Source organism: Glycine soja, chromosome 12, assembly GCF_004193775.1.
Source record: "Glycine soja cultivar W05 chromosome 12, ASM419377v2, whole genome shotgun sequence".
NCBI lineage: Eukaryota > Viridiplantae > Streptophyta > Magnoliopsida > Fabales > Fabaceae > Glycine > Glycine soja.
This window is the reverse complement of record NC_041013.1, coordinates 6,501,745-6,558,792: the sequence shown is the minus strand read 5'-3', so window position 1 is coordinate 6,558,792 and position 57,048 is coordinate 6,501,745. Positions and strand designations below refer to the sequence as shown.

At 32.7% G+C, this 57,048-nt stretch overlaps 5 protein-coding genes across 12 annotated transcripts; 4 read left to right on the top strand and 1 right to left on the bottom strand.

Annotated features, from left to right (window-relative positions):
• The first annotated feature begins 9,156 nt into the window (after positions 1–9,156).
• On the top strand, positions 9,157–10,572 carry LOC114378508 (cyclin-dependent kinases regulatory subunit 1). Its single transcript, XM_028337104.1, has 4 exons — positions 9,157–9,265; positions 9,357–9,450; positions 9,539–9,599; positions 10,156–10,572. The coding sequence occupies exons 2-4, from the start codon at positions 9,398–9,400 to the stop codon at positions 10,306–10,308; spliced, it is 267 nt and encodes an 88-aa protein (XP_028192905.1). The 5' UTR covers positions 9,157–9,265; positions 9,357–9,397; the 3' UTR covers positions 10,309–10,572.
• Positions 10,573–13,977: 3,405 nt separating this feature from the next.
• Positions 13,978–15,070, top strand: LOC114378658. The gene is made up of 2 exons (XM_028337302.1): positions 13,978–14,328; positions 14,598–15,070. The coding sequence occupies exons 1-2, from the start codon at positions 14,246–14,248 to the stop codon at positions 14,719–14,721; spliced, it is 207 nt and encodes a 68-aa protein (XP_028193103.1). The 5' UTR covers positions 13,978–14,245; the 3' UTR covers positions 14,722–15,070.
• A 3,961-nt stretch (positions 15,071–19,031) lies between these two features.
• On the top strand, positions 19,032–24,144 carry LOC114379955 (pheophorbide a oxygenase, chloroplastic-like). The gene is made up of 7 exons (XM_028338807.1): positions 19,032–19,662; positions 20,019–20,254; positions 20,433–20,559; positions 21,239–21,375; positions 22,012–22,171; positions 23,097–23,372; positions 23,599–24,144. The coding sequence occupies exons 1-7, from the start codon at positions 19,162–19,164 to the stop codon at positions 23,851–23,853; spliced, it is 1,692 nt and encodes a 563-aa protein (XP_028194608.1). The 5' UTR covers positions 19,032–19,161; the 3' UTR covers positions 23,854–24,144.
• Positions 24,145–25,698: 1,554 nt separating this feature from the next.
• LOC114379717 (choline/ethanolaminephosphotransferase 1-like) lies at positions 25,699–48,620 on the bottom strand. Of its 8 annotated transcripts, none has more exons than XR_003659575.1 (22): positions 48,264–48,620; positions 38,912–39,109; positions 37,886–37,895; positions 37,729–37,779; positions 37,354–37,431; positions 36,660–36,735; positions 36,545–36,567; positions 36,362–36,462; positions 34,725–34,819; positions 34,558–34,626; positions 33,427–33,496; positions 30,729–30,792; positions 30,608–30,648; positions 30,413–30,497; positions 29,600–29,662; positions 28,270–28,328; positions 28,126–28,178; positions 27,924–27,996; positions 27,616–27,659; positions 27,420–27,448; positions 25,942–26,029; positions 25,699–25,756 (listed from the first exon to the last, which is right to left on the bottom strand). XR_003659575.1 is itself a non-coding variant. In XM_028338405.1 (20 exons), the coding sequence occupies exons 2-19, from the start codon at positions 39,046–39,048 to the stop codon at positions 27,638–27,640; spliced, it is 1,170 nt and encodes a 389-aa protein (XP_028194206.1). In that variant the 5' UTR covers positions 39,049–39,130; positions 48,264–48,620; the 3' UTR covers positions 27,226–27,448; positions 27,616–27,637. The 8 variants fall into 8 exon arrangements, 5 of the variants coding, with proteins under 5 accessions (XP_028194206.1, XP_028194203.1, XP_028194204.1 ...); XR_003659574.1 differs by lacking the exon at positions 25,699–25,756 and adding an exon at positions 25,768–25,853; XR_003659573.1 differs by lacking the exon at positions 25,699–25,756 and having other exon boundaries at positions 25,768–26,029.
• On the top strand, positions 35,415–36,045 carry LOC114379655 (mitochondrial import receptor subunit TOM6 homolog). The gene is made up of 2 exons (XM_028338346.1): positions 35,415–35,689; positions 35,999–36,045. Exons 1-2 carry the CDS (start codon positions 35,491–35,493, stop codon positions 36,043–36,045), a joined length of 246 nt encoding a protein of 81 aa, XP_028194147.1. The 5' UTR covers positions 35,415–35,490.
• Positions 48,621–57,048: the final 8,428 nt, after the last annotated feature.

Sequence of the window (57,048 nt, the reverse complement as noted above, 5' to 3'; positions counted from 1 at the left end):
AAATATCCACCAAGATACAAACAGCCACGCTGAGATAGAAATTAGGTAGGTAGTGTTGGATGTGTTTGGTTAGCTGTCTTTCATTTACATCCTTTAATTTGTTATCTCTATCAAAATTGACTGCCCCATGCGTTAAGGTCTCTCCTTCTAGAATTTGTTTAGAGCAAGACTCCAATTAACACTGGTCCAATCCCAAGAGGGGTATAGCAAGGATGAAACAGTACCTTTATTCAAGTAAGACATTAATAACATGCCAAAATCCCACACAATTTAACGTGAAACGTTGTAATAGTATGGACCAATAAACCCAACCATCACCCTGATGTTTGCTTAAAGCTAATGCCTAGTGTACACCCTTTGCCTAACTCTTTTCATAACACATAGACCCCTCCTTCGTATCATAAGATAGACCCCCCCTCCTTTTGAATCAGAAGATACACCCCTTCCCTTCATAATAGGATAGACCCTTTTTTCAGAAACGAAAAACCTTGATTTTATAGGTACAGATTTTGTCAATAAATATGTGCATAAGATATTATGCCACATGTAACACGTTCATATGTCCATGCCTTCGATAACAGGAAGATAATTAAAGAGATTTTTTTATATATAATTAAGTGTTTTTGGGGTCCTAAATAAAATAATAATAGTGAATATCAAATAAAAAATAAAATTTATTATATTAAAATTATAAAAATATTAACGAATATTTCTTTCGGTAATTAGAAACATTATTTTCATTTCATACTAAAGGCACGTGGTCTGAATTTTTTTTACATAGTTAATACACATTATATTTTTTTGGTGCAAAAGGAAACTAAACAACGAAAATAACGAAACTAGCCAACATAATAAATTATATAAACTGAGCTAATAAATTATTCACATTACTTATTTCTATCATACTATTTCTCATTGTATCTCTTCTATTATAATGAATGAATCAGCTTAAGCTTTGGTTTTGTAAAAAAAAAAAGATAATCATTTAACGCGTAACTTTACGTAATTATGCCATTAAAGATATGGTACATCAAATATTTATTAGTTTAAACTATCTGATTGCAAGAAACTCTATTGCATTGGATGCATCGGTTGTTGGGGTTTGTAAATTGTAAATGATCTAATGTAGGGTATGCAGCTAGTACTGACATATTTAAACATTAAACTACATATAATTGGACTAGTTTGTTTGAATTTTTTTTTAAATAGATAGAATTTGCTTACTAAAAAAATAAAAAAATTACATTTTTAAGAAAAATAATTTATACAAATACATCAAAAAATAGAAAGCAACTTATTTCATTAAAAAAAATAATCCAAGGAATTACTTGTTTGTGTGAGAAGAGAAAGAATCAGAGTTATCAATTATTTCTAAATTATTAACATATTTAATATTTAATATTTAATATATTACAAATATATTTCCATGGTGATTTTCATCAAAAAAAAATCTGCTATTGATTCTTTAATTATAAAAAATATTATTAATTTGTTAAGGAGTGTATTTATAATACTAATTAACAACCCTTCATATATATATTTAAAAATTTATAATAAAACGATTAAAAATATTATAATATATTTTTTAACTTTTATAATAATTATTTAAAAGTTATATAAATAATCCTTTGTAATTACTTGAATATAAAAACAAAATATACAGGAAATACATGTATATTAAACTCTATTAATACACATATGACGTGTCATCACATATAACAACATCTTTTTTGTTAAGGAATAACTTAATAACATCTTGGGCACATTTTTTTTGTGCTAATTTTTACTTGAAGTCTGAAAATTCCAAGAGAAGCACAAAATTCTTGTTTTGGATTTAATCTGTGGCAGTGGTAGCTGTCCGAGTGACGAAGATTTTGTAAGTTAAAAGGGAGGTGTCAAACAAGATTTGTTCTATTTTTTATTATTATTATTTTGAACGGGAACAACAAAAGTGGTGAGTGGTGACTGTGGTGTTCATAAAATCTTGTTAGGAAATGCCAGAGAGTCATTTTCCTTGAATTAATTAGTATTGGCTTGATTTTGAGGCTAGTTTTGTTTGCTCTCCTCATCCATTACTTGAAAGCTCGTAAAATTGAAAGAAGTAGGTGGCTTCCAACCACCAACTACGCAATCTCAACAATAAATACAGGCAACCACAAAAATAAATGGATACCTGTTTCTTTTCCTTGAATTAATTAGAATTTAGATTTTCTTTTCGGGTCAAATAGGAATTTAAATCCAGATATGGATTTGACATAGCGATCACATCTTAGAAATTAGCAGGTGAACTTACATTGTCTTGCAATTAAAGCCCAAAGATACAAAAATGGACATTGCCCAAATTGTTTTCCAAGTAGACTAAGCTATACTACCTTATAATTATAATATAACAATGATAAATCCATGTTACTTTGATGGATGTTGCAGGGACAGCTTACAATTTCTTACACCAATCGGTTGGATAACTGGTAATATTCCTGCTTTAATAACTCAACACTCAACACAGCTATCAAGTCCAACGTGCCCAAAGTTAAAATGAAAGAATAGAACCCAAAACTTATTAAAATTATAATAATGATTATGATAAAGCTATCCATAATATCAATCATCAATGCAACACCATGAAAACAGAAAACTCAAAAAAAAAAAAAAAAAAAAGACCAACAGAAACAAAGTAAAGATTCATCAGATCGGTATTGGAAGCATTTTAGTCATATAGGTCCTTCCAAATTAAACCCTTGGAACTAGAAAGAAAATTGCATGAACATGTGAGAACTCAAATTTCCACAGCTCAATCTTGAACTTTTTTCTTGCCCTGACCAGCACATATCCCATGAGGACTTATATGGAGTCAGACTGAAGATCCGTTGACACCAAACCATATTAGGCTACAATTTGAGCATCTTGTCCCACTTGCAAGAGTCACCATATCCTCATAATGGAGATACATCTATGGGGATTAGGGGAACTCTAGATTTGGAATTGTATGTCCTTATGGTAAAACTAAGACTGGCATAGAATTCAGAACATGGAGTGTTAGATTGAAGAAGCAAATATGTTGTGGGATTGTGGCTAGCCTTTGTTAAATTATTCCATTGAAGGACAGCATGTCGGAATTCTTTCCAAATTACACTTTTAGTATTTCTTGTACGAAACTCAAATTAAGACATCTAAGGGATTCCAATCCCAAGGTTAATGTTCTTTGCTTGAATTTATGCTTCAAGTTTGATATTAGTATGTAGTATCACAAGCAACATATATTTTTCAGATGTAAAAAATCACTCGGGAAAAATAGTTTGGATATAGAAAATGCGGGTCTCAATTTTTGCCTCCCCCTGCAGCCCTGGTTAGTACTATTATATTATGAGTAATGATGTACATGCTATTTTTTACTGTAAACATTTCATCAATACCTCTAATTTTTCTTTATTTATTTCTTCTAATGATATACATGCTATTTTTAATATTATGAGTAATGATATACATGCTTACATTTTTCTCTTTTTTTTTTTATTCTCTCTGCTTATTCGATAACACATTGGGTGTTTACATTTTTCTTATTGCTACTAGTAATATTTATTTTGAATATTATAGACCATAAATTGTGGCATCAGGTCTAGCTTGCTACAAAGGTATTCCAAAGCTAATATATATATATATATATATAGTGACGGACCTACATTAGTATGAGGGTGTACACTTACACCCCTCATTTTTTAAAATTCATTAAATTTGTAAATAAAATCTTGATTTTATTTTTTATAATTTGCATCCACGGACTTAGGATCTTAAATCCGTCAAAATATATATATATATATTGGAAAATATGCTCTCTCTCTCTTTTTTTAGAATTTTTCCGGTTAGATGATAAACGTGCACAAACATATCAAAACTGAAGGGATTATTGTGAGTAATTATACATTTCCCTTTGCCTTCATGTTATTCCAAGTTCAATCACAATGTCATCGTACTTGTTATACACTACAGAGACACTTATTATTTAAAAAGAAATTATACATTAAATAATAAAAAATATAAGTTCACTATTTGGACCTTCAAAATGAATCTGCACGGCCTTGCTGCTTATAACGTCAATAATCGTGTTCTTATATATATATATATTGGTGAATCACAGGGGCTAGTGTCTCAAGAAAACTAGATTAAAACCCACGAGAAATAACGGTGCATGGTAGAAAGAAATATCTGTAGAAACAGCTAGAGAAATAAAAAATTCTTTTACAATCATCTAAGGATTGACTACAGTTTGCCAATAAATCTGTAACTTGATTTGCTTCACGCAGAGTATGAGATCATGGAAAACTTCCTCCAATTTGAGTAAACTAAAGAATCCCTCTGACCATACCAAAAGCCAGATGCGAATCAGGGTAACCATGAATTACAAAATTAATCGCCACCTGAGAACCAAATTCCACATTAAAAACTCTGAATCCTCGACTCCAAGTAATTTCAATACCAATTAAAATTGCTCAAAGCTGAGACAGGCACCAGTATGAGATGCATAACTAAAGATAACACATATATTTCTTATATATAAGGTGAGTCTCACAAGTCACATGTCGAGCCAACCTCGCATGTTTCTTCGCCAAATTATTCTACGCAATTCAGGAATTCGGTAATCAAAACACGGGACAAAAATTGAACAAAGAACTGTATGAATAAACTTATTTAGAAGAAATTAAAAAAAAAAAAGTTTATCTGAAAGTTATATTTCCTAACATGCATGAAATCCTTAGAAAAAAAGCATGCATCTAATATATATATATATATATATATGAGGAGAGATTAAATTATACCGGTATATGATAACTATTACATAATTTTATAACTTTTAATTGAATAATTTTTTCTTAAAACTTACCGTTAGATTGAAAGTTCATTTCACATAAATCACATACAAAATTTTATATTAATTCAAAATCATTTGTTATCTCGTTCATATAGATTAAAATCGACATAATATAAATTTTTTAAAATATAATAAAATATGGAACATTTGATTATCTTATTGTTGAATTTTGAAATTTTTTGACACAAATGATCCTAGTAACATGTAGATATAATTTAACGATTTGATCAATAAAAATCGCATTTTATATCAAGATAAAATACCAAATTGAACTTTAAAAAAAATAAAGAATCAAACTAAACTATAAATAAATAAATGATCAAATAGGTTATTTAGCCATATATATATTTGTTGAGTCCAAAGACGTTTAAGTCTCAAAAACTCATCAAGATCCTTAATTATTTTTATTAGATGCAATCACAAAAAGAATATGTTACATGTTGCATATGTTATTTAATACTTCATTTATTTTTCTAATGTCTGAGAGTTTGCAGAAACATTTTTTTAGGATATCTTGTGAAAAATAAATGAAGTCAAGATCTAATATACCATCAAAGTTTTGTTATGCAGTACCTGTTCTAACACAAAGATGTGATTGTTGTTGCAAACCTTAGTACACGCAAGCCATAAAGGAAGAACTTTCTACATGAAGAAAGGATGAGCATTAAATGTACCCAAAAGATGAGTTTTGTCATGCAGGACCTATTCTAAGAGAAGTCTTTTGAAGACATAGATAGTTTATCTGCTATGCATAATTTCTTCTACTCTTCTTCTTCAACACGATTATCTGTATAATCTCAAAACACCTTTATAATCTTCTATGCACAATTTCTACTATTCTTCTTCTTCTTCAATACGATTAGAAAAAGCTCTCAAAATACCTTTATAATCTTGAGAGAAAAACATCAAGTGCTCAGATTGTTTAACCGTATGTAAGACGATTGTGTATTAGTCTCTGAGTCAATCTTTCATCACAAATCTTGTTTGATTTATTTAAAGCCAATGGCTTGGTAGAAGAAAAAATATTAGATTTTGATCAAACTTGGACTAAAGTTTAATTTGTAAGAGTTAGAAGTGGCCATGATATAATACTTGTAATCCTTCAAAAGTTAGTGGAATTTGATAATTTATCAAAAATTGAACATAGTCTAAGTTGTAAAGATAAACTAGTATAAATATAAATCTGTGTTTGTTCTTTTCTTGTTTCTTTTTATTTGTTAAGTGGCATTGGGACTAAATTTTGTTTTAATAGTTATAAGATAAATTGCAACTTTGAAAACTTGTTTTTCTCATGTTGTGTAGTGTTCTTGTGATAATTGCTTTCTTACAAAATTACCTATACGGACAAAAAATCTTGTTGTTTTCTAAAAGATTTAAACATTTATATTAAATCACAACTCAACCTCCCTCTTTCATGTGATATTTGTCCTTACAATATTCATCAAGAAGTTTCACTAGTATAATATTTTCTTGATGAATATATATATTCATCAACAAACAATTTAACTTAACTTCTTGTTTCTTTAAATCTATCATTTCTAATATCTTTAGGTTTAAATTAAATTTGAATATTTTTTAATAAATAAAATATATATCAATAATTAAAAATAACTACAAAAATTATTTATCATAAATTTAAAATATAGTTTATATGTTTTAAAATATTTATTTATTACCCCTAAAAAATTATTTATTTATTACAAATTTTAATTCTAATATAATTTATAAATATTTATTTATCATCAAAATATAATTTTTAATTATATAAATAAACATTTATCTTATATAATGCAGATGCTAAAATACTAGTTCATTTTCAATAAATGTAACTTGAATTTGGATTTAATATTGAAAATTGATTCAATCAAATCCAAATCAAACTTACACATATGTATACTACACATATGTATACTAGTATTTTAGTACGTGCATAACAAGGTAGATGGTTATTTTATGTAACTAAAATTATAACAAATAAATACTTTTAAATATATAAATTATATTATAAATAATTTTTTTCATAAATAACTAGTATTTATAAAGATTGGATCGATTTTTATCAAGAAAGTAATCCAAATCAAAAAAGCAAAAACTGTTTTAATCTTTAAATTGGATGACTTTTTAGTTCAAAATCAATCCAAATTGAACTAAAAACATCCCTAATCATTTAATAACAGATTGTTATATACAGTAAATTTATTAACTTTTATAATAATAATATTAATATAACTTTAAAAAAATATTTTTTAAATGATTTTGATAAATAATGTAATTTTTTAAATGAAGAATACAAAAAAATTTAAACTTTTAAATTTTTTTATTAATATTATATTTATTAGAAAACACACACACACACATATATATATATATATATATATATATATATATATATATATTTATTAATTTAAGTTTTTATTTTTACTGATTAATATTATGCGTGTATGTTATTTTCCTTTCCCCATGTGAAACTTTCATCTATTTCTAATTGTTATCTTCGTTTATCAAAAAGAAACTCATTAATATCATGCAATAATTGAAACATCTCATTAAAAATCTCTGGGTTTTTTTTTTATGGACAAGGCACATAATTTTAATTTAAAAAATGGGGTGAAAAAAAAAACACAAAACACGAGAAAGCAAAAAGATAAAGGAGAAGGGAAAAAGAGAATAAAAATACAAGGTTTGTCGATGGTAGGATTAATTTAGGCATTGGACAAGTAAAAACAAAAATGCTTTATTTGCCTTCTTCAAGGTAACTGACCTTTCATTGCCTCAAATCTTAGTATTCACTTCCTTAGTTCCATTCTAAATACAATTCTCAAATCTCTCAATTCCTTCTCCAAATCTTAATTCTCCTCCCATTTGTGTGGGTCCCAATAATTTTAAGGATAACTTTTAAAAAAATAACATTAATAATTTACAAATTTAATGTAATTAATTAAATTAATTAATCTTTTTAAAGAATGCCAATTAGTTAAAAGATGGTGTGTTTTTAGAGGAAATGGTCATAGGTCCAAACATGGACTTTATCTTTTGACTATTGTTGCCTTTATGAATTTATTATTATTTTTATAAATTATATTAATCACTCTGAAGATTTAGTAAAATTATACATTTTTTTGTTTTTTTTATCTCTATGCTAACCTCCATAATTATTTTAAAACTATCATACAAACTCTCCTTATACATTGCACTCACCTTCCTTTAATTGTTTAAAAAATATTAGTTATAAGGAAAGTTCTAGTAAGTGTTAAAAAAAATAAAAATGATAGTTGGTTCTTTCAGTTTTTGAACTTAACCTTTTCATTTTTTATGACTATATTTTAATATTTGTGTTTTTCATTATAACTACTAATACACTTAATAAAAGTGATTTTGATAATAATTTATCACTAATGATTTTCGTAATAACTGTTATGTTATTGTAATACTTAGCAGCTCTCGAATTATCCTTTTATTAAAACTTTTGCATTAATTTTGTTAGGAGACAAATCAATATGATTGCTTATTCTTTGGCATGGGTATCTACTGATCATGGTTGTCCCACTTTTTTACAAACACACCATCTTGTATTGCTTGTTTGATTATTAATGAAATAATACGAGCAAGTTTTGATAAAAAAAATTCAAATTTTCTATTAACTGTCATGATTATTTTATTAATTAATTGCTTATTTCTTTTCATAATTAATACTTATTATATGAATTTAATTGTTTATAAGGTTTATTTGACAAAAATATATTTCATAATTCAATAAATATTTTTTAAATCTTCCTTTTATTAATTAATTTTAGAAAAAATAACATAAAAAGATTGTGGAAATTAAATTAAAATAAGCAAACAAATAAATAATATTAAAAAAATGAAAGAAATTTTTGTTAGAATACTCTTTTTAACATGAATTTTGTTAATAACAAATTAAAGAATAATGCAAGGGGTGTACATATTGTTACATTGCTTGTGTTCAACAAGATTTTTTTTTCCAATTAAATTAAATTTTAAATTGATCCTTATTAAACTCATAATATAATGGAATTCAAATATTCAATTAAACTCATGTCATGTCATAAGGTTTAGCAAAATACAGGTTGGGGTGTGTGATTCACCCACGTTCACTTTTTTGATTTATCGACGCCGCCTCAGTGTGTAGAAAATTCGATTGCGAAGCGGGAAAATCCAAAATTTGAAACGCTAAAAATCAAGCCGTTAATTTTTTTTTAAAAAAATTGTACCAGAAAAATCAATAAGAAAGAAAAAAAACACATACCCCACAAAATATGAGTATAAATACGAATTTACGATTTCACCCTTCCTATTTCAAATCCAGAGAACAATCTATACGTTCCTTCTTTCTCCGTTCCTCACTTTACTATTTCACTCTCAATTCTCATTTCTCAGGTAATTAGCATCTCTCTCTCTCTCTTTACGCCGAATATTCATTTCCGATTATTCGATTATTTTAATTCAAAATTTTTGTTTGCTCTATTAGCAAATTGAATCGAGCGAATTCACAAACCCTAGTTTTCGACGATGGGTCAGATCCAGTACTCCGAGAAGTACTTCGATGACACTTATGAATATAGGTACACGCACGGTTCCATTTTCCTTCGTTTTCTCTGCGATTAATTTAGGTTTATTGATTTTATTTATTTGTATTGGTTTGTTGTTCAGACATGTGGTTCTTCCTCCTGAAGTCGCAAAACTGCTTCCCAAGAATCGTCTTCTCTCCGAAGTAAGTAGTAACACTCTTTCCCCTCAATTTTTGTGCTTCGTGCGTGATTGATAAGTGTTTGTGATTTTTTTTGTTTTTTGAATTAAAAACTCGTTTTATGCAGAATCTGACCTGAAAAAAATGATCGAAATTATCAGCGTGTAGTGATCTTTTGATGAAATGACCAACTGAATTGTTTGGGGGTTTAATTGGTAAACGAATATTATTCAATCAAGGAATGAATGTGCGTAGATTTGTTCAAATTTTGTTTACTGTTGATGGTTCTATTTCAATGATTTTGTTCTATATATCATTTGTTGACTATTGAACGTTTGAGTTTTCAATCCCAATCCAAAGAAGTGTTCACATTTAGTGTGGGACAATGTCTTGAGTAGGATAGGATTGTCGACAAAGGAGAATACAAAAAACATAATTTTGGTCTATGTTACCTAGTGGAAAGTTGAGACTACGTGATTTCATGGATTTAGGGTTTTCTTGTGCAAATTTTGGGTGAAAGTGTTATTTTTGTTTTTGATTTGAAATGGTCTAAGTATTGGGTTTTGGTTTTATGTTACAGAATGAGTGGCGAGCTATTGGGGTTCAGCAGAGCCGTGGCTGGGTTCACTATGCAATTCATCGCCCTGAGCCACACATAATGCTTTTCAGGAGGCCGTTGAATTATCAGCAGCAGCAGGAAAACCAGGCCCAGCAAAGCATGCTTGTCAAATGAACACTTTCTATGCAAATCTGAAAGTGGGATACAATGTTATATAGGTTTTAATTTGTTGGTATGTGGTGGATGTTATGAAGACCCTACTGCCGTGGAATTCTCTTTTTGTGGAGAATTTTCATGTGGTTTCAACTGTCATTTTTATGTTTTGTGGACATGATGATGTGTCATGGATTTTTATTGGTGTACCTCTCGTGTACTCTTATATGCTTGGTGGATTATATAATAGTCATTTTCGGTTAAATTCTGCTATGATTCCATGGCTCAGGCATGTGTGTTTTCTAGTGATCACAAAGTCTTTTTCACAGCGACATTTGTAATTTTTCTTTATAGGTAAGCAAATAGTAGTCTTTTTACAGGTATGCCAACCAGACTATGCAATTGTATTAATGTTGGAAAAATAATTTTTGTTCTTTCTTCAGCGCTCCTAGAGGCAATTGTGTGCTTTACATCAATTTGGATGATGGTAGGTAGTCTACAAGTCTTTGTGTTCCACCAACGGGTGTTCCCCTGCAAATTCTGTTGATTTTGAAATGTTTGAAGCAATGATCCATTTCAGTGTTATCAGGTTAAAAATGCTTGATCGATATCTGGCAGGTGTCCAAATATCTTAGTCTTGTGGATCGCCATAGGTTAGGTCTATCTTTGTGATGCCCGATAAAAATTCATACATGGTGAAAAAGTTGATAAAAAAACTCAAATACAACAGTTCTATAGTTTTTTGGAGTCATTCATGAGTTTGTCAAATGAAAGATATTTGCAACACTCTTTCTCTTTACTAGAAATTGATTGAAAATTACAAATTCTGATGGGTTTTACAAACATATATATGATTAAAATCAAATATGATTGTTTTCTCTCTCTGAGTCGAATGAATGATCTTGTTTTTTCATTATTTTTCACCCTTTCATAAGTTTATCCAACTAATCTAGCTACAACAACAAACCTAGATCCCTTCACCATTAAGAGTGAGGGCGAATAAGAGATGAATTGGGACAAGTTTATTTTGTATTTACTTGGCTTGAATTTTTTACAGAGTCATTTGTTTGAATTCAAATTAAACCCGATCAAGACCCAAAATATATGAGACGAGATCGGATAAATTTAACATTTTAACATAATATATCATTATTAACATCATATATACCAATATATAAATGAAATATAAATAATAAATAAGGTGATCTCGAAGACATTGACTAGTAGATTGAGTGCTGTGATAAACAGTGTGGTGGAAGACACTCATCAGCATTTATTCCTGGTAGGAATATCCAGGACAATATTCTTCTCGCTCAGGAGCTGGTGAGAGGGTATGGTAGGAAAAATGTGTCTCCTAGATGCTTGGTGCAAATGGATATTCAGAAGGCTTATGATACGGTTGAGTGGCAAGCAATGCAGCATATTATGGTGGAGTTGGGATTTCCTCAGAAGTTTATAGACTAGGTGATGGCTTGTGTTAATTCTGTTTCCTATAGATTCTCCCTTAATGGTGCTCCAACGGGTATTTTAAAAGCTCAAAGAGGGTTGAGGCAAGGTGATCCAATTTCTCCTCTCCTCTTTGTTCTTGTTATGGAATACCTCCATAGAATGCTTCATGGCCTTGGTTCAAACCATAACTTCAATTACCACCCTAAGTGTGAGAAGCTGAAAATTATTAATTTGTGTTTTGCGGACGATATTCTGATTTTCTAAAGAGGGGATCGTGGATCAATGAAGCTGATGATGAACAAAATGAAAGAGTTTTCAGAAGCAACAGGTCTTCAGATAAGTCATTCCAAGAGTAAAATCTATTTTGGAGGGGTGGATGAGGATACTCAAGTTAGATTGCAGCAGGAATCTGGTTTTTTGGTTGGTAAAATGCCTTTTAAGTACCTTGGTGTTCCTCTTGACAGCAAAAAGCTCACTATTAGTAATTGTCAACCTTTGATCGATAAGATGTTGAAAAGAGTTCAACATTGGAGCGCCAAACTGCTATCATATGCTGGCAGAGTGCAATTAATTAACAGCGTGTTATTTGCCATCGCAAATTATTGGCTCCAAATCTTTCCTTTGCCTAAGAAAGTGGTGAAGCATATTGAAGGGATTTGTAGAAGTTTTCTTTGGACAGGTAAGAGCAGTAACAGTAGGAAAACCCCTATTTCTTGGGATCATACTTGTGATCCAAAAAATGCAAGTGGACTGAATCTGATTGGTCTTGAGGATTGGAATAAAGCTACAATTGGTAAACTTCTTTGGAATATTTGGGAGAAAAAGGATAAGTTGTGGATTCATTGGATACACATTTATTATATGAAAAATAATAATGCAGATAACTTCCAGCCGGGGCAAAATTGTTCTTGGACGTTGAAAGCTATTTTCAAGTATAAAAATTTACTTACGCAGTCTGCGGTTTGGAAGGAGATGTGTGATGCTGGGAAGTATAATACGAGGAAAATGTACCAAGTGATTAGAGGTATTAAACCGCAGGTGGAATGGAGAAAAATTATTATAGGTAACCATGCTAGACCTTGTGCAATTTTCACTCTGTGGTTGGCTTGTAATAAGCGGTTGTTAACAAAAGAGAGAATGATCAGGTTTGGCATGCCCATTGATGGTTTGTGTGTTTTCTGTAAGATGACTGAAACATGTCAACATCTGTTTTTTAGTTGCTGTGAAATCAAACCAGTTTGGGAGAAGATTCTGCGTTGGGTTGGGTATGTTCACACTCCTACTATGTGGGATGAGGAGCTTGGTTGGATTGTGGAAAATACTAAAGGCAAAGGTTGTAAAAGAAGTTTGATGAAGTTGGTTGTGGCTGAAACTGTTTATAGGGTTTGGTTTGTGAGAAATCGGATCATATTACAAGGTGGTAGGAAAGAAAAGCTTCATTGGGAGACCATAAAAAATGTGATTCTTAGAAGAGTTGAAAACAATAGGAAACTTATGATGTATTGCAATAGGAATCTCTAGTCTTTTTGGGTTTTCTTGTCAGTTTGGGCCTGGATCTTTGATCGGCGGGTTTTGTATTGATCAGTTTTTTGCAATAAAATATTCTTTATTCCAAAAAAATATAAATAATAAATTAAAGTATATTTAATTATATCAATAAATATAATATCATATTATATAAAATAATTTTAAGTTTTAAAACTGCAAAAGTATAACTTTTATTTTTAACATCAACTTCAATCTAAATTAAGTTTGAAAAAGGTAAGCTAATAGATTACCAAAGTCTCTATATTTAACGTGAGATTTAAATTAGTTTTAACAGTTATCAAAAGTTAATGTATTATTAAGGGATCTTGTTTAGTTAGTTAAATAATGTGTGTGAAATGAAGGGTTATTGTAAAGTTTTTTTTAGATTGGAGTTCGACTTTTTCCTTTGAATACAAGGGTATAATATATATATATATATATATATATATATATATATATATACATTGTAGAAAAATGCATTTCATGAAAAAATTTAAATTATAAAACCCAATTAAATAATTAATAAAATTACAAAGACTTCTAGTATTTCATTAGCGTACAAGGGCATACTTTTTTTATTTTTATTTTTTTATCATGGAGGTTTGTGGACAAAATAAAAAATAAAAAATTCATGGAAAATATGGTAACTCGTGACGGGCCGGGCCCAATTTTTGTTTTCTCAAGACAAGAATGAACTCGCTCCATTTTCATTCTTCACTAATTGGAATTAGAAAAAAAAAAAAACTGTGAACGGAAATTAGGGCTCGTAAGTTTCGATTTCGGTTGCAGATTGGGGTGGTAGCGTTGCAATTGCAACATTCTTGAAGAGGAAAAAAAAAAGATTCGGAATACTTTAGTCATTTGCATCCTCCAATTTTGATGGAATATGTGTAATCTATGATTTCGTTCTTTTAATTCTTCGAAGTTCATCTAGGGTTTGCTTTTGCAATTTGATATCAATCAGATCGATTAACCTGCATCTATGGCCCGAGCACGCAATCTAATTGTTGCTGCGGGTTTAGTTGCTTTCGCTGCAGCAGGCATGGCATTTCCCTTCTACATGGCGTAAGTCTACTCAACTATTCATTGCATTTTGTTCACACTAATTAGAAGCTCATAAGTTAATGTTTACATTCTTTTAGAGTTTCATTTCTATACATTGTTCGATTACAAAATTTTACACTGTTAAGTGTTAATAAATAAAAAAATTATTTGTAAACGACTTTTAAGATAATTATTGTAAAAGTTAACAAATTTAGTATTAGATACGGAAAAATTCTTTACACTGTTAATGCATATGATATTTTACTCTTAATGTTATTGTTATTGTTCAGTTCATCAAAGAAACCTGTTATTGACCCAACAAAGCCACTTTCACCACAAGCAACTTTTCGAGGGCCTTACATTAACACAGGCTCGCGTGATGTTGGTCCTGATGTTGGTCCCCAGAAGAAATGAAGCAAGTTCAGTTATTTGTTCAAGCTCATATATATATATGCTCATTGTCTGAGATTAAAATTTTTATACCTCAGTTAGGTGTATCGTGACTTTGAAGGAAACTATGAATGGGAATTCTTTTCTGTAAGAGGTGTTTTACAATCTGTATGTATGGTTTATGTTAATTTTAGCAGTTTGAATAAAATAAAATAAAAAGAAGATGAATGGTGTGTTATTTGTCATGTGACTTGTATTGCCTGTGTTGTCTTCTGACCATGCTACAACAACGACAAAAGTCTTATTTCACTAGCTGAGTCGGCTACAATTACATGATGCTGAATATTGTTTATTATGACATTCCTCATAACAATTTCTCCCATTGTCTTAGTTTCTTTTGCTTTTCATAGAACTAGAAACCATGCAATTTACTCTCTGCCATAATACTTCCGGTGGCCTTTTTTGTACTTCTTTCTTTTCTTGTGACCATACCGTGGCAAAAAATTTAAGCTCTGTAGCAACCTGCACCATTGGCAAAGCTTAGTTTGTGATTGGATTTGGGATTGCAATCTTGATTTTGTATAACTGATGCAATACTCTTGATGCAGTTATTTGCTGCTCTGTAAAACTCGTCCTGTATGCATTTGTTTTCTGAACATGATAACTGACTATAATGCAAATTTCTATCAAGCGTGATTTTGGCTTCCTGCGGGACAAATCCACATACAATAGTTGCTGCCAAATACACATGTTTGTGCATTGTTTTCATGGAAGATTGGCTTACGCATGCATTGCTGTGTGCACATTAAAACTTAACTGTATTCAGGAGACTGGCTGCAGTTGTATTCTTATGGCAATGTTTCAATTTATGGCAAGTTCTATGTGCATTTTGATACTTCTAATTTTAGTTCTCACATTTGGTGATTGTTTGCTTACACTTTTTGGATGTGCCTTAGACTTTTTCGCATCAAAATATGAAGAAAAAAAAATGCAGAGGTTCCATTTTGTTGTTTCTACTAGACGTGAATCTACAATGTCAAACGCCAAACCAATCACGCAGTTGGTCTTCATAATTTCTTAATTATTAAAATTAATTTCTTAGCTCTAGATTTTGTCGAATGATTAAAAGGGACACCCGATATCTGGGAGTTGCTAGGTGCACTCAGCAATTATGTGATAGGACAAAACTGCCCTTGTTTAAAAAACGCAATTTTGAACTGCGGAAGTACCTTAAGAATCTTCTTCCGTGCCATCTGGCGGAATCAATTGCGGGAGAACCTTCTTTCGTGAGTTAATTTGTTTTTTTGGTTTTTAAATTTTTGGATTATTTTGTATTTTACTATTACAAAATTTAATGCATATTTAATTCAGGTTATTATTACAAAATAAAAAATATTTATTTAATATATATTAAATTTTGTAATAGTAAAAAAAATTGTGATACTAAATAATTTTTATTTTTAAAAAAATATACGAATTAAATATTTTTTTATTTAATTTGGGTTATCATTATAAAATTTAATGTATATTTAATTTGGATTACTATTACAAAATTTAATGTATTAAATATTTTTGTAAACTTAACCCGAATTAATGCATTAAATATATTTTATTTAATTCGGGTTACTATTACAAAATTTAATTCAAAATAAAATAAAAATTTATTTAATATATATTAAATTTTGTAATAGTAAAAAATTTGTGATAGTAAATATTTTTTATTTAAAAAAATATATACAAATTAAATAATTCGTATGATTTATATTAAATTTAATTATCATAAAATTTATTATTTAAATTTATATGCGCATTAAATATGCATTAGAAATTGTAGTGATATATATAGTAACATTATTTATTTTATAACATAATTGACTCATTATCCCAGTTGGTTATAGCGTTGTGCTAATAACCTATATATTGTTTAATTTGTATATTTTTTGAAAATAAAAAATATTAATTATCACAATTTTTTTTACTATTACAAATTTAATATATATTAAATAAATATTTTTTATTTTGTAATAATAACCCGAATTAAATACGTATTAAATTTTACAATAGTAATTTGAATTAAATAAAAAATATTTAATGCATATTCAATTCTGATTACTATTACAAAAATATTTCATGCATTAAATTTTATAATAGTAACCCGAATTAAATAAAAAATATTTAATGCATTAAATTTTGTAATAGTAATCCAAATTAAGTATACATTAAGTTTTGTAATAGTAACCGAGATTAAATAAAACATATTTAATCCGTATATTTTTTAAAAAAGAAAAAATATTTACTATCACAAATTTTTTACTATTACAAAATTTAATATATATTAAATAAATATTTTTTATTTTGTAATAATAACCCAAATTAAATATGCACTAAATTTTATAATAGTAACCCGAATTAAATAAAAAATATTTAATGCATATTTAATTATGGTTACTATTACAAAAAATATTTATTGCATTAAATTTTATAATAGTAATCCGAATTAAATAAAAAATATTTAATGCTTTAATTCGGGTTACTATTACAAAAATATTTAATGCATTAAATTTTGTAATAGTAATCCAAATTAAGTATACGTTAAATTTTGTAATAGTAGCCTAGATTAAATAAAAAATATTTAATTCGTATATTCTTTTAAAAATAAAAAGTATTTACTTTCACAAATTTTTTTACTATTACAAAATTTAATATATATTAAATAAATATTTTTTATTTTGTAATAATAACCCGAAATAAATATGCACTAAGTTTTGTAATAGTAAAATACAAAATACAAAATAACATAGTTAAATACAAAATAATCCAAAAATTTAAAAACCAAAAAAATAAATTAACTCACGGAACAAGGTTCTTCCGTGGCTTGTGGAAGAACTTTCTTCCGTGAGATCTCACCCAAGAAGTTATTCCGTGAGATGGCATGAAAAAAGGTTCTTCCACAATTATAACATTAACTGCGAAAGAAGATTCTTTCTCGAAAACTTTAAGAGGTATTTTGGGAATTCTAAAAAATTATTGGATGCACCAACAATCTTGTTGGGTGCCCCTAACAATTCCCCCTATATCTTCATGGTACTCCCCAACCTAGCCCACAAAAGAGCCAATTCTCAATTGGTGTAAAAGTCACTGGAAAGAATAATAAAGCACAAGACAATTAGAAAATAACAGAACAAAGTTGGAATCCTAACAAGCAAACAGAACAACAGAACTAAAAGGGGAGGGAAATTGCTCCCCTCTTTTGCATTTTTGGATAATTTTTTTAAAAAAATAACTATTAACATGTTAACGTTTTTGTTTGTGCTTTGTCCAGCTTCATACATTTTATTTTTCTCATAACTATCTTTCTTCAAAAGTAATCCTATTCAAGATATTAATCAGAAACTGAAAAAAAAAAGTCACAATAAAAATAGTTTTTTTTAACAATTATCAATTTGGTTGATCTTTCATTTTTTTTTTCATATTAGTTTCATGGTTTAAAATAGTTTGGTTTTAACACCCCTAGCCTTTACTATTCCCATGTTTCCTTTTCCTTTTAACTGCAGCAAAGCAATTGACTGTCGATGAAATTTTGATATCTATGCCCAAAGTCTCGTGTCTTATCCGATCAAATTCACACTCAGATTAAGATGCTCGTGATTTAGAGGCCTTTTTCAAGCAGTATAACACCTATAAGCTTAATATTAAATGAGTTAGATTTTGTAAAATATGATTGGATTAAAAATAGATCTGAAATAAATTATGTATTATATGCCTTTAAAACGTCAAGTAATTTAATTCATTTGATTGAATAAGATAATAAATTATTGTAAACTTCTGACCATAAAAATAGAATGAACACAGAAAGTGGGTTTGTGTTGTGAGAGGCGGAGCCGCGGGTTCAGCGTGTGGCAAATCTCGTTAGCCATGCTTCGCGCAAAGTGCAATCTAAAATCAAGAGCATTAACCCACTTTGACACGACACACACAATGATCCATAATAATCCATTGTTTAGAGTTCCCACTGTTTTTCAGTGTCTTTGTTTTTTCTCATCTAGAAAAAACACTCACGTGGTAGATACTAGATCCCCCAACTCAACACCTGGCCCACAACAAGTTACATGGCCTTCAACCTTTCTTTCTTCCTCTTCAAAACTTGTGGACATCCCTCGTTCCACCGATCTAATTTCTTTCTTTTTTTCCGGCAGAAAAAAAGGAAGAAATTCTGTCAAAATATTCAGAGACAAACATTATAGCAAACATTGACTAACAAAATTTTCACCCCAATAGTTTTTCCTTAAATTAGCATTTAGCACCGCAGCAATTAATCATTAATCATTAATCAAAGTAAGAAAATAAAAGGTGGGAGAGAATGACACTTCTGAACAGTATTTTGTCTGAAACTGAATAGAGCAGAAGAAAGAAACACTTGAAACTTGCACGACTCAACTACAATCGCGTTCGATTTCTCTTATTATGAACCTCTCTCTATGCAATTCTTCAAACCTTAACACCTCAAGAAAACCATTGATGGCACTCCCTCACTCCATCTCTGCCTTAGCCACCACACTCACACTCTCCTCGCCAACAACCAAACCCCAGAAAGTTAACCCCTTTCCCTTTTTCTCGAACCAAAAGACACGATTTTTAACGAAACAAACGCGACCCAGAAGCAGAAGAAGCCTCTCTCTAACCCCTGCACGCGTTGCGGCGCCACCCTCAACTGTTGAAGCCGATCAATCATACCCGGAGACCGAAAATAACGAAACTGAGGAAGAGTTTAACGATGAAAGCTCTTATTCTAAATTCACTTGGAGGGATCACTGGTACCCTGTTTCGTTGATCGAAGATCTGAACCCTCTCTTGCCCACACCGTTTCAGCTTCTGGGTCGTGAAATCGTGCTCTGGTACGACAAGTCCATTTCCCAATGGGTTGCTTTTGATGACAAATGCCCCCATCGTCTTGCCCCTTTGTCTGTGAGTATAACTAACCGCCAATCCCTCAACTGAAGCTTCTAATAAAACTAATAAACTAATATTTGTCAGAAAAAAAAAGGACGTGTTTGGATACTAGTCATAAGTACGTGTATAGAGTTTTTTCCGATAGAGAAGCTCTCAAAACTGCTTCTAGCTTTGTATCCAAATAGACTCTAAATCTCGAAAGCTAGTTCATTCATAAGACGAGGGTTCACTCCACTTATATGCATTATTTTAGTCATATCACTATTCACTAGTATATATGGGATCTCTAATATTCTCCATGTTTTTCTTATATTTTAGTCATTTTTTTATTCATTTTTGTGATTGAAATTGGGTGTTTTGGTTTTTGGCAGGAAGGGAGGATTGATGAAGATGGGAAGTTGCAGTGTTCTTATCATGGGTGGTCTTTTGATGGGTGTGGATCTTGTGTTAAGATACCTCAGGCTGCATCTGAAGGCCCCGAAGCACGTGCTATTGGATCTCCTAAAGCGTGTGCCACTAGGTTCCCTACCATGGTGTCTCAGGGCTTGCTCTTCGTTTGGCCTGATGAGAATGGTTGGGAGAAAGCAAAGGCCTCCAAGCCTCCAATGTGATTGATTTAATTTAATTTGATTCGGTCTTTTTCTGAGGAATAATGTTAAATTAATTGTAATTGGGCCCCTTATAATGGATGTTGTTCTGTGTATAGTATTATTATTTTATTTTGGCTATGGAGTGTTTTGTTTTGTGTTTTATTGACCTGTGATGGTAAATTTGTGTTTGTTTAGGTTGCCTGATGACTTTGACAAACCGGAGTTTGCCACGGTCAACATTCAGCGTGATCTGTTCTATGGTTACGATACTCTCATGGAGAATGTCTCTGATCCTTCTCACATTGAGTTTGCTCATCACAAGGTAAAAATAACAACACCTTTCAACTTTAAGATGCAGACTGCTGGGTATTTTATTTTTATTTGGTGTGCTTGTAGATGATATTTTATTTGATCTTGTTGTAAGTGGATTTTGTTTAACATATTAATTGGTCCAAAGAGAGTTATCAGGGAGAACCTTTTGATTCGTTCCATTTATTATACATCTTTTCACTGAAACCGCCACATAATTAGCATATATTTTAAAAACTTTGAGAAACCTTCTTCATGGGTGACGTTTTGATTTGATTGAACACGATATCATGAGCCTTCATTCTCACGTTTTGTTAGTTTACTAACATTCAATCTATTTTCTAGTGAAAATTTGGTTTCACTGTACCAGTGAATTTAGTTAGGAAGTTATTCTCACTTTGCAAGTTAGTGTATAGGATCTTAAACTTTTACCATGTTTCAAGTGTAGGATTAATTGATTATGTGTCTCTTAAGCTCATAGATGTGCTTTGTCTATTTATGGCCCCTGTAATTAACATGTTTCTTTATCAAATTGCTTATTAATATGTTCTTCAAAAAAAAATATTGCTTTTTAATATGTATATTTAATTTAGAGTCTACCTAGTTAGCAATTGAAAAAGTTGAAATTATTCGGCATTGCTAGGAACTTGGGGTTATCCAAATCACTAACATAAATATGATCCACTCTACAGGTCACAGGAAGGAGAGACAGAGCCAAGCCTCTGCCATTCAAGATGGATTCTCGTGGTTCATGGGGCTTCTCTGGAGCTAATGAAGGGAACCCACAGATCAGTGCCAAGTTTGTTGCACCATGTTATATGATGAACAAGTAAGCCAATGGCTTTTGCGTTGTTCTCATGTGCATTACTTAGTGCAGTATTAACCCTGTAGGAAATCATATGGATTCTATGAGTTCAGGGCCAAAAAATTTGTGCTAAACTTTAAGGGAAAAATGTTAGGTAGCTTTTGAGTCATAGGTGTCTCGCATACTTCTGTAATGAAAATACTAAGTTTAAACCATCAAAGCTTCCTCAATACGTGGTTAATTCAGTATCAGACAATCTATTTGGAGAGTTCACAACAAATCTTTTCCTTTTTTCCCTTTCTGAATTTCTCTCTTTTTCACCCTCTAAAGGACGACTGGGAAAGTAATGGAGAATGTTGAACTTTCTGATGAAACCTTAACATATCATCTGCTGATTAGGATGAGACATATGTTACTATGTTAGCTGTACCCTCACTATGTAGTATGTGAGGTTCTTGGAAAGGATAATGTCAATTTAAGTAGGTATATTGATATTAAGAGTGAATTTCTTGGAGACATATATGACTAACTGTATCCTTTTTAAGTGTTTATATGTATATTCAAGATGCATTTCAAATAACTATTACTTTATCATAGGATGTTGTTTTCTTTTTCATTTGTTGCTACTGAAGCTCAATGCACTTGGCATTATTATTGCAGGATTCAGATTGATACCAAACTCCCTGTAGTTGGTGACCAGAAATGGGTAGTATGGATATGTTCCTTCAATGTCCCCATGGCACCCGGTAAGACTCGCTCCATAGTTTGCAGTGCTCGAAACTTCTTCCAGTTCTCAGTGCCAGGGCCAGCCTGGTGGCAAGTAAGATTTCTATGTCCAGTACTGTCATTTTTCTTCTGTTTGATAAAAGCACATGCATGTTCCAGTCTGCTTATTTCTATGGTCTTTCACTGAATTATCTATACAAATAACTTGTTCTTCCCTGATGATTATGGTGTAGCTAATTTTGTAGTCTCAATCAATGTGAAAAGCTGAAAGAATTTGTAATTTCTCTATTTGAAAATATGCTTAAATCAAAAACACTATGTTGAAAGTTTCTATCTGTCCTGAAAATGGTTCAAGAGTGTCCTATAAACTTTCCTCTTAGGATCGTCAATATAATTAGGTGCTTCAGTTACATTAAAGTTGACATATAATGTGGATTTATCATGGTAACTGAGATTCATCACCATAATGTGGGAAGTTATAGAGACACTGAGATTTAGTTTTTCATACTTTAAAAATTTTGGTAGGGATGTTAGAATTTGAATGCCATTCCTGTTAGTAGAGGAAGTGAGTAAAAAAATCCTTTTGAATCATTTTATTATACCTTGAATAGTGCAGGATGGGTGTTTTTACTTTTTATGTGGACAAGAAAAATGTTGTTAGTGATAATGAGGGTTAATAAACTTTGCAATACTCCATCCTTTAAACAATATCATGACCTGACTGTAGATTTTTAAGAACATGACTTTAGTTAGTTCATTAGCTAATGTCATTCCTTTTACAAAACCAACTGCATTTAGTAACTATAACTGATACAAGGGCTGTTGCTGAATACAATAATCTGGCTTATCTTAACAAGCCGTTTCTACATCTCTATGGATCTCTTCGGGTTAGTTATTAGTGTTCTAATATAACTAGACTTATCATAATTCTGGTCAACTGAGTAATCTTACTGTTTGCATTCAATTTTAAACAATGCATACATGTACGGGGTCTCACTTTTGGCTTCTACATGTCTCAGGTCGTTCCTAGATGGTATGAGCATTGGACTTCAAACAAGGTATATGATGGAGACATGATTGTTCTTCAAGGCCAAGAGAAAATCTTCCTTTCAGAAACCAAGGAAGGTGGAGACATTAACAAACAGTATACAAACATCACCTTCACACCAACACAGGCAGATCGCTTTGTCTTGGCATTTCGAAACTGGCTAAGGCGGCATGGCAATGGCCAACCAGAATGGTTTGGCAACAGCAGCGACCAACCATTGCCATCAACTGTTTTATCAAAACGTCAGGTACAATAACATGATTCATGATTTTCATTTTGAAGCCCCTTAATTTGAACAACGAAGAATGTTAACAATACACACTTTCTAATTCTTTTTTATCGATTAAAATTCACTTAAGACATACAATGAATAAGTTGTGTGCTTATTCTTACCCAACAATTAAGAGTTTTCTGGTATCATTTCGCTGTGCTAACCAAGAACTAAATGAAGCATTTTATTTATGTTTGTGTAGATGTTGGATAGATTTGAACAGCACACTCTCAAGTGTTCATCATGTAAAGCAGCATATGAGGGATTCCAAACATGGCAGAAAGTCCTAATTGGTACAACAGTTGTGTTTTGTGCAACATCAGGGATCCCATCAGATGTCCAGTTGCGTGTACTTTTGGCTGGACTCGCAATTGTCAGTGCAGCCATAACTTTTGCCCTAAATCAACTCCAAAAGAATTTTGAATTCGTGGATTACGTGCATGCCGAAATTGATTAAACACTTCCCTCCAAAGGAACTTCTACTAGTTAGTTGTAAATAGAGTTGAAGACAAAAATACATGTATACTAGTATTTTGATGAAAGAGCTCAAATCTTCCTATCCTTGGTGTTACTAGTATTTTGATGAAATTACTAGTATTTTGATGAAAAGAGCAACAAAGTTGATCGTGAGATATCCTTTTTGAATAAAAATTTAATCAAAGTATTACAATAGAGGGGTGGCTACACGAAACAGTTAGGCCCGTGAAGGATAAGTTTGGTCTGTGAAATAAATTAATTTTTTTTTCAAGTTCTGTATCCAGTCCACAAAAATTTGTAGATAAATGGAGTTCCGTATCCAGTCCGCAAAAATTGTTTTTAATTATGTGAATGTATGAATATATGATTTTGATGATGTCAAAGAATAATCAAATAAGGTTGCTTTCAAGATTACTTCAACAAACATTCAAAGGTTAAGCATTATTTCAAGATTAATACAAGGTTACTTCAACAAACAAACATTGCTTCAAGATTAATTCAAGATCAAGTTTTTGTCTCAAAATAAAGTGTTTTCAAGAGATCAAGGCTCTGGTAGTCGATTACAAGAAGACAGATTAATTTAAGATCAAGCTTTTGCCTTAAAACAAAGTGTTTTCAAGACATTCAAGGCTTTGGTAATCGATTACCAGACAGTGTAATCGATTATCAGAAGACAATTTTGAAAAATCAGCTTTTAGAAGGGTTTTGAAATTTGAATTCAAAAGTTGTAATCGATTACCATTGATGTGTAATTGATTACCAACAACGAAACTCTTGAAATTCAATTTGAAAAGTCATGACCCTTCAAAATATAACTATGTAGAATCTTGGATTGTCTCTTGGATTGTGATCAAGAGACTGGTTGTCTCTTGGATTGTGAGAATTGTAATCAAGGGACGGGTTGTCTCTTTGAGAATCTTTGAACACAAGGGTGAGGGATCCCAAGGTGTGTTCAAAGTTTGTAAAGGATTTATAGAAATAGTGAAAAATTTGAAGTGGATTGCTTGAGGACTAAACGTAGGCACGAGAAGTGACTAAACCAGTATAAATCGAGTTTACATTTCTCTCTTCCCTTATCTCATTTATGTTATTGCAATCAATTTTGTCTTGCATGTTTAAAGAATATTATTAAATTGATTGTTGTTTCTTCTTCTACATTCTGAGCCTATCATTTAAAAAAGGGTTAAAAGTTTGTTAGTGAAAATTTTGAAACTTAATTCACTCCCCTCTTAAATTATTGAGGCCACTTATCCAACATTATTTTGATGAAAAGAGCTCAAATCTTCCTATCCTTGGTGTTACTAGTATTTTGATGAAAAGAGCAACAAAGTTTATCATGAGATATCCTCTTTGAACAAAAATTTAATCAAAGTATTACAAGAGAGGGGTGGCTACATGGAGCAGTTAGGCTACATGGAGCAGCTAGGCTCACGAAGGATAAGTTTGATATGCAAAATAATTTTTTTTTTCAAGTTCCGTATTTAGTCCGCAAAAATTTGTAGATAAATGGACCAGTTCATGGGCCCAAATAGTAATTTGAAAAAATATTTTTATAATTTTTTTAAAAGAGAAAAATGTATAAAATTAGAAGAAAAAATTGATTTCATTTTTTAAGCTAAAATTTATCGCACAAAAATATACCATTTTAAATATAACAAATTAACAATAACAACCTAAATTAAAGATAGAAAACTTAACATAATAAATTAATAATACTTACACATTGAACTTAGACGAATTAAATAAATAATTTGTGAGTCCACGAATAAAGACTGTTAAGTCTGTGAACTTAACATATTAGACTTAAAAACTCAATATAACTATATAAATTTTAAAAGAAGAGTCATGTTATGTTCCGTGAATCTGAGTCCATACACCCACTCCTAAAAACAAATAAGCAACAAAATTTCATACCAATTGATTGTGATTCTTTTTTTACAAGATATTGACAAACCAACTATAACAAATGAGAAGTAAAAGCTGCAACAAACCAGCTACAAATTACAGACATGAATGTTGAAAATCAAATAAAAACATGTCAGAAGAACTTAGGAGCTTTTATTTATACCTCAAATTCTGCTATTAGTCGTCATACAACATGGTGACAGAATCTTCTGCACTTTCTACCACAAAAATTCTAGAAGGCCACCATATGTCTAATTGAAAAAATAGAATCATGTAGTAAAAAACAGAATCACAAGGGACAAAGAAATTTAATTAGTCAGAACGAAACATTCTGGAAAAGCTTGAAATGCGAAACAAAGACAAATTATCATTCTTTTCTCATTAAGGTTAGATATGTTTTTCAGAAAATTGATCAAAATTGGCTTTTGTCCTTAATTTTCTCTTCCATTGGTTTTGGTTATCAAGTTTTTGAAATAAGTGGAATTAGTCCCTCAACCTAACTGTTAATTTTTTTTGCTAATGTGGCTAATAACAGCCACGTGGCATGAGGGGACCAAAGACAAAACTTAAAACAAGGACTAAGACAAATTTTTGACAAAGATTAATAGTGAACAAAACTGTTAGATATACAACACATCAAGAACATAATTACTAAAAAAAATTATATTAGAAAAGACAAAATTCAATGCCTTATGTACCTCAATGTATTTTTTGGGTAATATTATGTATACTAACTTTGATCTTATATAAAAAAAAATAATCAATTTACAAAGACCAATAAATATTGCTAGATTAGTTTATTCTAATTGATAATGTGATAATTTAAATTTTATTTTAAAATTATCCTTAAAATTAAATGATTTTATTGATTTTAATAGTAATTATATTTAATAACACTACTTGATAATTTAAGAAATAATTTTTTTTCCGCAATGAATGTGGTTTAAATGTTTAATAAGTCAACTAGTGTTATTAATAGACTTCTCAGTAAAGTGAGATTATAAAAAATGTAGCAATAATATATTTAAAAATGAATATTTCTTATAATTAGAAAAAAAACTATCCTTTTGTTATATAAAGAACAAGTAGCATCAATTCTGTAAACATAACAAATTCTACATCTTTTATAAAAAAAAACACCTATTTTAAAAATTAACAAATATAATATATATAAATTTTGTAATATTTAAGAGTGTTGATGGGATAGTTGATATTTAGAGATGTTGAAATATAAGGGGACTCTTAGATAATATATAGTATAAAATCCTTTTATACTATCTGTACATACACGGACTTTTTACTCATTTTTAGTGATGGATTCCTTTACAAATTAATAATTAACAATAATATAATTGTTTTTTTTAATGTTATGGTCTATTTTAAGTAACGATACTAACAGGGAGTGCATTAGCAGATCTATTATCGTGAGTAAAATGAACAAATAATCTGCGAGTTTACTGTGATGATTAGGATTAAAAGATAAAACGTTGTATGACTTATATTGTGATCATAATCAACGATGTAAATTTCAACAGACCTGGTCACATATAAAACTTAACAAGAACTTAAAAAAAAAGGATAAAGAATCAATATATAATTACAAGATCCATGTTAGTCAAATAAAGCAAAATTAGTACTGACCCTTGCCAATATTTTGCTCGACTTGCAAGCTGAAATGACAATAAAAATAATGACACTTAGCAAGACACGGATATGTTCTAACAAAAATGTTAATTTAAAAATTGAAATTGTTCCAACAAAAATGCTATAAATTGAAATTGAAAATTTAGGAAATAAGAACACGTACGAAAAAAACAAGTTATTAGTAAGGGCATACCTAAAGGAAATCTTGGGTGGATTCAAGCTTCCTTCCTAGTTATCCTACAATTGAACAAAAGGCAAGACATTTAGTATCAAAAGGCCATTGTTCTTAGCAAAGATTGGTGTACTAATAAAAGCAGGTATTGACGTAATAGCATACAAAACCAATTTTCTACATGAACTAACAAAATAAATTAGATTTCATAAACAGGAAATGGTAAATTACAAAGACTAAATATATTTAAACCTAGATTTCATAAACAGGAAGTGCATTAAATGGAGTAATAAATGCCAAATTTTACAATATAAGGCTTGGAAATTTACCTGAAACAATATATTCCCAGGGCATTGGTAATTTCATGAATGACTGATGTGGCAAAATGCAAGTATAGTGTCACTGTGTTCATAGAAACAAAATTGTTAAGTAAAAGAAATAGAGTCATAGTACTAAGTATTTTAATACACTTGTTTCTTGCTCTTCTTTAAGAATATTTTGCTTTACAAGGAAAAAAAAAGGTAGTTGTACCTGAAAATGCACAGTAACCAAGAAGAACTAGTCTCTCATCTACTAAAGGAACCCTGCCAAAAAATATAAACGGACTTTTATGAGAACAGACAGACGAACATGAAAAGCACATCAATGGAATTCAGAATGAAAAATCATACATACCCATCATTTAGCCTGGATGCAAGTACATTGGCAATGGCCAATGGGAGAAACATGAGGGACTGTAAAATAAATTATGCTTATATCAGTTATCGTGTAGCAAAAATAATAGCAATCAATCACTCAAATGAAACCAGATAGATAATCAAAGTGTTTTCTAACATGTTCTTTGTCATTCCATCAATGATAGACATTAACTCAAATGTTAATATGAATCACTAAACAATGATAATAATGTTGATATTGATGTACTACTAAATATGTGCTAGATAATCTAAAAATTTAAGCAATGAAAATTCACTGTAGAGATTTTACTATGAAAAATGTATGAATTAGTTTTGTAATGTTTGAAAGGATTTTTATCCTTAAAGGCATCAAAGAAACATCACCGAGTTTCATGTTGAAGTTTTTCAGTTTTCAGTAAAATATTGGGTTTTCAAAAAGCCTAAGTTACAGACACTGAGCTTCAGCTGAATTGATTATGCTAATAGATCAAAGACTGAAGACGGGGTTCAAAATTCAAAACATGAAAAAAATAAAGATTTTTATTGAATAAGGGGGCATTGTTATGAATCATTATTTGATGTTCAGGAAACTAAAATTACTCATACAAGGAAATATCATTCCAAATATTAGAAAAAAGTTTTGGAGCCATGCAAGATGTTCATCAACATACCCTGCTCATTTCAACATTATAAACATATATAGGTTATTATTAAAGAAAAAAAATGGCATTGAAGAGGTATATTTAAAGAAAAAACAAAAAATATAAAACATCCATCCTTAGCGATCATGCATATTACATATTTTTTTTTTTCAAAAATACAAACACCTCACTGAAAATATACATAATTTGTCCCCAATAAAACCTCCATGTTAATGTATTCCAAACCTAGTTTTCAAGTCAAGATTGAAATACTAAGGTTTTCCTTAAAAGTTAGAAACAACGAAAAAAGGATATCAGATGCTGAAATAGAGTGGACAGAGATGCAGATGCGGTGTTTTGCTTCCATAAAGGAAGCTGCATATGCATGGTTAATGTAAATCATGCAATGATACAGTTTCCTAATCACTGAATCTAGACATTATTTGCATAATAATGCTCTTCTCAGCATAAAGTACATCAAGAATTTTAAGGGCTTGAGACTCCTAATATTTGTGATATTTGAAAGCTACAGTAAACATAAATGAAAGTGAAGTTCACTGAGTGTAGAGAACTTTTGGCCCGTGTCATCATTGTGTTTTCATCGGTTTTATAATGAGGGACAACAACCAAATCAAGCATCTCAAAAAAGTAATTCAGAATGTAAAATTCAAGTAACACAGCTTATACCATGCACATCCCAGTTTTCAGACCCTTAGGTTCATCACATAAGTGTGCCAAAATCATCCTCCCCTGCAAATTAAGCTTCCCACATAAGAAATCATAATATATGGAGATATATGCAAAAGGAAGCAAGAGGCAATATAAGATTCAATAACCGTACAAGCATTTTTTGCATATTGATGCATGCAGCTTTTCCACATAGGCAATTAATTTCTTTCCTCTATGGATAGAGTATTTTCTTTGAACTTTTGTGTTTATGAATCTTTTTTTCTTCCATCAAAGAAAAAAAGTAAAAAATCTACTAGGTCTTTTGGATCCAGATCCTTAAATAATAAACTTACAATAACCAATTTTCTTTTTTATATGTGAATTTGAATATATTTAAAAATACTATGATGGTTCTGTTGGTTATTTATTTCATTTTGTTTGTTATTGAACAATGAATAATTCAAATTTCAAAAGTCTATTTTTTTTCAAATGTTATGTTTTCTTCTAATTAAAATAAAAATTGTTGAAAGCTTTCTGGTATTAAAAAAAATATTGTAACACTAAAATTAAACTAGGTTCCTAGTAGATCAGATAAATATTTAATACGCCCCAAAACCAAATCAATTAACATTATATTTTGACAGCTATCTAGTCCTATGCAAATTGGTTCATCCTACAAAGAGCCATCAGCCAATAATAATTACACCAGTGGTAACCAGCTAAAATGAGCACCAAAGAAAACATGGCATAAAAAAAGGCAGCTTGTCATTATTAATTAGAAAATAAAAAAGAAGCCAACAAGTTTTCAAATTTAAAATACAACTATCTTACCACAAGATATCCGAAAGTAAGTCCTGTTCCTATAACAACTAAATGTGGATATTTCCCCATGATGTCTGATGGTGACAAATAATCCCTGTACCAAAAATCGCCCAACTGCTTATATGAACAAAAGAATAATAGAAAAATGTGCATGTCTTTCAAAAAACTGGGTACAAAATTGGTGCATCTTGAGTTGAGTTATACCACACAAGCACTCCTCCCACAAGTACAACAAATGGGTAAAGCTGCTCAAAAAAGAAAAAAAAAACATTAACAAAGCAATCAGATTTTAGAGAAAGAATATCCAATGGGAAAAAAGTATTACCATTGCCAATGCAAGTGGCATGCTTCCATTCTTTCCCTTCACAACCTTGTAAACATTACTAACACTGTGAAACAAAAAAACAATATTGACCATCAAATAAATCAAGGACAACAGCCTACAGAAACACAAGGATCATTCTGTAAAATGTTGTAAAATCTTGGTTTATATCATATGCAGAGATATTTATGCTAACTATTATCAGATTCTGGATAATTTAAGGAATAGAATTCTACATACTCTAAAATACCACCAAATGAACATAACAACAAGAATAAAGTATGTCAATCCTATACTTGTCTTGAGATGATAGGGTTTAGGGTAAGGAAGGAGAAAATGAATTGAGACTCCAAATAATAGCATAATAAATTAATATGGGGTAATATGAACATAACAACAAGAATAAAGTATGCCATAATCCTATACTTGTCTTGAGATGATAGTATAAGGAGTATACATTACTCAAAGTAGTTTTTTACTTCCTAGCTGTTAGTTCTTAGTCTAACTACTGTAATCAGTAGTTGGTTTATTGTTGTCAGTTTTACTAGTAGTTAGTTAGGACAGCTGTGTGAAAACTGTCACTAACTCTAGTTAGTTAGCAGTTACGCAACTGTAACTGCTATATATCAAATCTGTAATCAGTCATTAGTTGGGTTGGAATAATATATCTCTTATTCAATCTCAATCTCTTCTTCTCTATCAAATTCTCTCAACCTCTTTAGATAGGGGTTAAGTAAGCAGTAGGTCTCAGAATGATTTAATAATTTTTAATTAGGTCCTGAACTTCTTTTTTTCCTTTTTTTTAACTAGGTCCCTAATGCAAGGACCTAATTAAAAACAAATACAAGTTCAGTGACCTAATTAAAAAATAAATACAAGTTCAGGGACCCAAATAAAAAAAATCAAGGACCAAATTTAAAATTTGGTAAAGTTCAGGGACATGAAGAGTAATTAAACCTAATTAAAAAAGGAAACAAACTAGGAAATATAATGAAATCCAAAAACCACCCCTAAGAATTCATCTAAAATAGTCTAAAAATACAATAAAGATTGATCTATTAAGAAATATTTTCCAAAATTTAACCCTAAAAATAAAGCTAACAAAACTTTTGTTACAAATGAGTTCTTAGTTCTTAAAAGCGTTCACAGATAGTAGGCTCTATAAAACATGACTAAAACTGATACTTCAGGGATGCAGGAGACATCAGAAAGATGAACGTTACAAAAAATATAACTTGGCAATACAGCAGCAATGATCATCAACATGAGAAATTTCTTGGCAAGCAAACAGGCATAGCTCTAGCCCAAACTTTTCCAATCCATATTTGAAAGCTTCAAACAGCAGAAATATGTAAAAGACTGATAGAACTGGATCAGAAATAATAAGAAAATGAAAAATTTATTTAAATCAATCCCAACTTTGTAGCTCAGTGGAGATGAATTCATAAACGAATAAGACAAACTACAACTTCAAAAAACTAAGTCGATATGCACCATAACCATGGAGAATTCATCAAAAAGGATGTCTCATCATTGATATTGGAGAAATGATCATCAGTTGATACAAAAAAGGAGGCTGGCTTATATGAATCACAGCCAATTTATCAGTGTATGAATCACTGATGAGAAAAAAGTCAGCGGAAGAATAGTACTGGTGACCAATGGTATGATCATCAATGAACTACTGGAATAGTTGTTTGCTGGAAGAGATGACACTGTTTAAGTATAAATGTCAGGACGAGGGTGAAACACAGGCATTTTAGCCTTGAGCCAACTGTAGGATTACAAGAAGCTGAGGTTCAAGGAATAAAGGCCAAAAACTGCACCATAATATACCTGAATCCCTTCGAGCAAAGGTACATTATAACATAGAGTGTGTTTGGGTAAGATAAGGACAAAACTGGGTAGAGAACAGCACAAGTCAATCAGTGGTGACAGTAACCAGAAACTTTGCCAGAAGTGTTTACATGTGCCAACTAAGGTTTTGGTGACCAGAATTTCTCACATCTAACAGGGTGGCAGGGTCACCTAACAAAAGAGTTTACAACATTAGGTATCTTGACAGTGGAAAGAAAAGTAACGGGACAGGTCAAAGAAGATGATACCACTCTAATACCATGTTGAAATCACAGGATTTAGGCAAGCAAAAAAAAGAAGGGTGAATAGAGACTTAAATTTACAGGACTTCAAATCAATATGATGTTTTTTTTATTATCAGCAAATGCTAGTTGTTAAATTTTGTTAGTTTTGGTTAGCGGGGGATTCGTACCCACGACCTCCCCCCCATCCCTTCTCCCTAAATCAGTATGATGTATTTCAATGTGATACAAAATATAAAGCACTAATCCCTATTTATAGTAGTAGCACTAGACTTCAAATCATAATCAAATCAAACAAAGAAACAAACCAAGAAAAATAATGAAATCAGGAAACCACTCCACATGATCACCAAAGAAACTATACAATATTCTAAGATACAATAAAGACATTAGTTATTTGCTATATTCCAACTACTTGGATCTCAGTTTCAGTCCGTCAGTGCTGAGTAAAACTAGGAACAAAATAACAACCAAATGGTATAGTTCTACCTAAAAGAAAACGAGATATCAGCAAGAAAAAAAGGAACAGATTTTATGTCAGGGTTAGTGGGGTATTGCACAGGCTAAAGAAGATTCAACACCAATATTTTAGCTATACATACTTGCATGTGACTGTTGGTGTAACACCAAAAGCTATCATTAAACACAATATAGCTTTGAATGTCGGGATTCCTGAAATTCAGAAAGAACAATAAAGTCAAATAGTGATTTATCAAAACATTAACTATATATGAACCAATAATTTTTATTAGGATGAGCTATACTACACCCAAAGGATATATTTAGCTAAGATCATACTGGACAAGCAAATGGAACCCACCCTGCTTGTTTATGTTATTAGAGTAGACAACCTTAAATATATATATATATATATATATATATATATATATATATATATATATATATATATGAGATTGTGATTGGCTAGCTTTTTGATATCATTTTAACTTATATGTTTTTACTATTAATTATAAAGTCCATTGTCCAGTGTCCACTTTATTTTCAATTTGTTTCTTGTTTCTAAGAGTTTGTAAAGGATATGGAGAAACAAGAATTTGCTGTTTTCACCATTTTTTTCTTCAAATCCCTTAAAGTAGAAAACAAAGTGAAAACAAGGAAGAATTTTTTTAAAAATAGTAGTAAAAGCATAACAACTGATAATCAAAACTATACTGTAGTACATCGCAAAGAACCTGAGAGGAAAAAATTGCCATTCCAGACATTGAAGAACATATTCTATATAGCAAGGACGTACCCTCTTATGACAATAAAACTAGATCCATGTTGGTATATTGACAAGTTTTATGTTGGCTGTATAGTTTAATAGTCAGGCAAATTTAAAGTGTCTAGTTAGGCCATACAAATGATTTATCCACTCATAGGAAAAACTATGTTCCTTATGCCTATTTACCAAAATCCCTAGCTCATATAACAAACAAGCATCTGAACTGACAAGGGCATCTTGCCATTGGGTATCCAGTGAACATGCAGAATCAAGAGTTAGATTGAAAATAGGATATGTTGCTGTAAATTTAATATTTTTTTTTCATGAAAATAGGATATGTCTCCAAATGCATGAAAAGCCTTCAGCAAAGGAAATACTAAAAATACATCTTAAGAGGTGTTACAACAGAAACTTGGAACAGGTAAGATAATTACCACAAATAGCAATATTGACATATAAACCTTTTGGTCCAAAACAGAAAGAATACTAGATAACGAAGACATCTTACCCCCAAGATAAGGAAGCCAATTTAAGAATGGCAAAGACTTTCCAAATTGCTGAACCCACCACTCAGCACCTGTATTATAATAATAATAATAACAATAACAACAATATACATTGGATTCTAAGCAAACTTAGTAGCTGTCTGTGTATAAATACATAGAAAGTCCATACCCACGATAGCAGTGAAAAAGTGACAGATGTATATTATCATAAGACCCTCTGTAGGCCCATTTATAACAGGCAGTATAAGTGTATTGGTGAAATAACTGCATCCAAAACAACATTGAAAAGAAAATCAATATTCCTAGTCTGTCTAACAGTATATGTGAAATATGTAGTATTAAAATATACAATCATGCCAAAAGTATAATTTTAAAAAAGGCAAGATGCCAGCTTAAAAATAAGAGATATTTCAATAAAAAAACAAAAATACAAACAGGACAATAACATAAATCATTTTCCAAAGTCATTGCAAAATTAATTATTACCAAGTATTCCAATTCAGTTTAAACCATCCATTATTAGACATAAGGGGTAGCCAAAACAAATTTTATTTTTCACAAACTGCAGTGTACAATACTTTGTGACTTTCTAATAAAAACTCAAAAACAGTTCAAGGAAACAATATAATATAACATATCTATCATATATTAAAGGCTTAATTGCAAATTTATCCCCCTATTTATCTCAGCTTACGAATTTGGTTCTCTTGTAATTTAATTCACCAATTGAGTCCCCCATTTTTTTGCAATCCTGTTATTTTAGTCTCCAACCCCGAAATTGGTCGTTGACTGTTAATTACTTACGTTGACCGCCACGTGTGATGCTTTTATTGGACCTCAAAACCTTTTCCCTGTCATCACCCTAAATTGAAGAGAAGAGTGAAGATTGAGAGTTAGGGTTTAAGCGAAATCAGATCAGAGAAGAAGGCATCATCATGTTTCCAGGAATGTTCATGCGCAAGCCAGACAAAGCTGCAGCACTGAAGCAGCTGAAATCTCATGTGGTCATGTTCCAGGCATGGGTTGTTGTTATTCAGGTCACCCCTTACGTTCTTCACTTTCTCAGCACCGAGAAAGAGGAACTTAAGCTTGAGCTTTACCTTCTCACTCTTCCTCGGCAGAGGTACCTTCCTCGTTTATTCTCAATTGTCTTATTTTGTAGTGAAAAGTTATGGAAATATCTTTAACAGAGTAAAATTAAAATGTTAATGGGGGAATATTTACTTCCTTAAAATCTATTTCTTTTTCCCTTGATTTGGTAAAAAAAATCCTCCCATAAAAAAAACATTTAAGAAGTGAAAATTGTACAGACAGGAGAGTAATATATGCCATGCTAAACCCAGGAATTTACGACCTTAGCTGCAGTAAATTGGATAATAAATAATGAAAAGAACAAATGACAACATTGTGGTATTTGCATCCTGAACATTGTGCTGTTTCTAGCAATTGTTGCAAACCGTGATAGACATTGCATAGCTGAGATGATTTAAACCCAGGAATTTACATCATAATGCATCATCATTGCCATCCGTAGATAAAAGCTATTTGCTTTTACGGAAGAAGGTTTAGGGGTGATGATAGGGAGAAGGTTTTGAGGTCCAATAAAAGCGCGACACGTGACGATCAACGTAAGCAATTAACAGTCAACGTCTAATTTCGGGATTGAGGACTAAAATAACGGGATTGCAAATAAATGAGGGACTCAATTGGTGAATTAAATTACAAGGTAACCAAATTCGTGAGCTGAGATAAATAGGGGGACTAAATTTGCGATTAAGCTTATATTAAATGAACATGATAACTTACTGCTCCCAGGTTGCACCATAAAATGTAATTGCAGATATTAACCACCACCAGAAAGTAGTTCTTCCACACATGGCTGTGCTCCCAAAAGCCAATGCTTCAAACTGAAAAGAAGTTATCATAGATGACTGTCTCTATTCTCTTTCAATGATTTAAAAATAATAGCCAAAGCAACAAGAGACATACTGTGCAAGCAAGTGCATCACACCCTGCAAATACAGTTGAAAACATCTTCATTAATAACAAACAGGTATGCATAATGAAAAACAATAGAATGAAAAAAACAATGCAGGAAAATCACCATGATCAAAGAGCTCCCCCAATGGGCTTGAGGAATTTGTTCGTCTAGCTTGCTTCCCATCAACAGCATCAAATGTCTAGAGTAGACACACACACAAGAAAACAATAAATGAATCATTTATAGCAAAGAATGGAAACTAAGGCATCATGTAGTAAAAGTCTTCCATGGATAAACCATGAGTATTGCTTAGTTGCCAGGCATAAACTGCACATGGAACAACTAAACATAGTAGATATAAATAATCACAATGACAATGTGGAAAAGATAAAATGGTTCAAATATTGATTCTTTATGTCGGGAAACTCCTTTGCAATAAGAAACAGAAGGTACAACGTAAAGACATTTCAAACTTAAGGTTCAAGAATTTCAAGAATTTCACAATCATAAATAAAAAAGGCTTCAACCAATAGAGCACTAGGTATATGCATCTAAAAAATTCCATAATTTAAATCATTAAGATTCATTGTGAAACAACACTACATTCATTACAATCAAGATTCAAGATTCTCGTAGATAGCAATCATTATGTGTGCTTGAAATGATATCAAGATTCAAGGCAACTGATTACATAAGTAAAATTTATCAACAATGGTTGCCATTAAGGCAGCAAAACAGGACTACCAAACATAAAGATTGATTCTAAGGTCAAATGGACAGAAAAAGTTAGAAAGCACTGCACTACAAGTATTCATACCTGGTATAAAAACAGAAGTAGTCCATGAGCAAAATGAACCCATCTTGGAGGAGCTGTGTCCAATTGTGGGGAGTATATCTGAAAAATAAATAAATTCAAGTATAATAATGTATCCAGGAATTCACTGTTTCAAAACAGCCATTCATTATGTCCAAATTCCCTACCCTAACCACGTAAAGAACAGTTAAAGAAAAGAAATTATCCATAAAGTGTGAAATTAACCAACAATCTTAAAAAAGCTTCATATACAGGTTGTTATAATTGCAAATTTCATTCTATCATTTGACAAAATTAAAAAGAAAGTGAAGCATTGGAAAGCTACAACTGTTACAATTTTAGCAAGTAGGAAATCTAATGGCCTCAGGTTCCACTTACATAACCAAGCAATGCAGACAGTAGTAAGAACATAAATCCCATAAGAGTTATCTGCAATCAAGAAATTTATTATTCATCAGTGTCAATGTTGTAGTTTATGATAATAACAGTAACAATTACAGATGATGCTGCAAGAAGAAAGGAGGCAAAGGTGTACCATGTTTGGACTGCAAAGATTCGAAGAATGCCAAGAGATCAGGATAAATAAAAGAAAAAGGTACAAGTTAGTGTATTCAGAACTCAAAAACTAAAGTTGCAAAAAAAATAAACCATTTTTGTGCCAAAGAGTAAATGATAGTACTACCTCAATCCCTATATATAAGACCCTTTCAACTAACTCACACCCTTTAAGAAAAGTGATTAATTTAATTAATCACATTAAATTTGTCTATTATTTATATTGTTCTTCCAAAATTACCCTTTATTTCTCTCTAGTTAATTGCTTCTCACCAAAGTGTAACAAATGTTTGGAGAGAGAATACTGTAATTAATTAACAGTATTATAGGATAAAAATAATTAATGCATTAGACTTTTAGAAGAGGGACTTATAAAAGGGGACAAACAATAAAGTTAAAAGGGTCTTATATATAGGGACAGAGGTAGTATTGTCTTATGAATAAGTGTGTACGTGGTTATAGCCAGAAATGTCAAACAAATATTTCAATCAGGAGGTGAACCATTCACATGCACAACAACCTTAGCGTCTGACGATAACAACTATAAGTGACTGGATAATTTCAATTCCAAGGCCAATGAAAACACATCTATGCAAACAATATCATTTTGGAAATTTCCTATAGGGAATACTCTAACTTATAATGGCGGTTGTATAAGCAATTTTAAGACAATAAGTGAATACAAGAAAAGCAAATAAAACATCTGTTCATATATCAACCAAAATCTAAAGATTATGAAGATATCATAAGGCTAGGGTCAACTTTGTGTGTATTCATTCAAACTGATAATGATATTATCAAGTTACAGTAACTATAACAAAAACAATATTATTATATAATATCTATAAAAACAAAGTTCCATGGCTAGAATAATAACACTCAATCTGCCCAAATGAAGTTCATAATATGATTTATCATGCTTGAAGTGAAGAGATGTTTCTACATTATAAAATAATTAAGTCAAAGAAAAAGTACTTAGTTTCTTTCAAATGATAAAAGTACTCACGGCATCCATAGGGGGAAAAAATTAACAAAGCGACTCCAAAAGGGTTGTAGTACATATTTGGCCACATAGGAATGATCTACTCCACTATATTTATATCTGTGCAGAGCTGCAACACCGTGAGTCCCAATATAACCCATTTGTTCTCTGATAAAACTCTGAAATATGCTTCAAGAACCAGTTAAGCCTCAGCACAACCTGCTGAATTTTGAAAAAGAACAACTAGACCAAATAAATATAGGAATTTGCAAGATGACCAGTTGAAAACTGACAAAGCAGATTGAATTTGAAGATCACAAAATCAACTTTAACAAATTTGAAAGGATATATACATAATGCAAACTGACAAGAAAAGGCCAGAATTATTAATGTATTTTACACTTAAATAATATGAAAATGGGGAAAACAAACATATCAAACAAACAAATAAGATCCCATGAAAGAAGCCAAATAAAAGGGAAAAACTAAGCCATACTCAGCAGCCATATTTTAATCATGTTAGTAAACAATTTTTTATTCAGGCTAGTGCCTCAGGCATGCCTTTAGGACTCTTAGCAGTAACCAGCTAATAGTTAATGTAAGTGAACTTTGTAATAGTTTTTACCATGAAGGTAATGCTTCATTAGTCAATTTATTTTGAAAATGAACACAAAAATGGTTAAATATTATACTGTTAATTAATATTTTCTAGCCCTTACTTTGGTGCAGAATGCATATTTTGACATGTCTTACTGTCTCACCTTAGACTATTTAAATAATGTTCAAAGATAATTCACATTAGAAATTAAAAAAATTAAGTACACAAAGAATACTCAATTACCTATATAATGAAACAAGCTGATTACAGATAAGATGTTATTTTCTTCTTTGAACCATATTAGCATTGGGGAAGCTTCGAATTTGATAGGAGACTGTGGAATGAAGAAAAGGGAAATGAAAGGGGGAAGGTGGTTGAAAAGGAAACAGACCTGAGGAAAAAAGAGAGGGGTAACTGACAAGGGAAAAACTTCTCCTGCAATGGAATCATGGTAAAAAATTTAGAAGTTTTTCCCCTATCACTTCTCCCCCCCCCCCCCCCCCTCTCTTTCTGAGGTCAGTTCACCCTTTCATTTCCCTTTTCTTTATTCCACATTGTCCTATCAAATTCGAAGCTTCTCCTATGATATTATGTTGTAACACATGATTTGTTATTGTGATTCAATTTTTTTAATTTTATATAAAGGCCAAAACTATGGTGGACCAGTCTTCTAAGTGGTTCATGGTGAACAAATTTTATTCACCATTAGATTCATTAGTTCCTCACAATTACAATATACACCAGTCACACTGAGAGAGAGGATGAGTGAGAGAGAGGTAAGCAGAGTGAGAGAGACCGAGAGGGAGGGAGAGTGGACCATCGTGAGGAGACGTAGAGGCAAACAGAGGGAGGGTGAGAGATCGAGAGAGGTTCCCGAAACTCAGCACGTCACCAATTGGCAAGGACAAACCCAAAGGTATCAGCCTGCAAACTGGAGAGATAAGGCATCTATCACCACGTTTTACTTCACTAGGTTCCCTGATCACATAACGGAGAAGGATCTCTGGACTCAGTTCAAGAGATGGGGAGACGTAAGAGAAGTCTTCATCCCCAACCATAGGAATAAAGGTGGAAGAAGATATGGCTTCGTAAGGTACTTCGGAGTCTCTAACGAAAGAGAGCTAGAAAGGAAGCTTGACAACATCATACTTGGGGGACTCAAGCTGTATGTCAATGTCCCAAAGTATGGAAGGGGTAAGAAGAAACTACAGGAGCACGTTAACAGACACGACACCAAGCCTGAAGGGCATCACACCGATATGGGTCATCAGAACACTTCCATGACATACGCCAAGGTGGTGTCCACACGCAGCACAGACGCAAGCCTGAGTAGGACCTTCCAACCTCCTCACCACAGAACGACTGCACCCCACCCGCATATTCAACTTGACGTCACAGAGCAGAGAAGGAGGAAGTATATGGACACATGGGTAGGCCGGTTGAAAAACTTGGGGGTGTTCGAGAGAGTTGAAGAAGAAATACCCTGGGAGTTAGGAGTTAACGTCGTGCCGAAATACATCGGCGACGACATGGTCCTCCTCCTCGGGTTACTGGATTCCGAAGCTGAAAAGATTATATCCGACGAACGTCAACATGGAACATCCCCGTTCTACTCGCTCCAAAAATGGAATCCGCAGTTGAGGCCATGCAATAGACTCGTTTGGGTCCAATGCTGGGGCGTCCCTCTCGAGGCCTGGGACGTAGAGAACTTTCAAAAACTGGTGGCCACAGTTGGAGACCTCATTGAGGTTGACGACGATGTTGAAGAACTAAGGAGAATGGACAGAGCCCGTATCCTCATCAGAACGTCGCGAAGACCACTTCTACACCACTCAGTCGCAGCCCGTATCGGAGAGGAGACGCACACGGTGTTCATTGTTGAAGAAGGGCTGAGTGATGTCGGAACGCGGGTCCACCGCCGTTTCGGTTATGTAGATTCGTCGGAGGAGATCGAGTCCCAAGATACCGATAATGATGTATCCAGCGCGGCGGTGGAGACGGTCGACGACGGCCGACACCCCATGCATGGCTTCGACGGCGACCGGGATATCCACATCGCAGACCATTGGTCCAAGCTGGTACACCATGGCTCAAGTCCCTTGGATTATCCAGCGGATAATTCCAAAGCCAGCTGGCGCTACCTACCTAGCGGCGAGGTCAGCGCGAGGACAGAAGAAAGGACAGCAGACCCTCTGGACCTTGCCACCTACTCCGAGGTTGACCCAGTGGAACAAGGCGAGGGAGACAGGTTGCGTGAATCACCGACCAGGAAGGGAAAGGGGATCAGACCAAAGCCGACAATAAGCAGAGAGGGAACAGATTGCATATATAAGGAAAGTCCCGTTGATCATAGGACTGCTGACCCCGACAGTCCTTTTGAGGCAGTTACGGTCCAGACTGGGCCTAGTCATAATCACACTTGCAAAAATGGCCCAAGTAAGGAGGTGGGTCTTTCTAAACACACCACAACTACACCCCCACATACCCCCATGTACAGCCCGATAAAACCCGTAACCCCCTCCACTCCGCTAGCACCACCTAATATATCTATAGTGACCCAACCCATTGAGGCGAGTCATCATTCTGAACTGGGCTCAACTATCCACACTGCACCCCCTATACCCATACACCCTTTTGGAAGCCCAAAACATCAAACAACACTGAAAGAGAGGGAGTGGAAAGTCTACGTCAGGTCTAAGGGGTGCAAACAGAAGCAAGCCCAAAAAACTAAAAAACACATTCTTCTGGAGGATCCTAATCCCCTTCCCTACCATCAGCACACATCGGGAGCTAGCACACCGCCTTCTGATATGAGATGTCAACTCTCGGCCACTCACTCACCAAATCAGAGCATGAGAAATACTCCAGCACCATCTCCAACAGCAGAGAGACCCAATGAGGAGCTTATCAAGGAGGCCTCCTCCCAATGGGAACTTGCAAAGCTCATGGGGGTTCATACTGATGCAGACCAGGCGACAATTATCAATAAACTTACAGCTATGGAGGTCAGAGACAGGCAACAGGCACAAGAATTGGGAGACAAAAACCTGTTATCATGAACATTATTTCCTATAATGTTAGAGGGCTTGGGAGAGGGGTTAAATGGGCTGCAATTCGGAGGCTAATAAAAAAATACCAGCTGGATATGATATGCATCCAGGAAACTAAGAAGGAGCAGGTTGATAAGACCTTGTGTCAGGCATTGTGGGGAGACTTGACAGTGGGTTGGGAATTCCAACCAGCCATAAACACAGCAGGTGGTCTGTTATGTCTGTGGAATGAGAAATCCTTCAAAGCTGATCATAGAGTTTGCGGCAGGGGATTCATAGTTCTGGAAGGAGTGTGGGTCAGTGACAATCAGAAAATAACAATTGTAAACATATACTCCCCGTGTGATAATTTGAACAAGAGAGAGTTATGGGAAGCGCTTAGCCAGCTGAGACAGCACGATCCAGAGGGCCTATGGTGCCTCATGGGAGATTTCAACAGTATTAGACACCACTTTGAGAGAGAAGGGGTGGCTCACAGGGGTCTGGAAGCAAATAATATAAGCGAATTTAATGAGTGGCTTGCAGATCTTGAAGTAGAAGAAATTCCTAGCGTGGGGAGAGGATTTACATGGTTCAAACCAAACGGGACAGCAAGGAGCAAACTAGACAGAGTTTTTGTCTCTCACGAATGGCTCCTCAAATGGCCAGGCAGCACCCAATTCATCCTGGACCGGAATTTCTCGGACCACTGTCCCATTCTCATGAGAGCTAGGAACATTGATTGGGGCCCAAAACCTTTTAAAGTTTTTGACTGCTGGTTGAAAGACAAAAACTTTGATCGGATTGTCAGAGATTGCTGGTCAAATACTCAACCTAGAGGGTGGGGGGGGCACGTGCTCAAAGTAAAAATCAAAAAATTAAAGGAGGTGCTGAAGGCGTGGAATAGGGAGCATTATGGTGACACCCTTAAGAAGGTGCAGAGGTTAGAGGCAGATCTGAATAGCCTCGAAATTGCAAGCACCACAAGGCAGCTGTCTAATCAAGAATTACTGAATCGCAGAAAACTACAGGAGGATCTTTGGCTGGCAGCACAATGCCATGAATCTTTGATGAGGCAAAAGGCGAGAGAAAAATGGATTAAAGAGGGTGATTGCAACACTCGTTACTTCCACTTGTTGATGAATTCTAAACGCTCAAATACTGAAGTTAAAGGTGTCTTCATTAATGACACATGGGTAGAAGACCCAATAACTGTGAAAGAGGAGGTCCGCAGATTTTTCAATGAGAGGTTCACTGAACCTGAACAGCGCAGACCAGTTTTAAATGGAACTAGATTTCATGGAATTGGTCTGCATCAAAATGAAATGCTGGTGGCAAATTTTCTTGAGGATGAAATTCAAGTGGCTGTTTGGGAGTGTGGTAGCGAAAAAAGCCCAGGCCCGGATGGTTTGAATTTCAAATTCATCAAACACTTCTGGAGGACCTTGAAGCCCGACATCTGCAGATTCCTAGCTGAATTCCATGCAAACGAGGCTTTCACGAGGGGCAGCAACGCATCTTTCATTGCCTTGATCCCAAAGAAGAGACACCCTCAAAATCTTAATGAATACAGGCCAATCTCTCTAATTGGTTGTATTTATAAGATAGTGGCTAAGCTCCTTGCAAATAGGCTAAAGAAGATTCTTCCGGAGATAATTGATGTGCGTCAATCAGCTTTTATAAGTGGAAGACAATTGCTTCATAGCGTAGTCATTGCCAATGAGGCGGTGGAAGAAGCTAAAAGAAAACATAAACCTTGCTTGGTGTTCAAAGTGGATTACGAAAGAGCTTACGACTCCATCTCATGGGAGTTCCTTTCCTATATGATGACCAGATTAGGATTTTGCCAAAAATGGATTTCCTGGATCGACAATTGCCTCAAATCTGCAACAGTTTCTGTTCTAGTAAATGGCAGCCCCACTAGTGAGTTCACTCCTCAAAGAGGCCTTAGACAAGGCGATCCGTTAGCGCCTTTACTCTTCAACATAGCCGCTGAAGGATTAACCGGCCTTATGAGAGAAGCATTGCATAAGAATCTCTACAACAGATTTCATGTGGGAGCAAACAGCGAACCGGTCAATATCCTCCAGTATGCCGATGACACCATCTTCCTTGGTGATGCCACCTTGAAGAATGTGAAGACAATCAAGTCTCTGTTGAGGAGTTTTGAATTAGTATCCGGATTAAAGATAAACTTTGCAAAGAGTAGTTTTGGGGCCATTGGTAAATCTGCTCAGTGGACAAAATCAGCAGCTGATTACCTAAATTGTAGGACCTTGTCCTTGCCATTCATTTATCTAGGCATCCCCATTGGGGCTAACCTAAGACGTGCGGAGTTTTGGGATCCCATAATCTGTAAATGTGAGAGAAAACTTGCCGCTTGGAAACACAGACACATATCCTTTGGGGGGAGAGTGACCTTAATTAATGTTGTTTTATCATCTCTTCCTATCTATTACTTTTCTTTTTTCAGGGTACCATAAAAAATAATAGCCAAACTTGAAAGCTTGCAGCGCAGATTTTTGTGGGGTGGGGAAGCGGACAGCAGGAAAATTGCTTGGGTTAATTGGAAAACTGTTTGCTTGCCGAAAGCAAAGGGTGGTCTTGGTATCAAGGATCTCAGAACCTTCAACACAGCACTGTTAGGCAAATGGTGATGGGATCTGTTCTACAGCCAACAGGAACCATGGGCTAAAGTTCTGCAATCTAAGTACGGAGGGTGGAGGGCATTGGAGGAAGGGAGTAGTGGAAGCAAAGATTCTGCATGGTGGAAGGATCTAATCAAAACACAGCAACTGCAGCGAAATTTACCTCTCAAAAGGGAAACAATCTGGAAGGTGGGAGGGGGTGATAGGTTCAAGTTTTGGGAGGATCTTTGGACAAACACTGACCTATCATTAAGGGATAAATTTCCTAGGCTATACCAGATCTCATGCCATCAACAGCAAACCATTCAGCAGCTAGGGACAATCACAAATTTAGGTTGGGAATGGCAGCTGAATTGGAGGAGACCTCTCTTCGATTCTGAAATAGCAATGGCGGATAGCTTTCTTGGGGAGATAACTCAGCAGCAGATTCATCCTCAAAGGGAAGACAAATGGCTTTGGAAGCCTGAACCAGGAGGATACTACTCATCAAAAAGCGGATATCACGTGCTATGGGGGGAGCTGACAGAGGAAATTCAAGATGCTGATTTTGCGGAAATATGGAAACTAAAGATTCCATCCAAGGCAGCAGTATTCGCGTGGAGATTGATCAGGGATAGATTACCAACCAAATCTAATCTTAGAAGAAGACAAGTCATGGTTCAAGACATGGCCTGCCCTTTGTGCAATGACGTTGAAGAGGGGGCTGCGCATCTGTTTTTAAACTGTACCAAAACCCTCCCTCTATGGTGGGAGTCAATGTCTTGGGCCAACTTGAAGACAGCAATGCCCCAATCCCCTAAACAACACTTCCTACAATATGGAACTGACATAGCTGATGGTCTCAAATCTAAAAGGTGGAAAAGCTGGTGGATTGCCTTAACATGGACTATTTGGCAACATAGAAACAAGGTGGTCTTCCAAAATGCAACCTTCCATGGAAATAAGGTGATGGAGGATGCGCTTCTCTTACTATGGTCGTGGTTCAAAGCTTTGGAGAAGGATTTTAATTTACATTTTAACCAATGGTCTTCTGGCCTGAGGGATGCTTTCTGTAATTAGGTGGGATAGATGGTGGTAGATCTATGTATTTTATTAGGTTGTGCCAGCTCGTTCCATTTCTGGATACGCTGGTTCCTTCCTAATCCTTTGAAATCTTAGTACCACTGGTACTATTTTATTTATATAAATCTCCTAATTTTGCTGAGCAAAAAAAAAAAAAAAAAAACACCAGTCACACTGGATTTATTTCTTAGCACCCCTCCGACATTGTTTGCCATTGCCAGAGGCACTTTTTTTCCCTTCACTATCATCATCTCTTCCTCTAGCCAGAAACCCCTTGCTAGTAAGGGTTGAAACTTCAAGCATGCAATTGTGATGCAAATAGAAAGACGAGAAATTGCTGAAATGTGAAGGTGATGTGTACTCATGTACCTTGGTACTTCTACTAATTCCATTTGAATTTTAAAGTGAGTGTGCAAAAATTAGATTTTCTCTCTCATCATATTGTTGCACATTGGATTTAGTTACGGTTAAGTTATCCCAAAAGCTAGGGAAGATATACTCAATAGATCTTAACTTTGTAACCACTATTTCCAATCCCACAACAGAGACACAGTGCAGAAACGGCAGTTTGATGTACCACATCCATGTGCCGCTGCAGAGGACAAAGAACTTGTGTGATTTCTCCATCATCCGACTTTGGCGAGGCAACAATGTCGTTGCTGTGTACGCATGTGTTGCTGACGAGATCCAATGGCTTCTAGCGAGGGTGCACTCTACTTCTTCCAAGTCCAGGGGTTCTGATTCCGGTGAGGAAGTAGATGGTGGAAGATGCACTTGCCATAAAGGATGCAGTAGAAGACAACGGTGGTGGCCATGGAACCAAGGTGGTTGATGGCAGTGATGATGAGAATGGTGAAGAGGGAGAAGGAAAGAGTGAAGGGTGTTAATAGGGAGGTCGGAGAGAGAAAAGGTTAGGGAGGTGTAAATCCACTGTGCAGGTGTATATTGGTAATAGTGAGGAACATATGAATCTAATGATGAATAAACTTTGTTCACCATAAACCACTTACAAGACTGGTCCGTCGTAGCCTTGTCCTAATATAAAATATCTTTTTTTTAAATGGATATCATTGGATACTTTTACTTTTGTCAGATCTGATTAAAGTTTCCTTTTTGATCTTGCCCTTTTAAGTGTTTGTGTTTGTTTTTCATTTTCAAATGATGGTTTTGCTGTGAGAACGGAAAAATCTTCTGTTCAGATTTTGGGTGTTGGCATTGAAAGGTGTATTGATTGACTTTCATTTCATATGAGTTTCATCTTTTACTTTTAGTGGTTTAGGCATGGATCCTGTAGTTCATGACATATATTTGTGTTGAGCAGTTGCTATGACTATGAGCATTCTACTTTTTGTTTGTTTGTTTTTGAAAAAGTTTGATGGTTTGTTTAGATCATGCAAATTTTGTGTTGCGGGGTGTGTTCCTTTTGGTGGATATTTTTACTTGAAGCTAATAGGTTTGTGCTTTTGAAAGAAAGAGGGAATCAGTGGAAGATTTCAATTATGTTTATTCCTACCAGTGAAATGAATTTTGTGTTAATTTGTCTTGCCACTGTATTCTTTCAGCTTTCTGTTACATATATTGTGTTCAGTCATTAGTTATAGACTATGACACCGATTTTATCTCAATCTGATATCATTATCTGAAATAAGCTTTTGTTCTAATAAAACTATTAAGCAAGGTAGCTACAGATACAGTAACAAGATAATAAATGTATTGCACCCTTTAAAAATATTGTTCAAGAAATTAATCATTGAATAAATTTCTATTTGGCCTATTGCTTATTAAGAGCGCAGAGACACTAAGAACGCAGAGAAATTAAAACACAGAATAAAGTTCTAATACAAATAAAGAAATAGAAAGAAAACCTTAGATTAAAAAAAAAACAGAGATTGGGGATGTCCAGCAGCAGCAGCAACTTTAAATCGAGGGGTCTCTTCCCCCGAGTCAGAAACGAAAGAAACACTAAGAACGGAACCCAGAAAGAAAAGCCCAAGAACGAAAAACAGAAAACGAACAAAAAAAGGAGAATAGAGGCGTACTGATAGTGGGCGCAAACGGAATGAGACTCAGGCGAAGCACCGACAGCAGCGCACCATCTTCATTCTTCGGTTACGATTTGAAAGAACAGCGTGGCTTCTGTGTTCTTAGGGTTTCAGAGAGGAATGAAGTGAACGGAAAGGGATTAGGGCTTCAGTGAGATTGGAGCATAGTATGGGCCAGTTGAGGATGGGCTAGGTTTGGGCTCGAGTCTCAACTCTCTCTCTCTCTCTGCAATGGTGTCTCAGGGCTTGCTCTTTGTATGGCCTGATGATGAAAATGGTTGGGAGAAAGCAAAGGCCTCCAATTTAATTTAGCTTAATTCGGTCTGTTAAATTAATTGTAATGTATTTGTGCCCCTTACAGTGAATGTTGCTCTGTGTATATTATTATTATTGTTATTACTTTATTTTATTTTGGTTATGGAGTGTTGTTTTGTTTAGGTTGCCTGTGACTTTTACAAACCGGAGTTTGCCACGGTCAAAACTCAAGCGTGAACTGTTGTATGGTACTTACGATACTCTCATGGAGAATATCTTGAGTTTGCTCATCACAAAGTACAAATAACAACACCTTTCAACTTAACTTTTAACGTCAGCCGTTCTGAAGAAGTAAAAGTGAAAAGTAAGAAAACAAGCATAATAATATTTGTTTTCCTTTGTTTAGTTGAAGAGAAAATGAAAAAAAAAAATCTCACAAAAATTGACTTTAAAATATAAAATTTTCTTTTCTTTCACTTTTCATCCCATTTAAATTTTAAAATTTTCTTTTCTCTCTCATTTTCTTTCCTTCGGAGTTTTTTCAATTTAGGAATTGTCACGTTTCATGGGAATTAATAAAAAAAAAAAATTGTTTAGTCATTCAAAATTTTAGATAAGTTTTCTATTAATTAAAGAATTATGTATATTTTTATTGATTATTTTAATTATATATTACATAATATAATTTAATAATGAATGATATGATATTTTTATTATTATAGTAAAAGAAAACTCAAAAAAATAAGATTCACATATTTTATTATGAGAAAAATTTCTTGAAAATTTGATTTAAAAAATTCGGGAAAATCATGAATGTTATTTTTTTAAAATGCATAACAAATATAGGAAACTAAGTTTCATCATCTATAATGTCTGACAAACCAAAAACTTCTCTCCAATCAAACACTGGCAACTTATTTTATTTTTATTTGGTGGGCTTCTAGATTATATTTTATTTATTTGACCCTGATGTAAGTGAATTTTGTTAAATATATTAATATTAATTGATGCTGATGCAGTCCAAAAAGTTTTATCGAGGACAATAAGTGACAATGTTTTCTTTTAAGTATTTAATGCAGCAACACTTCCATGCATTGTTATACATCTTCACCCACTGAAACCGCCAGACGATTAGCATATATTTTAAAAACTTTGAGAAACCTTCTTCATGGGCGATTGAACACACAATGTCATGAGCCTTCATTGTCACGGATTGTTAGTTTACTAACATTCAATCTACTTTTCAAAATTTGGTTTGAACGTACAGCTGAATTTAATTAGCAAGTTATTCTTACTATGCAAGTTAGTGTATAGGATCTTAAACTCTTACCAGATGATTTCAAGTGTAGTAGGCTTAATTGATTATGCATCTCTTAAGCTCATAGATGTGCTTTGACTATTTATGGCACCTGTAATTAACATGTTTCTTTATGACATTGCTTATTAATATGTACCTAGTTAGCAGTTGCAAAATTGAAATTATTTGGTATTTAGGGAGCTGGGGTTTTCCAAATCACTAACATAAATATGATCCTCATGGAGAAGAGACAGAGCCAAGTCTCTGCCATTCAAGATGAATTCTCGTGGTTCATGGGAATTCTCTGGAGCTAATGAAGGGAACCCACAGATCAGTGCCAAGTTTGTTGCACCATGTTATATGGTGAACAAGTAAGCCAATGGCTTTTGCGTTGTTCTCAAGTCTTGGTGCCAGTATTAACACCGAAGGAAATCATATGGACTATATGAGTTTATGGCCAAAAGATTTGTGCTCAACTTCAAGGGAAAAATGTTAGGTAGCTTTTGAGTATCACGCATTCAGTCATAGGTGTCTTGCATACTTTTGTAATTAAAGTATTAACTTTTAAACATCAAATAGCTTCCTCAATACTTGGATAATTCAGCATCAGACAATCAATTTGGAGAGTTCACATCAAATATTTTCTTCTTCTTTTTTCCCTTTACCAATTTCTCTCTTTTTCACCCTCTAAAGGACAACTGGGAAAGTAATATGGAGAATGTTTAACTTTCTGATTTAACCTTAACATATCATCTGCTGATTAGGATGGGACATATGTTACTAAGTTAGCTGTACCTTTACATGTAGTTAGTATGTGAGGTTCTTGGAAAGGGTAATGTCAATTTAGGTAGGTATATTGATTTTTTAAGAGTGAATGTCTTGGAGGCATACATGACTAACTGAATCCTGGGATACTGTTGTTTTCTTTTTCATTTGTTGCTACTGAACTCAACGCACTTGGCATTATTATTGCAGGATTAAGATTGATACCAAACTCCCTGTAGTTGGTGACCAATCTGCTTATTTCTATGGTCTTTCACTGATTTATCTATTCAAGTAATTTGTAATGTCCTGATGATAATGGTTTAGCTAATTTTGTAGTCTCAAACCAATTTGAAAAGCTGAAAGAATTTGTAATTTTTCTAATTTAAAACTACACTTAAATCAAGAACACTATATTGAAAGTTTCTGCCTGTCCTGAAAAAGGTTCAAGAGTGGCCTTGAAGCTTTCCTCTTAGGACCTACAAAATAATTAGGTGCTAAAATTGACATAAAATGTATGTATATTATGGTAAATGAGATTCATCACCATAATGTGAGAAAATTATAAAGAGATACTGACAATTAGTTTTTCTTGCTAAAAAATTGTGGTAAGGATGCTAATTAATTTCATTCTACTGTGAGTAATACAGGATGGGTATTTTTTTTTTTTACTTTTTATGTGAACATGCAAAATGTTGTTAGTGATTATAAATTTTGCAATACCCGATCCTTTTAAACAACACTTGACTGTAGATTTTTAAAAACATTGTGACTTTGGAAGTTTGAGTAGTAAAATAGTAGCTGATGTCATTCCTTTTACAAAATCAACTGTATTTAGTAACTATTAACTGATGCAATGGCTATTGCTGAACACAGTATTCTGGCTTCTCGTAACATCTACACACTACAGATTTCTTCAGGTCAATTATCATTTTTCTCATATAACTAGATTTATCATTATTTAGCTCAACTGAGTAATCATGCTTTCTGCATTCAATTTCACGAATGCATACATGTAACTTGGGGTCTCACTCTCGGCCTATATATATCTCAGGTCGTTCCTACATGGTATGAGCATTGAACTTCAAACAAGGTATATGATGGAGACATGATTGTCCTTCAAGGCCAAGAGAAAATCTTCCTTTCAGAAACCAAGGAAGGTGGTGACATTAACAAACAGTACACAATCATCAACTGTTTTATCAAAACGTCAGGTACAATAATGTGATCCATGATTCTCATTTTGAAGCCCCTTCATTTTGAACACCAAGGAATGCTAACAACACACTTTGATACATCTTTCTAATTCCTTTTTATCAAATAAAATTCACGTGAGACCAAATTTGAGCATATATTTTTACCCAATAATAAGAAAAAATGTGTTGCTATCGTATCTCTTTGTGCTAGAACTAAATGAAACCAGCTACAAATTACAAACCAACTATAACAAATGAGAAGTAAAAGCTACAACAAACCAGCTATAAATTACAAACATGAATGTGGAAAATCAAATAAAAACATGTGAAAAGAGCTTAAGATTTTATTTATATCTCAAATTCTGCTATTAGTCGTGATACAACAGAATCGTGTAGTAAAAAATAATCATAAGGGACAAAGAAATTTAATTCATTAGTTAGAACGAAACATTCTATAAAAGCTTGAAATGCTATACAAAGACTAATTATCTATTTTTTTCATTAGGGTTAAATATGATTTTAGACGTAAGAAAATTGATCAAAATTGGCTTTAGGCCTTAATTTTCTTTTCCCTTGGTTTTGGTTCTCAAGTTTTTGAAATAGGTGGAATTAGTTCCTCATCCTGCCTCGGATAATTTTTTTTTCTAATGTGGCTGAGGAAGTCTTTTAATTTTTATAGGAAAATAAAACAAAATACTTATTAATGAATGTAGTGTCTAAAGTATTGGAATGGTGTTCGATCCATGCTTTATCGAAGGAAACATTTTTTTTATTGGAAACCCAGTGTTGCACACTAGTTTCTCTGCAAGATCCAATGTCAAAAATTGTTGATTTCCACCAGAAGGTTTGTGTTAGAAATGCTAGAAAAGAATCAATGTCGAATATTATGCCAGGTCACATAATTTTCATTGGATATTCAATGTTTGAAATACTATACTAGCGTCTAATTTTGAACTCTTCCCAATTATTTTGTATTTAAGTTAACATGGCTTGTAATAGTTTTTTTTTGTTTTGTTTAAACTTTAATAATTATATTTATTTATATGATCCCACTTAGTTTGGGATAATTTAATAAATTATTAAATACACTTAGTAATAAACACAATTTAAAAATTTGCCACACTAAAAATATAAAAGTATCCAACCGATGATAAAAATTAACAATATAAGTTACATTATATGAATTTTGAAAATAAAATTATTTTACATATGATTTACTGGAATTATAAAACTATTTTTTGCTGTTGCAAAAAAAACTATTTTTTACTAATGAATTAAAATTAAGTTCATGATCAGGTATGGACTCACTTCCATTGATATAATATTTGTCTAATGAAAATTAAATTTAAAAAAAAATATGAGTTTTATATTAATAACTAGACAGACACATCAAATTATATACAGATAGATAGATAAACAGACAAATAAATATTAACTTAATTTTATGTCTATAAAGTTATCTGTTAGCGTGATGTTAATATCATGAAAATATACAAGTTTAACAATCAGACTAAAAAAAAGAAGTTTAAAGTATATGTTAATAGTTTATAGTTTAGTACATCGTTCGTTTGAGTATAATTAAACTTTGAATTATTTAAAGTAATTAAAATTTTAGATTTAAGTTTGATGAAAAAAAATGTAATTAAAAAAAGAGATACTTACTATTGAAAGTGACAAGTCAAATTTTTTGACAAAGATTAATGATTAATAAAACTGATAAATATATTACACATCAATAAGATAATTATTAAAAAAATATTAGGTAATATTATGCATAGTAACTTTGATCTTATATACAAGAAATAAATAATTAATTTATCAATATCAAATATAACTAGGTTACTATATTTTAATTGATAATGTGATAATTTTAAATTTTATTTAAAAAATATCCTTAAAAATTAAATGATTTAAGTAATACTTATATTTAATGAAACTACTTGATAATTTAAGAAATATTTTTTTTCACCAATGAATGTGATTTAAATTTTTAATAGGTCAACTAATATATTCACATGCATAGCGAATAAGTGAATGTGTCATTGATAAACTTCTCAATAAAGTGAGGTTATAAAATAATAATAATAATATATTTAAAAACTAATCTATTTCTTATAATTAGAAGGAAAAAAATTATATAAAGAACAAGAAGTAATAGTATATATCAAGCTCTGTCAACAGAACAAATTTTACATCATCAATTAATAAAAAATATATTGTTTATATAATTTTAATTATTCAATCAATAAAATACACCTGCTTTAACAATTAACAAATCTAATATATATAACAATTTATAATTAGATAATATATAGTATAAAATCCTTTTATATTATCTGTACATACATAGACTTTTTACTCAAATTTTTAGTGATGGATTCTTTTACATGTTGTGGTCTATTTTAAGTATCGATATACTAACAGGGAGTGAGTACGGCATTAGCAGATCTATTATTATGAGAGTAAAATGATCAAATAATCTGCAAGTGTACTTTGATGATTAGGATTAAAAGATAAAATGTTGTATGACTTATTTTGTGATCATAATCATTAACTATGTAAAATTCAACAGACCTGGTTACATATAAAACTTAACAAGAACTTAAAAAAAAAGGATATGGATATTGCTAGTAATCGTGGGTTAGCATATGCTAGATATGTACATGACGAATGCATGCATCTGCTTAAAATTATCTCATACATAGCTGATCGACTTGATAACGCGTTAATATAATAATTAAAGAGTACTTACACTAAATAATACTATCTTTGTTTATATTTATATACATGACCAAACTGTTTTAATTTGTTTAATCATATCAATGCATGAGATAATATAGAGTAAGATTCAACCCATATTATATCATATTAATTATTTTTAGATTAAAATACCTCTAATTAAATAAGAGAAATTATGCTAATATGCACTTAACAGAAACAAAAGTATTGATAATAATGATATTTTTGAAAAAATATATATAAATTTAAAACAAATTTATTACGAGTTTGTCTAATTAACCTCACATGAAACTTGGGATTAAACCATCTATCTTTTATAACCAATAAAATTTAGATAAGTATCTTATTATCAATATTTTTATCATTAATGCATTTACTATCACATTTAATGCATCATTTCCTCTTCTCATGTTATTTATGTGTAAAGTGAAAAAAAGCTAAAATTTCATAATGACATATATAACATGTCATATACTTTCATTTATCACACACCTTTTTGTTATTTTATGAATAAATAGTCACTTTTGTCTCTGAAAGTGTAATTCGTTGACAAATGTGTCCCCAAAAAATGTAAATGCAAAATTTAGTCCTCAAAAGTGTTAAAAGTACGATAAAAATATCCTGCCGTCAACTTTCGTCCATCATCGTTAAAAAAGTTGCCTACGTGACACAGAGAGATAAATTTGTCGGTAAAAAAATTACCTACCTGCATGCGAACATGGGGACATATTTGTCATATACAAATTTAGTGACTTTTGATTTTTCTAGACTGTGGGAAAAAATGGTTCTTTTGACATTAGTTTATTTTCTTCATTCCCAAAAGGTTTTTTTTATGCAACATAACGCCTATTCTTAAAAGTGACTCTTCGTTCCCGAAAGTTCTTCATTTTTCTTCATCTCCCACATTTCCAAAGATTCTTTCCCGAAACTTCTTCGTTTCCAAACTGTGCTTCATCTCCCACACTTTAACAGCCTCTTTCCCAAAAGTTCTTCATGATCAATTGTGCTTCATCTCCCACACTTCCACAACCTCGTTCCCGAAAGTGGTTTGTTCCCAAATTTCTCAACCACAACGACGACCACCACACATTTGTTCCCGTTGACGGTGACCACAACGACGCACACCCAGGTTTGGAGTTTATTGTATACTGTGTCGTCTTTCTACGCTTTTTTTTTAAAAAACAATTCTACACGTATGACATTTATTGGTTGGTCGTAATGGCACCATTGTCGGCTAGTGACTTCGTCGTTGACGAACATTTGTTTTGGGGTTTCGACGACGACGAATGTAATGGCATCGTCGCCGTCGCATTTGTCGTGGTGGTCATCGTCCATTTGACCTTTGTTGTCAAACCTCTTTTTTTGTCTTCTCTTCTTTATTCTTAAACTTCTTCTCTTTTCTTCTCTTCTCTATTATGAAACTTGTCTTCTCTTCTCTGTTTTGAAACTTTTTGTGTTCTTTGTTTGTGAAAATATAATTAATGTTTTTTATGTTTCTCTGTAGGATGTTTGATGAAATCAGTCTTATTTTGCACCACGATGGTAAATTCATACAAAATGAAAATGAGGCATTGGAGTATGTCGGTGGTGAATTTTGTATCTGGGAAGAAGTTGAAACATATTTGGTTAATGTGTGGACACCCTAAGAATTGTGCAAAGCTTGCTGCAACTATGAGAAGTTTATTTCAGTATGTTATCTGGTGTCTGGTATTGGTTTACAAAGGCTGACGAATGATCATGATGTGTTGTCTATGTGTCAAACTGGGCTTACTGATCCAAAAAAAGAAGTGCATGTATACTTAGAAAATGTTGATCCAAAGGGGGGTCCTGTTAATGAAATTGGGTCAGTGATTGAAGTACATGTAATGCTTATAAATTGCAATGCAGAAAATGTGGCTAAGGTTGTTGCTGAAAAGTGTACTCATAATGGTATTGAAGATATGGATGTTGATGGTGCTAAAGGTGGTTCAGATGATGAAAATGAAGTAGTTAGAACAGGTGTACAAGATGCAGAAACTGAAGTTGTTGAAACAAAACCTGAAGTTGCTAGAGTTGAAATTGAAGTTAACAATGGTGCAGATAATGATGAAGTTAAAATCATGTATCCTCAATACAATCCTACAAGTAGTTTTGGAGAAGTTCATTTAGAGGTTGGGATGGAGTTTGATACCATCAAAATGTTTATTGAAGCTGTGAGGGACTATACTATTTTCAGATCTGGAATGGGTAAAAATTAACACCATTTGAGCTAAAGCACATTGTAAACAAGTTAGATGTTCATGGGAAGTTTTTTGTTCTTGGCCTGAAGTTACAATAAACTTTCAAATCAAAACTTTTTTGGAGGAGCACATATATGGAAGGGTCTTCAAAAATAAACAAGCTACAATGAAATGGGTGGCAAAAAGGGTGGCTGATAAGCTTAGGTTTCATTCAAACCTAAATCATGTGGAGGCACATGAACATCTCAGAGAATATTATGGTGTGCACATTGATGAAAGAAAGATGTTTAGGGTTATTAAAGAGGGAAGCATCC

Bases quoted from the DNA above. Each gene is read 5' to 3' on its own strand.
- LOC114378508 (XM_028337104.1), top strand. From the start codon at position 9,398: ATGGGTCAGATCCAGTACTCCGAGAAGTACTTCGATGACACTTATGAA. The intron at 9,451-9,538 runs GTACACGCACGG...TTTGTTGTTCAG, and splicing joins GATGACACTTATGAATATAG to ACATGTGGTTCTTCCTCCTG. The intron at 9,600-10,155 runs GTAAGTAGTAAC...TTTATGTTACAG, and splicing joins AGAATCGTCTTCTCTCCGAA to AATGAGTGGCGAGCTATTGG.
- LOC114378658 (XM_028337302.1), top strand. From the start codon at position 14,246: ATGGCCCGAGCACGCAATCTAATTGTTGCTGCGGGTTTAGTTGCTTTC. The intron at 14,329-14,597 runs GTAAGTCTACTC...GTTATTGTTCAG, and splicing joins GCATTTCCCTTCTACATGGC to TTCATCAAAGAAACCTGTTA.
- LOC114379955 (XM_028338807.1), top strand. From the start codon at position 19,162: ATGAACCTCTCTCTATGCAATTCTTCAAACCTTAACACCTCAAGAAAA. The intron at 21,376-22,011 runs GTAAGCCAATGG...TTATTATTGCAG, and splicing joins CCATGTTATATGATGAACAA to GATTCAGATTGATACCAAAC. The intron at 22,172-23,096 runs GTAAGATTTCTA...TACATGTCTCAG, and splicing joins CAGGGCCAGCCTGGTGGCAA to GTCGTTCCTAGATGGTATGA.
- LOC114379655 (XM_028338346.1), top strand. From the start codon at position 35,491: ATGTTTCCAGGAATGTTCATGCGCAAGCCAGACAAAGCTGCAGCACTG. The intron at 35,690-35,998 runs GTTTATTCTCAA...TGCTGTTTCTAG, and splicing joins TCGGCAGAGGTACCTTCCTC to CAATTGTTGCAAACCGTGAT.
- LOC114379717 (XM_028338405.1), bottom strand. From the start codon at position 39,048: ATGGGTTATATTGGGACTCACGGTGTTGCAGCTCTGCACAGATATAAA. The intron at 36,736-37,353 runs GTATGAATACTT...TGTCTACTCTAG, and splicing joins TACTTCTGTTTTTATACCAG to ACATTTGATGCTGTTGATGG. The intron at 27,997-28,125 runs GTACAACTACCT...CTATGAACACAG, and splicing joins TGGTTACTGTGCATTTTCAG to TGACACTATACTTGCATTTT.